At 39.1% G+C, this 72,089-nt stretch overlaps 2 protein-coding genes across 3 annotated transcripts in view; one reads left to right on the top strand and one right to left on the bottom strand.

The window, feature by feature from the left end:
* Window positions 1-14,814: 14,814 nt before the first annotated feature.
* On the top strand, window positions 14,815-51,644 carry LOC117301863 (dixin-like). 2 transcript variants are annotated; one of them, XM_033785856.1, is made up of 20 exons: window positions 14,815-14,918; window positions 22,904-23,102; window positions 28,241-28,370; window positions 29,276-29,401; window positions 32,825-33,065; window positions 34,916-34,996; window positions 36,343-36,518; window positions 39,494-39,633; window positions 40,688-40,780; window positions 41,722-41,826; window positions 42,992-43,096; window positions 44,248-44,394; window positions 44,644-44,751; window positions 45,577-45,669; window positions 46,819-46,920; window positions 47,357-47,425; window positions 47,977-48,064; window positions 48,223-48,340; window positions 49,031-49,139; window positions 50,821-51,644. In XM_033785856.1, exons 1-20 carry the CDS (start codon window positions 14,890-14,892, stop codon window positions 50,893-50,895), a joined length of 2,334 nt encoding a protein of 777 aa, XP_033641747.1. In that variant the 5' UTR covers window positions 14,815-14,889; the 3' UTR covers window positions 50,896-51,644. The 2 variants fall into 2 exon arrangements, with proteins under 2 accessions (XP_033641747.1, XP_033641748.1); XM_033785857.1 differs by lacking the exon at window positions 34,916-34,996.
* An 8,214-nt stretch (window positions 51,645-59,858) lies between these two features.
* LOC117301861 (hemicentin-2-like) overlaps window positions 59,859-72,089 on the bottom strand; it is a 21,663-nt gene continuing 9,432 nt past the window's right edge. Inside the window, exons 12-22 of the mRNA XM_033785855.1 lie at window positions 71,912-72,089; window positions 71,212-71,496; window positions 70,225-70,476; window positions 69,009-69,395; window positions 67,686-67,901; window positions 66,963-67,033; window positions 66,358-66,574; window positions 65,261-65,453; window positions 63,239-63,490; window positions 61,905-61,999; window positions 59,859-60,951 (exon numbers count right to left, since the gene is read on the bottom strand). The exon at window positions 71,912-72,089 is cut by the window's right edge and continues 134 nt beyond it. Of these exons, the coding sequence (XP_033641746.1) occupies window positions 60,458-60,951; window positions 61,905-61,999; window positions 63,239-63,490; window positions 65,261-65,453; window positions 66,358-66,574; window positions 66,963-67,033; window positions 67,686-67,901; window positions 69,009-69,395; window positions 70,225-70,476; window positions 71,212-71,496; window positions 71,912-72,089 (2,640 nt within the window). The 3' untranslated portion in view covers window positions 59,859-60,457. The remainder of the gene's footprint in view (window positions 60,952-61,904; window positions 62,000-63,238; window positions 63,491-65,260; window positions 65,454-66,357; window positions 66,575-66,962; window positions 67,034-67,685; window positions 67,902-69,008; window positions 69,396-70,224; window positions 70,477-71,211; window positions 71,497-71,911) is intronic.

The raw sequence follows: 72,089 nt of genomic DNA, 5'->3' as shown, positions 1-72,089 counted from the left end.
GCAGGAAATCGACCAACGCTGGGAACGATCAAGGTGATGTGCACCGGTGTACATCACTTTTCATGTTACCCGGCCAGTAGAGCCATGTACCATGCGTTTTTGTTGCGCGTCACATGATTGGTTCTCGACCAATCAAACTTCGCAGTTTGTTACCGAGGTATAACAATTAAATTTGAATTCCTCAGACTATAGAGCCAGTTTCTATGTCACATGATTCAAGGCAAGCGTTTGTGTAGTTACCTTGTACAAGGACGAACACCTACCATGTTTAGTGCATGCGCAAATTTTGATCATGGTCAGGGTTTGCTCATTTGGAGGTTGCTACATGAACTTGCCCTGAACTATTTGACCTCAACAACTGTACCTCTATATAGTCTTGAGGAATCAAAATGTAAGCGGTAACTTATGAATTCAGAAGCAGGCCATTGATTGCATTTAAGACCAAATCTAACTCGCAAAAGGCTTATTGGGCAACGAGGCACTTTTAGGTTGTTACCAGGGGCATGGAGGCAATTGCCATGTTGCCTCCGTGGAGTACCACAGCCCTGTTCAAATGTCAACAATATTGTAGACTTGACTCTCATTTTGTTGCACGAGTGAATATCATGTCGGCCTGTAAAAAATGCCCAAAAATGTTTTGGGTAGTTACCCACTGTTGTCATGGAATAACCCCTTTGAATTGAGAGTTCAAGGTGTTGTTGAGAGAGCACTGCAGGCCAGGTAAAACAAAAAAATTGTTTCTCATCCTTTCTTCTTTCAATTTTCATGATTGAGTAAATGATTTCCCTCTGAACCAGATGTGAAAATAAAAAAACTGATGATCCGCACAAGTTTTGGCCGAAGTTCAGAATGCCCACAGTTATGACAAATCATGAGGAGATCCCTGGCCTACAGTACGCAATTCTTTAAGTATTTTTATTAAATCTATGATGTCGCACCTGTTTTTATGTACAACTGTAATGTATACAAAATACAAGTTTTTTAAAACTGTCCTAAACAATGTCTGCAGTAACTCAATGTAAGATGTTTTGTGAGCACCATTTAAGGTTACCAGCATAAAGGGCATTCCACTTAGCCAAGCATTCAGGCTAATTCCCCTTTAATCAGCTCAAGTCAACCAGAAATTTGTCAAGAACACTTATCCTTTTCAAAGTAAGGGGGAAATGGTTCATGAATGAACTGTGCGAAACTCCCCTGCTGGGTTGGTACAATAATTACCCAAACGTATGATTACAATACATTTAGACAAAATAGCACAACATTTGAACAACTGGTACTATACTATAAAACCGAGGTACTGTTCACTGTGTAAGTAACCAACAGTAACAGCATTGTGAAGGTCATCTCTCTTTTAAACAGGTCTGGCACTTCACAGCTAGGCAACAGAGGCAATTGCCTCCGAGCCCCCCTTGTCATTGCCTTGGTGCCTCTGAAATGCTCTCAGTAGAAATTTACAATTTTTGTATAGGGTGCCAGGCCTGTATGCTTCGTTTTTGAAAGGGCAATTTTCACTTTGGCAAAGGGCACCCTATGGGGAAATTGTAAATTTCTCCTGGAGCATTTCAAGGGCACCAAGGCAATGGCAAGGGGCAACGGAGGCAATCGCCTCCGTTGCCTCCGTGAAGTATCAGGCCTGACCTCCGTTGCCTCCGTGAAGTATCAGGCCTGGGGTGCCCTTTACCAAGGGGGAATATGCCTCGGTGCCCTTGCTCTTTCAATTATAAGGAAGTGTATTACAGGCCTGTAACAGGGCTTACACTTTGTACCCAAATTTACTTTTTAATGCCCGGCCCTCCCCACCAGCATGTGTACAAGTGTCGGTGTGGATTTACATGTAATTGTCAGCCCAGTATTCTCACAATAGGACAAGCTTGATGATCCAAGTACTTTTTTATGTATGCGTAATTTTTTAATATTATTGTGAAAAAATGTGGACTGTGAATGTGATAATCTTTCCATTCCCTTTCAAGAGTATTGAAGTAAACACATTGCATTTAAAGACATGAAATATGTAGATCTGAGTGCATGCTCAACTCATTTTGATTTTGGTCAATTGCAGACTTGTGGACAAGTCGTTTAATCGGCCCACGCGCTGAGATAGTGCTCTCGCGAAATCACTGCTCTCGCGCGAACTGGTGGCTCCCCGATTTCGACTCCTCAACGAAATCGGGGAGCCACCAGTTCGCGCGAGAGCAGTGATCTCGCGAGAGCACTATCTCAGCGCGTGGGCCGATTTAACGACATGTCCACAAGTCTAGGTCAATTGTAAAACAGGCCTAAATTCTGATCAACAGTAAAAGTTTCTAGCTCTTGAGTTTTCCAAAACAAATTTAAGCCCTGATATCAATGTTATCATTTTCTTGTGCATTGCAGTATCGAGGCACATTATTTAAATGTATTCCCCCATCCCCCTTCCCATACCAACATTTTCCAGCGTTTTTGTGTTCATCTTTTTGCTTCAGACTGCAACATTATCTGTAAGTTTACACTTTTCTCTGAACCCCCCCCCCCTCCCTTCTCCTTGTAATCTTCTTATGACAGTGAAATTGTTTTTACATCTTGGACCGCCCCTAAGGCTGCAAGGACTAACGGGGATTATTGGTTTAGCAATTATGAGCAAAAATTTGATTAAGTTTCAATCTGAAATCTGACCGATTGCAAATAAAGTTTAATACTGGGTATTGACAATTCACGAGAGGATCAAAGGCCCATCTTAGATATTGCCAAGGTCAGGAAAACATACCCAGCTCCTAAAATATTAGGATTACAATACTGGATGCTAATTTTGCATCAAGGACAAAGGATACAATTTAATTCGTATAATCGTTTTTAATTTTGCATCAGGGATAAAGAATATTGTGATGTATAGGGCCTACTAAGCACGGATATCGGTCGAGTTTTTTTATAAAGGATATATCGAAAATTCAATATCGAGTATACTCGATATATCAAGTTTTTCCCCGTCAGGATTCAGGATGAAGCCTACAATGTACTAGGGCCTATAAGTTTAAAGGCAGTGGACACTATTGGTAATTACTTAAAAATATTTATTAGCATAAATTCTTGGTGACGAGTAATGGGGAGAGGTTGATGGTATAAAACATTGTGAGAAACGGCTCACTCTAAAGTGCCATAGTTTTCGAGAAAGAAGTAATTTTCCTCGAATTTGATTTTGAGACCTCAGGTTTAGAACTTGAGGTCTTGAAATCAATCATCTAAACGCACACAACTTCGTGTGACAAGGGTGTTTTTTTCTTTCATTATTATCTCGCAAGTTCGATGTCCGATTGAGCTCAAATTTTCACAGGTTTGTTATTTTATGCATATGTTAAGATACACCAACTGTGAAGGCTAGTCTTTGACAAATACCAATAGTGTCCAGTTACCGGTTTTGCTTGATCCTTATTTTCCGTATTTTTTTCCGCTGAAGAATTGCATGCCTGTTTTTTGCATGGAGGTAGGTTTTTACAACATCAACATTTTTGATATCATCAAAAATTTTCGATATTTCGATATAATGATTAAAAAAGACACCGGCGATTTCGATGTCAAAAAATTTTGAGTATTTTGAGTTTTTGAGTATTTTCGATATATCGACGGACGTTACTAAGCACTGTACACTGAGTACTTTCCCGAGTTCTATGAAGAAAAAAAACACAAGCAAGTCAGTCTGATGGGATTCGAACCCATGACCATTGTATTGCTATGGAGCAGGGATGAGTTACCACTATTCAATTCAATTGAATTAAAGAATACATTTCCATACTCTCATAAAAGAATAACGACAGTTACGTATTACAGTAAAAAACAGCCAGACAGACATGAAAACAAGACAACCAGACAGACAGACAAACAGACAACAGATGAACATAAATCATCACAACGAGTTCGTAATACCACTAGACCACTGAGCAAGTGTAGGGGACTTGAGATGAAATCATAAAGAAACAATTTAGAAAGCCCTAATTCGATTTCGAGTAAGGCTTTTAAAAACCAAAGATAAACACCAAGTAAAAATTACTGTGAGGACCTTGTTTCAATTCGGCTTGCTTCGGCTAAACTTAAAAAAATTGGTTCAAGATCGCCCACAGTTTTATAATGTCCCGGGGACCCTCTCCCCATCTCAATCCCACTGTATTTTGCAGCTCAACTTTCCACGACACAAATCTGATTAACTTTATACTCCAATTGGCTATCAAAGCATTCCTTCTTCAAACTTTGTCCATTTCCACCGTGTGTTCGTGTGTCCTTTGATAAATTAAAATGAAGTGCACACTTGCCCTAAGGGGATGATTTATCAGATAAAAATCTGAATTTTAAGTCAATTACGCTACATCTCAAGTCCCGCACAATATCAAGGCATGGACATTGTAATCGCTTAAGGCCGAGTAAAAAATAAAACATGTTTAGAGTTGCCTGGCTCCTGAAAAGAAGAAAGCAGGGTTTTGAGGGTTTGTCAAAATGGCCACCATCATTTTTTATAAAATTTTGAACAACCAGTTATGGTTTTTCCCACACACAACGATGAAAGACACTAATTGTTAGACAAGACAATAAACATGTTCACAGTGGTTTTGTTTTAGGGTTTACTCAGTAAAATCCCTGCTGCCTCTACACTTATAAGCTCGTTTCGCAAGAACATGTTACTCGTCCTAAATCGAGATAGAACTAATCATTTTGTTTTATGAAATCGGCTGAGCACTGTTCGCTTAACCGTGTACATGTAACTAGCACTCGCAAGCCAATTCACGACTTGCAAGTATTTGATTTTCTGATGTATCGATTGACAATATGGTTTTAAATCTCATTTTAAATGGGTAAAGATAAAATATTTATGCGTCCCCCAAAAAAGGAAGTGGGCGGGAACGCTAAACCTAAGTTTATTTTTACTTGGCCTAATGGGCCATTATTAGGTACTGTGGAGATGCTCTCATATTTGAGTCTCTTAATATTGAACAGACTCAGAAGAGAAGGACACTCAGTCGGCATCTTGTCATTCTGTGATTATAAATGCACCAAGGAGTCCGAGATGCATAATTAATATCCACATTAAAGGCAGTGGACACTATTGGTAATTACTCAAAATAATTATTAGCATAAAACCTTACTTGGTAACGAGTAATGGGGAGAGGTTGATGGTATAAAACATTGTGAGAAACGGCTCCCTCTGAAGTGACGTAGTTTTCGAGAAAGAAGTAATTTTCCATGAATTTGATTTCAAGACCTCAAGTTTAGAACTTGAGGTCTCGAAATCAAGCATCTGAAAGCACACAATTTAGTGTGACAAGGGTTTTTTTTTTCTTTCATAGTTATCTCGCAACTCCGACGACCGATCGAGCTCAAATTTTCACAGGTTTGTTATTTTATGCATATATGTTGTGATACACTCAGTGAGAAGACTGGTCTTTGACCTTTACCAATAGTGTACGATGTCTTTAAAAGGGGATAAGTTTTTAATTTTTGTTTAAATTTCATCAAATTTCAACTACATGTACATGTGCGAGACTCTTGTCATTGGTCTAGTGGTTATTTCGAGCCCCAATACACTTATAAATTATAGTTTTGGAAATTACATTTATTTAGTGCAAACAACAATACACCAAGTTTTTTTCAAAAACTATGGGTCATATGCATTCTGGTAACAAATTTTGGAAGTTTCCGAATGTTTCTACTCAGTGATCTTAAGTTTTAAAATCCCAACTGGAGCATTCTACATGATACGGTTTTCTTTAAAAACAAATTTCTCAAACACTTCTTCTGTACTTTATGTTATCAACAGCTCTCCAGTGCTCTTTCGTCATTAACATTTGGAGTAATTACCAAGTAGGCCTACAATTGTATACTCTTGGCCTTTAACAGACTACCATGTGCTTTTAAGCTGATCAGCTCATTTTTAATTTTTAATTTCTCAGCTGTGCCATTTGAATATTAAAACAACAAAATTAGTCTTGTTTGTGGACTGTCTGGCACTTTCCTAATTTATGTTAAAACTAGCTGTACGTAGATCACACCTGCTTTAAAGGCAGTGTGGACACTATTGGTAATTGTCAAAGACTAGCCTTCACAGTTGGTGTATCTCAACATATGCATAAAATAATAATGTAAGAAAAACAACACCCTTGTCATACGAGTTGTGTGCGTTCAGATGGTTGATTTTGAGACCTCAAGTTCTAAATCTGAGGTCTCAAAATCAAATTCGTGGAAAAAATTACGTCTTTCTCGAAAACTATAGCATTACAGAGGGTGCCGTTTCTCACAATGTTTTATACAATCAACCTCTCCCCATTACTTGTTACCAATAAAGGTTTTATGCTAATAACTATTTTGAGTAATTACCAATACTGTCCACTGCCTTTAAAAGCACCTGGACACCTTTGGTAATTGTCAAAGACCAGTTTTCTCATAACTTGGTGTATCTTAACATATTCATAACATAACAAATCATGTTTTATACTATCAACAGCTCTCCTGTTGCTCGTTAAGTTTTTATGCTAACAATTGTTTTTAGTATACCAATAAAGAGTGTCCATCAGTGCCTTTAAGTTCCAGCTATTAATGCAATGTGCATCCCATGGTCAGCACAACATGTTATAAATGCACAATGAATAATAACTGCATTCCCTAATTGATGCAATCAATCTTGATGGCTGAATTTCGGTGAGCAGTATAGACCTTGTCCAAGTCATTATCTAATAATTTGTTAGTTTTTTTGTCATGCTGCCTGCGATGTGGATGTGCTCGTGAAGAACCTGATACATGACATACACAAATAGGATTGCGCTGCTTTCTCCCAGAGTTATGCGCTTACATGTATTTGTCATTTTACATGATTTGGCGCTATTAATTTCTTAAGTGCCATACCCAGAGGCTCACATCTACTGAAGAAATGTACATTGTCAGGCAGTTTCCAAGAAGGGAAAGTAAACAAATCTTTCTTTTTACAGTAGGCAATGCAGTTGCATTTCAATGTAAACATTATTCTCTTGGCATTTGTAAGATGCGTATTATGTACATGTATCTCTTGTGAACTACTTCCCATTTCTTGCGTTGTCTCCAAAGCTCCTTTCACACTACATTAGTCTATTCCCTGGGGCCAACCCCAGAGATAACAGCTGGCCCTTTCACACTTGGGTAGCTTTACCCCTGATCTACCCTGGCAGATTGGCATTCCCCGGGGATCAGCCACCCCTGCTTTGGAATAAGGGTATAAGCAGTAAAGCCCTGCGGGTATTCCTTGAAACGTGCCCCTGAAACCCCGGATAAGGGACTTAGGGGGGACAGTGTGAAAGTGTGATGGGGTGACCCTGGGGTAAAACAAATTGTGGGGTCTGCCAAGGGTTGTATTCCACGGGAATAAGATACAGTGTGAAAGGGGCTCAAGTTGCCTCGACATTTTACCAGGGTGTGCCCTTGTTGTTTTACTGGTCGGAATTATTTCTTATGTGTAATCCTCTTGTTATTTTAATCTCTCTTATGACAGCATAGTGATAGAAAAATCCATACTCTCAGATTATCTCCTAAACCGACGTGTTACGCTTGAGTTCACAGCTGGAATGTCACCATAGTCTAGATAGTTAAAGGCCATTGATGGATTACACTTTGTAGAACCATGGAGGCAGAAATAGAAGCAATGTAGAGTGGCAGACTTTGAAGGCTGTTTGGACAGATTTCGTAGAAAACCAAGCTGTTTTTTACTTAGCCTTTGTAGAGACCATGGAGGCCACAAGCGGCTTCAACCAACGAACCCATAGTGGCTACCTAGGGGCTTGTTAAATAATTGTATATTGTCTATTTCTAGCCATAACTTTTAATGTTTTTTTTCTGGAGCTAGCCAACTGATGTACATTAATTGCCTGTTGAGGATGGTTAATATTTTCAAATTGAATTGAATTGAGTTGAATTGAATAGCGCCCACAAGCGGCATGTACCAGACTACCCATAGCGGCCACAAGCGGCATGTACCAGACTACCCATAGCGGCCATAAGCGGCATGTACCAGACTTACCAGACTATTCATAGCGGCCATAAGCGGCATGTACCAGACTACCCATAGCGGCCATAAGCGGCATGTACCAGATTACCCATAGCGGCCATAAGCGGCATGTACCAGATTACCCATAGCGGCCATAAGCGGCATGTACCAGATTACCCATAGCGGCCATAAGCGGCATGTACCAGAATACCCATAGCGGCCATAAGCGGCATGTACCAGAATACCCATAGCGGACATAAGCGGCATGTACCAGACTACCCATAGCGGCCATAAGCGGCATGTACCAGACTACCCATAGCGGCCATTAGCGGCATGTACCAGACTACCCATAGCGGCCATTAGCGGCATGTACCAGAATACCCATAGCGGCCATTAGCGGCATGTACCAGACTACCCATAGCGGCCATTAGCGGCATGTACCAGAATACCCATAGCGTCCTAAAAGATTTGACTAACATTACATCCACTTGAACAAAAAAGATCCAAGTTAACGTCATCTCCTTAAGAAACCTTTTTTTATGCTTCCACAGTTTCCATTTGACAGTGTCCGTATCCTAGACTTTTCAAAGAAAAACAATTATATCGTAAAACTTTTCAGACATTTTTGTTGTTGAAAATTTGTGTTTAAGAATTATTTTACAGAAACCCATCATCTGAATATGATGAACTTTGAACTATTCAGACTGTCAAAAGTCTTAAAAAAAAAAAAAAAAAAAAATGGTGTTGGTGCTGTGGTGCCCCTCACAATGTTCCAATACAAATTTACATTCTCATCAAAGAAGTGTCCCTTACCAGAGGAAAATTGCTGTGTCCCTTCAAGAATGAAATTCAAGGCCTTAAAGATTTACACATGTTGCCGAAGAAAATCAATGAGTTCTAAGGAATTAACAGTGCATCAATGACATTGTCTGTGTGACTGATTATTGACGACAAATATTTACTATTATGAGTTATTGATTTATTCTTGGCAAAAAAGTCACAGACAGTGTGTATTGTTTTCCCAACCATTGAAACGTAACATTCTGGAATAGTGACTCAATAGTAATCCTGTAAACCCTTAGTTGTTGTTTTACTGGATGATTGAACACTGTAACACTTGTAGTCAGAAGGGTTGGGTTGTGATATTGGAAATATCCAAGCTTGGGGTAGCTTCAATTTTGTTCTGCTGTCATGGCTTACCAGTAGTGCACTCTATCTGGATCTTACGTTGTAAATATTCATGTGATATCTTCTTCTTGTGAATGTACTATCATCTGGTCTTGGTGTGTAACAGTGTACTCTATCTAGATATTGGAACAGTAAGCAAGCAAGAAGGGTTGAGTCGGCGACATTGGAAATATTTATATCCAAGAGATTTCTTTATTCTTGTTCTACTGTCATGGATTAACACAGTCTAATCTACCTAGATATTGGAATGTTCCCCAGTAGGCCAGCAAGAAGGGTTGAGTTGCGACATTGGAAATATCTAAAAGATTTCTTTGTTCTTGTTCTACTGTCATGGATTAACACAGTCTACTCTACCTAGATATTGGAACAGCAGGCCAGCAAGAAGGGTTGAGTTGCGACATTGGAAATATCCAAGAGATTTCTTCGTTCTTGTTCTACTGTCATGGATTAACACAGTCTACTCTACCTAGATATTGGAACAGTAGGCCAGCAAGAGTTGTGCCATTTGAAATAAAATAACTGCAAATGTAAGCAGTAGTATCCTGGTAGGATTTTAACAGACAGTACTGATTTGAGAACACTTCTGTTCAAAGGAGCTTGTGATTTCTCATTGGATTGCGTGGTGTTTCACTTTCAGTCGATCGATGAACCTTTACGAGGTATGTAAATTTTTTGTGCATACATGTATGTAGCAAAATAGAAAAAGAGCAAAGAAAAAAAATCATGATACTGATATTTTAGAAATGTTGTTTTCTTGTCAGAAGTTTTGCTAGTCATGTACAGTAATACTAATATGCTCATCCTACATTTTAAATATTTCTGTGTTGTATATTTCTGGTAAAGAAACCAGATCACAGATTTACATTAAACTTACACAGTCTAATGATGATAGTTGAAAACATCCCTTGAAATATTTCTGTCTGAAATGTCATATTTGATGAGAAATAAATAATCTAACTTCGCGTTTGGAGTTTATCGCTCAGTGAGCTTTTGATTCATTTTTATTTTGGCATCGATGCAATGCAAAATTTGTAATCGGTTTTTCACTATTCTCTCGTGACCCAGATGGCCGATCGATCTCAAACTTCTACACGTTTGTCAGTTTATGTATGGTGGATTACATAAAATGCGTACACTGCCAGCAACTGTTTGTTAGCAAAAACCAATTCTGTAATGTTCCTTTAATCTCGCAAACCTGAGGAAACCTGTTTGACGTGAACCAGAAACACCTGGAGGTTAACCCCTACTCTTTCATGATAAGTGTTATGGGTTTCTTAAAATATATAATGTACTACTGATTCAGAGGAGTACATGATGGGACCTATCACAGCTTTTTGTCCCATCCGAAGGACAGAAGCAACGTAAAGTATCTTGCTCAAGTAGACAAGTTCCAAGACTTGGACTCGAACCCACCCTCTGATTTAAGCAGCGAAATCACCAGCGCTTGAATCCAGCGCTCTAACATGTAACAGTTTAACAATGATTGATTGTACTGTACTATTAAGTCAATTTTATACTCGGTACTTTCCCGAGTTCTGTGAAAAAATCCACAGGCTAAACACTTGCCTGACATAAGGACTGCAAAATCTGTATCCTGAATCAAAGCCCAAGTGTTGTTCCAATGATATCCTCTAGCGCCCTCTTGTGATCAGCAAGAATGAGGATCACCTATTGTGTACATTAGCTCCAGAACTTCTTTGAGAGGGCAAGGCCATTCCATTTCGCAAAGAGCACTTTTCCATTAGAAAATCTTAAAGTCTATTGGAACTTTTTGAAAGGGCACCTAGGCCAAGACCTGAGGGGCAACAGAGGCCATGACCTCAGTGTAAACAGACCTTTGCATTGACAGCAGCCAGCCGCCATCTTTGAGGAAAAACAGTCACAAATTAATTGAGACGCACAGATTTGTAAACGCGGCGCACAGGATTGGCCAATGAACAACCTCCTTTTGACCTCTAGGTGAGGGCGCCCTACTAAAATGACGTCTTGTGCATATAAGGTCTATTCGAGGCCATGTATGGGTACACCACAAAGCTTCCCATAGCAACCAATGCAGAGTGTAAAGTGATTTAAAAAGATGCTTAACGCTCTGAAGCCTCCTGAATGTTTTTTTACAATAAACTTTATCGCTATTCAATTTGTAGTAGGTTATTAGGCAATGAAATTTTGAGCTAAGCTTATTCTAAATGAAAAAATTCTTCCTAGAAAAATGACCAGGCCTCGAAATAACCAGGCTTATTCTTCCTGCTTTTTAAAGTATGATTTTGATTTTTGTTTTGCCCTTGGGAAAACAATCAGAATAGGAAAATTATTAAATAGCCTGAAATGTATCTTGAAGGCAGCATCATGAACAAATGTTCCTACTTTGTTTCAATGGAACAGAAAACTTCGCTGCTTTGAACAGTGCATGAATTTCTCACTATTTAGTAGTATCTTTTGAAATAGCGCCCTCTCTTGACTCAAATTTTCCAAGAGGAATTCCTGGGAACATTGCCCTAAGTTACATTTCTTGAATTACGATAAAACTCCTTGGAAGAATTGTGTGTATTCATGTCAGGCTTATTTCAAAATAAGAGGCAGTGAATTTGTGGGTCCTCAATTACTATTTCCTGGATCTTGACAGGTGTTAAAGAAATTCTTGCAGGAGTGGCGATCAGACGACCAGGCCTTGCAATTAAGCTTTTTTGTAAAGTAACCCACCGCTGCTAGTAAACTGTATTTTACTTTTAAACTTGCCCATGGGCAGGAAGTTCCAAATGCCCAGAGTTTCTTCAATCAGTTCAATGGTCAAATGAAGTTCAATTCACACACTCCAAAACAAATTCATAAATTTTTTGTTCACATCTTAATTTTCATTTGTGTTTTTAGTACTTGTGGAATGCACAGTCTTAAGTAGCAGTCATGGCAGTACTACATGTAGCACACAGGGCATGTTGAGAATTGGTGTTTACTACGTTTGTAGCACACACAGTGTTCAAAGTGAAGTGCAGTTTTTATTAGACATCGTATTGTTAATTTTTTTTTACAAGTCGCCAGACATACAAGGATGGAAGGCCACTCTTCAAGGTGTTGGCTACAATTATTTTAGCCCAGGGGCCGTTGCCACCTACTCCTAGGACTGAAACAGGGTTTACCCCCTTTTGCAGTCAATACGGATGTACAGGTAGGCTTGGGTATCATCAGTCCGAAGCCTGGTTGGTATAGCAGAAAGCACTACCTCCCCAATTTTATGTAGCAATTGTCACAACCATGATTCAAACTCACACTCTGCTGACCAAATACCAGAGCTTGAGTCCGGTCCTCGGCCATGACACGCAGTGTGGTGTAAGGGTGGACCCTGTAGATTGAAAAGTACTATTGGAGGCCCTCAAATTAACTCATGGCACCCAGTGCAACCCGCCCTGTGCTTTTGCTGTGATGCCCTTTGCAAAGTTCCAACACAAATTTACATTTTCCTCCACAGAGAAAATGCCTAGATCCTTCAAGAGTGAGGCTTGCTATTGATGTGCTAATTTTTGGTTTTACCAATATTGTACTTAAAGACACTGGACACCTTCGTACATGTAGTTGTCAAAGACTAGTCTTCACAGTTGTTGGTGTATCTCAACATGCATTTATAACATAACAAACCTGTTAAAATTTGAGCTCAATCGGACAATGAAGTTGCGAGATTGAAAGAAAATAACACCCTTGTCGCACAGAGTTGTGTGCTTTCAGATGCATGCTTGATTTTTAGACCTCAAATTCTACATTGTTGTAAATCTGTGGTCTCGAAATCAAATTTGTGGAAAATCACTTCCTTCTCGAAAACTACTTCACTTCAGAGGGAGCCGTTTCTCACAATGTTTTAAACCATCAACCTCTCCCCATTACTCGTCACCAAGTAACGTTTTATGCAAATAATTATTTTGAGAAATTACCAAAATAGTGTCCACTGCCTTTAAGGCTTGCCATTGATGTGCTTTACCAATATGTACTTCTATAAATCTTTTAAAGAGCTTTTTATGAAACTGGACCCTGGTCTATCTCTGGTGTGAAATTTACTGACATAATACACCTGTGGCCCAACCGTCTAGTGCCACTCCGAGGGCTCTAATGTTCCGCTGTTGATGCTGTTGACGTTCTCAGCTGTTGTCTAGTCACTGGAGTACTCTAAGGTCAATAGTTATTGTGAAGGTATGGCGCTTTGACATCAAGGCAGAGTGTGGAGAACCAATTGGGTTTCCATTAAAAGAATCTGTTGGGTTAGGGCCAGACACGTTGAAAAAGTTGTCTCGTCTGAACTCGGAGAGAGTTTATATAAATGTGAGCTTATGGTTTGTTTCTTGATATTTAAAATATTTAAAAGTTGCATCCCCTTAAGTTGATCCCCAGGTTGTATGGTAAACTTGGGTGTGATCCCTGGCCACGTGACAGCTAACGGTTAAATGGCTTCTGACTGGCACCACCGAACGAAGATTTAACTAATTATAAAAGGAGACTGCCAGCATACATAGGGATGGATAGCTCAGTTGGAAGAGCATTGGTATGTTAATCCAGAGGTCGTTGGTTCAAGTCCCACTAAAGTAATTTTTTTATTTTTTTAAAAACCCAAAACAGCTTATTAAAAAAACAAAATTTAGAAGCATCGTTAGAGTGTACAGCAGCTTGCGATAGTAAAGCAGTTTGTGACACTTCACTTGGAAGTAATGTGGATATAAATATATTGTATCAGTTTTTGTTCCCCAAATTTGAATCTTAGAGAACTTCTTTATGCTTCTCTAATTGTGTATTCTGTTTAGGCTTTATTTTACCCGGTGTAGAAAGTTTGCTCCAGATTTGAGGTGAAATCTCACAAACGCCACAAAATTTTCACATGTTAGTTTTCTATACATCTACATTTAAAGGCAGTGGACACTATTGGTAATTGTCAAAGACTAGCCTTCACAGTTGGTGTATCTCAACATATGCATAAAATAACAAACCTGTGAAAATTTGAGCTCGATCGGTCATCAAACTTGCGAGAAAAAAACACCCATGTCACACGAAGTTGTGTGCGTTTAGATGGTTGATTTCGAGACCCCAAGTTCTAAATCTGAGGTCTCTAAATCAAATTCGTGGAAAATTACTTCTTTCTCAAAAACTATGGCACTTCAGAGGGAGCCGTTTCTCGCAATGTTTTATACCATCAACCTCTCCCCATTACTTGTCACCAAGAAAAGTTTTATGCGAAAATATTTTTTGAGTAATTACCAATAGTGTCCACTGCCTTTAAATGCAATCGAATGGTCCAAAAAACCAAAGGTATGTAGTTTGTAAGCAGAGAGTTGAATGTGACTCTTCAGCATTTTATTTCTGTAAATTCCAGGTCAAGGTCCATAGAAACAAAAACCGCACTTGAATTTCACTTTAGGTGTAACAAGTTTTTATTTGCCTCTGGCTTGTTTCTTTATCTTACAAACTTAGTACCTTGTGTAAATGTCATAAAAAGATCCGTTTGAATATTGAACACATACATGTAGGCAGTTTGGACTCCATCAGTACAGGTGAGTGTAGTCAGTAGGCCCTACACGATTGGAGCAGTTTGTGTTTCTACACTGCACCTACATCAACTGTAGATGAACCGTCAACTAGGACAAAATATTTACTTCTGAAACGTCACAGTGGATTTATCATCATCAAAAAATAGTTCGCGAAAAAACCACAGACATGCTACAGAATGACTGGACACAGAATGAACACGCCGCAGAATGAACACGTATTGGCCAAGTATAACTAGGTTAGTTGAAGTTTACAGCTATAGGTTCTTTTGGACTAGATTGATAAGCTTTATTTAGGCTATCAAGGTAAGCATGGTAAGGCAGGAATGTTATTATAATGTTGTACCATGTTGTACGATGAACACTGTATGAATGTTTTCAGTGGTGGACATTTTCAATGGGAAGTGTAAATGTATTTCCTGTGAATTATGGCACAGAAGTTTTTGGTTGGGTCAACTATATAAACAATGCTTACAATAACCCCTCCAGTTCAAAGACGGGCTATACTTTTAGTAACTGTCAAAGACGATTACTTGATGTACAAAGTGCTTTTTAGTTTTTGTTCAATTGACAAAAGTTTAATGTACAGTTTAACAATACAGTTTGTATTTTAAATGGTAGTTGAGTTCAATCGGTCGTCGAAGTTGCCAGATAAGAATGAAAGTAAAAACACCCTTGTCACACGAAGTTGTGTGCTTTCAGATGCTTGATTTCGATACCTCAAATTCTAAATCTGAGGTCTCGAAATCAAGTTTGTGGAAAATTACTTCTTTCTCGAAAACTACATCACTTCAGAGCTGGAGCCATTTCTCACAATGTTTTATATTATCAACCTCTCCCCATTACTCGTTACCAAGAAAGGTTTTGTGCTTATAATTATTTTGAGTAACTACCAATAGTGTCCACTGCCTTTTAAAGGCTTGGTCACACCAATTCTCGGAACGTCTGAACCTGTCTTAAAAAAGAAATTGCAAAATGGGTTTGGTCTGGCTTACTTTGGCTGGAATGTATCGCTTTGGCTGGACAATGTCTTTTGTAATGGGACCCTACATGTATAGTCAGTTAAAATTAGTTGGGTCTTTCTGTGAACGGGATGGATCGTTAATGCCCTGATGAAGGTCTTCATTTGAAGTGAATGTGGATAAAGATGGTCTTGAACGTCGCTCGAGTAAATCTATAAATACTTGGTCTAAACTCAAATGCATTCAGTTATGATTTCTCTTTCTAGTTTCATTTTCTAATAATTGAGCTGGAAATTAATTCGAAGGACATTCTACACACAGGAGTCGAGTGAAAATGTTAGAGCAATAACAGTCCGTATCCGTTACTATGGTGACCACATTTAATATAAGATCGCAGCATCTGCCGTCTCATTGAGTTTTAAACTACTGACCTACTTCCCAGGTTTTTGTTGGTGTCATTGTTGCCATGGAGACAGCATGTAGGGAATGATGTAGCGTAGTTGATGTCACAGTCGGGAATTATTGATTTATGGGTGTGGTCCACTCTTTTGTGCATCGATAAAACCACACCCAAGGTCTAAAGTCTAAAGCTTGCATTTGTTTTCCTCCTGGAATTTGATTAAATACATTTTCATCAGTAAAGTATCTTTAGAAGATTATAATGTGAGGAATTTGAACATTGGTACAACATTGTTATGATTTTCAAAGTGAAAAATCATACTTCATTTTTTTATCCCTCAGTCTTTAAAGCCATTGGACCCTTTCGGTACAGAAAAAAAAAAAAAAGTTCACAGATTTACAAATAATTTACAGGGTTTACAGAAGGTAATGGTGAAAGACTTCTCTTGAAATATTAATCCATGAAATGCTTTACTTTTTGAGAAAACGGTAAAACAATATAAATTCTCGTTAACGAGAATTACGGATTAATTTGAAACACATGTCATGACACGGCGAAACACGCGGAAACAAGGGTGGGTTTTTCCGTTGTTTTCTCCCGACTCCGATGACCGATTGAGCCTAAATTTTCACAGGTTTGTCATTTGATATAGAAGTTGTGGTACACAAAGTGTGGGCCTTGGACAACACTGTTTACCGAAAGGGTCCAATGGCTTTAAATGATCTGTGTTGAACAAAATCCCTAAATGAGTTCAAATTTCAACCTACAGTTCCCTTGTGGTTTGAAAATGAACAGAATTTGAATTAAACGTAGAAATTAAATATTATTTAGTAGTAAGGGAAATTTTTCAAAATTAATATTCTTTATCACCGATGCAAACTGTAACATCTATTAAATCGCTGCATTACCCACTGTTAAAATATAGGATTCAAACTTTCTCTAACCACCGGGTAATCTCAATGGTCTAGTTGGCATGACACTGCTCTAGAATTGCAACAGTCGTGGGTTCAAACCCCACCGGAGTAGCATGCCCAGTTGTGATTTTTTCTCTCTCATAAAACACGGGAAAGTACTTTGCTGTCACACATCCGTTTAAGGGGAAAACCCAAATTTATATTACAAACTAAAGCAGCCCAGGTCAAAATTCCAGTTGAACCTAGTTAACTGGGGTCAACTGGTTCAACTGGAAAGTGACCAAACTCGTCCATTTTCCATATCAACCAACTGGTTTGGACTAGGTTTAACTGTGTTCAACTAGGTTGAAATTATAAACCAGTTGGTTTCTGTCCATTTTCCATATTAAACCAACTGGTTTTAACTGTGTTTAACTAGTTTAACTAGTTTTTAACTAGGTTCAACTGGAATTTCGACCTGGGAGGGCTTAAATTCTATACTGGACTATAGGCCAATAGGCCAGTGTTTTGTTTAGCCTCAGGCCAGTAAACCATGGACAGACAAGTCAAGGGGTAGAAACCAAATAGTAATTCTCTTAATGTCAATTTTACAGAATCTACTATTAGAGCTCATGAATGTTTTGGGGAGTTTTTTCAGTTCCTGGAATCAATGTTTTGAAAAGGGGGAAACCCTTCCAACTCTAGCCCCAATGGTTCCTTTATGGAATGTATCGCTTTGGCTGGACAATTTCTTTTGTAATGCGACCCTACATGTATAGTCAGTTAAAATTAGTTGGGTCTTTCTGTGAACGGGATGGATCGTTAATGCCCTGATGAAGGTCTTCATTTGAAGTGAATGTGGATAAAGATGGTCTTCAACGTAGAAACCAAATAGGGGGAAACCCTTCCATTTCTAGCCCCAATGGTCCCTTTATGACACACACTGATGACTCATGCAGTCACCAATCCCATACTGTACACCTACTCTCATTATACTAAGAACCTTATGATTCAATAACCACTCCTGGGATAATAAACACTCCACCTGTTTCATTATAGCAGACCATTCTATTGTGAATATCAGCCTCTCAACGAACAATGGCTTGGCAGGAGGAGGAGGGGGGGGGGGGGTTAATAGACTGTGTAGAATTGGTGCTTGAACCTAGTAATGTAATTATCTTGTATACAAATATGTAGCCTGATCGGAAGAATTAGAGCGACCTTAATAATAAGTCTCCCTAATTAGTGAAACCGTTGACCTATAAAGTTGAATGTAATTTTAAACATGTCTAGGATCATTGTACAAAATCTCCCTGATTATGCAATCTTGGTACAGACCCTTAAATAACCCACTGCACCCACAGCATTTGCTACGGTGCCCTGTGATCTCACTGTGGTGCCCTCTGCAAAATTCCAATACAACAATTATTTAGAGGAAAATTATAAGGAAAATTGCTGTGCCCTTTTAATTTCTAGATTGAAATTGAAGGCTGTGATTATATTACATAAACTTGTTTATTGTTGCAGCCAGACTGCATTGCGCAACTATACACTATAAACCTTTTCATATTTATGTTGACTCTTGATTAATATCTAAACTGAGGAATTATTTGACTTCATTTTATACACCATCTGTCAGCTGCTAGCACTCGGGTCCAGCCATAGAGCCAGCCAGCCACAATGCCCAGCCTAACGACCCAGAGTGACGTTCTATTGATTACTGTATAAACTGCACTTTGCTAAATTAGTATGTCACTGTTCGTCACCGCCCAAACTCACTCTGCCTATGTTTGTTTTCATTTGAGATGATGACGGATATGTTGTTTTTTTTGTCGGGAAAGTATTGGGTAACGAGTAGTGATCAGTTTCAGATTATGCAGATCAAAGTTGAAGTATGAGACTTTCTTTGGAAAGACTGCTGCTAGTGTTGGAGCATGAAGCCATTATTAGTAGTTGCATAAGCGACACATATAAAATACATCTTGGTCAGCAATATGTAAAAAATTTGTGTTTATGGAAATGATGCTATACACAGAACAACAAGTCATTTAAGAATACATTAATTGACACAGTGTTCTTTTTTTAAAATGTGAAAAACCCTAAATAAACTCTTGGGTATAAAAAAAAGAAGAAGCTGCACCCCATAAAACCAAGCATTTGATGAGATGGAGCCTCCATCATGCCACACCCACTCCTAGGTCCACCACCACACCACCCCTCCTGTCCCTTAGGCATAAAAGCAACAATACCCTGTCCACTGACCACAATAACAAAGCCCCCCAAGCCACACACTTTCCCTTATCAATGCTCAAGCCCCAGGAGCAAGCCAGATTTCAATATTATAAATAAAATCCAGTAGAGCAGAACGAATTCTTGAATACCAAGCCTACAGTGTATTTATAGGGCTACTCCAAATACATTTGAATTTCTAAATGTTGATTGTATCAATCTACCTGGATGATTGTGTAGTAGACATGTAGGTCTACGGTGGTGTTGATATCAAGCAAGGGTCGCCTATTTGTACCACATCCATGTACAGTTGAAAGACTAACACGTGTTAACGCTATACTGAGTGTATATTTTTGTTAACAAAGAAGTACTTCTGTCAGTGTTGGTTGTTGGTGGTCGGTGCCCTTCAAAAGAAAGCTTGACAACACTCAACAGTGTTAAGATTTCTACAATCTGCTCGGTTGGTAACCTTTCGTAGTGACTGTACCTCGGATCATATGCTTGGATTTAATTGCTGGTAGACGTTTCAGATGGTACCCGAGGATCGTTACGTAGTTACATGTACGTCCTTCATGAAGTTTACAGTCTGAAGAACTCGGACACTGAGACGGTTTCTGAAGTGCATTTTGTTGGATCAACATCATTTCATTTCGTGTGATCACACAACTGCTTGACAATGTTGGGATTTGCAGATTTTTGGCCCCAATGTTGGTTGATCTAATTGTTTTCTGTGTAGTTGCACAGCTGTGATTGTCATTAATTTGGGACAGACAGTTCTCAAGGCAGGTTTCTCCGTTTTTATTTTGCGTCCTTCACCAAGTTTGAGGAACTCCAACAGATTTTGAAGTACGTGTTGGATATTCTATTCTGATCGTTGCTACAAGTTGCACAGCTGTGGTTGACATTATAATATTATGGTATATTACATAACTGTACAACAACAACAACGAACGCTCCACTGCAGTAGACTCTATTTATAGATTATTTTCTCACCAATTTGAATTGGATTCTTCTAGCTCTGAATTCACTACAAGGAACGGTTTCATACAGCGAATTTGCATCTTAGCGAAATATTTGAACTGAACAAGTTTTGTACGACGCTAAATGAGCAGACAACCCCGAAAGCTACCACTGCTCACAAAAATTGAGATTTCTTACATGGTGTCACCGGAAACCTTATTCATGTAGTACTTCAACCATGCACAGCTTGAAGTCCTGTCTTAAATATGCACTATGCTAATATACTGAGTAGTAAACTGATACATTTTGTGTATCATTTTGCAATGCAATACAATGGAAATCTTTCTCTCTTCATACACCAAATAATGTTGTGCATTTGGCAATGGACACATGCTCAGAAGAAAACAATAGTTTCTTTTGTCTCAACTCTACATTATACGGACTGAAAAGGTACAAAATATACCCCCCTGTAGTGCCAAATATTTTATAAGTGCATAATTAACCTTCCTCTGGTAGCTGGGTGGCCTAAAAATGACTAAGAAATCTCCTTTACAAAAGATGCAGTGATGCATTGAGGATCGCCGTCGTGCCGACCCGTCTGAAAGCTACAAGGGGAGGAGGCAGGAGTTGCCGACTGAGTGTGAGGGAGTGATTATAATATTCTCATGATTGTCGTTCCTGAATCTGGTTGTGGCTGACAGAGGCACAGCTTCTTCCATGGGGAGGAGAGACAGGATGTGGATGAAAGACGACGATGCAGGAATGAAACGAGGAATGCTCATCTTGGGGTGATGCACCAATGTCAAAGACACGTTGCTGAATAGCTGCGATAGTGTTTTTAATGAACTATTAGAAACACCACATCTGGGACCTGTGTTTCACATTATGGATATTACGGACATAGCTATGGTAGTGTAAATGAACTACTAGAATCACTACTTCTGGGACCTGTGCTTCACAAATGACTTATGGATATAACAGACACAGACATTTTTTTTGTGCCAGACTATTATTGAGTGAGCTATACCTCAATGCAGGGATGCAAAAGTGCATCGCTCTGTAAGACTTGCATTTGTATACAGTGTGTTATGCATGAAGGAAAGGTAGAGTTTATGAAACAACCGTTGGTAAATGAGCTACGTACATGTGATTTCACCCATGACTTTCTGAATATGCAACTCGGGCAGCCCTGTGGATTATTTTGTGGAAATCACTTGTAAGGAATATTGTCGGAGGATATTTGTGCAGCTGAATTCATCTATAAAGGATGTCGGTTTGAGGTGGAAATATAAATTGGCTGGCAGTGTGTACCGTGGAATGCGAGTTGATAGCGAAGTGAACTCTAGATAAACTGTGCATAATATGCTTCGTGTGTCGCACTGTTAAAGATATTTACATCTGGGAGATAATTTGATGTAATATTTCTGGAAAACTCAAACAAATCTTGGAGGAGGAGGAGGAATATACCATAGTCGTCTTTGATCTAGACGAATCTTAAATTTTTAAACAGAAGTGAACTCGACTGATAAACTGTGCATAATATGCCTGGTGTGTCACACTGTTAAAGATAATTACATCTGGGCAGTAATTTCTTGTCATCTTTGTGGAGAACTCAAACATCTTAGAGATGAGGAAGGTACCATAGTCTGCTTTGATCAAGACGAATCTTAAATTTTTGTATCAGAAGTGAACTCTAGATAAACTGTGCAAAATATGCTTCATGAATCGCACTGTTAAAGATATTTACATCTGGGAGGTAATTTGCTGTCATCTTTCTGGAAAGCTCATACAAATCTTGGAGGAAGAGGAAGAATCACTGTCATTTTTGATCAAGACAAATCTTATTTTTGTATCAACAGTGAATCTAATTTTTCAGCGATGTAAAAAATCCTCAAAGTTATAAATATTCACTCTCTATTTTCTGTGATATTTCTCTCGGAGGAAAAACCGACACCATCCATCCCAACTTGAACATAATTAACAATCGTCAAAAAAAAAATTAATCAAACCTCTATGTGGAAAACTCAAACATATTTTGGAGGAGGAGGAAGTATCATTGTCAGCTTTGATCGAGACGAGTCTTTATTTTTTATCAGTGAATCAAATTGTTTAGCTATGTAAAGAATCCTCAAAGTTATAAATATTCACGCTCTATTCTCTGTGATATTTCTACTGGAGGGAAAACTGACACCATCCATCTCAAACTTGAACATAATATACCATCATCAAGAATAATTAATCAGACTTCTGTGTTGATTCAACCAAGCGTGAACAAGACGTCGCGGTCATAGTTAAGAGGAATATTTTTTAGACAAAAAAAACAAAAAAACGACAACAGCTGTTCGCTGTCTGGCTGTTCGTGTTTTTATGTCAGAGAACTGAATTGATGTAGGATGTCTCACTGATTAGTGCAAATATTGTTGGTTACAATTGTGTAATCTATTTCTGTACTAGAGAACAGTATTTTAACCATAGTTTCATTGGTGAAACTTGAAAACTCTTATATTTCATAAAATATCAGCACGTCCATGTAAATTACACTTGATAGTTTCTCTGTGTGCAAGACATTAGTATGATGTGTTCGCATTCAAAATGAATCGTTAGAATGTACTGTTGTTTGGATGTGACTTTAGGTTTGTGCAATAATTTTTTTTAAATATTGAATAAGCGAACTTTGGAATAGACTTTAAAGGGCCAAAATATGTGTTCATTCCGTGGACTGCAAGTCGTCAACGTTCATCTGATAAAAATCTAAAAATCGCCATGGAATCATACCCTAGTATCAGTTGTGAGCATCTACTGTGGTCGTCGCAGTCTAAACTCTACGCATCCGCCTCGTCTGTTATGACTGCCGAGGGGAGGGCGGCCGCAGGCTTCCAAGGGTGTTTCAGACAGAAGATGAGGTTTGCTGTCAAATCGCTGCGATTGTTAGTCGTGGAACGGTGGTGTGTACTTCATGCGTGGAATCTTTATAAAGAGGTAGGTTTGTCACTGTTTCTCCAAATGAGGGTTTGTCCTTTAAAAACAGTCCTGATAATTAATATTATCTTCAATAGTAGGCTTGAATCCTTGATTCTGATTGGTCGATCCATAGCAACACATCTTTTCAGATAATGTTAAAGTGCTTTGAAACGCCTGTAGGAAACCCTATACAAATGTTATTTATTATTAACAATATGAACCCATATCACCCCTGCGTCTTGCGTGCTCTTACTGCGCCCCAAGTTTCCTTGAAGATAAATACATTATCACACGCGCGCTCGTGGAATACAAAACAATATAACACGTCTGCATTTAACATCCAACAAGGCCGAAGAATGGGAAGCAGAATCGCTTTTTTCTTCTTCTGTATTCCACTCGCGCTTGTGTGATAGCTTATTACAAGTTGATATTAAAGGCAGTGGACACTATTGGTATTTACTCAAAATAATTATTAGCACAAAACCTTCCTTGGTGACAAGTAATGGGGAGCTGTTGATAGTATAAAACATTGTGAGAAACGGCTCCCTCTGAAGTAACGTAGTTTTTGAGAAAGAAGCAATTTGATTTCGAGACCTCAGATTTAGAATTTGAGGTCTCGAAATCAAGCATCTGAAAGCACACAACTTCGTGTGACAAGGGTGTTTGTTTCTTTCATTATTATCTCGCAACTTCGACGACCAGTTGAGCTCAAATTTTCACAGGTTTTTTATTTTATGCATTGTTGAGATACACCAAGTGAGAAGACTGGTCATTGACAATTACCAATAGTGTCCAGTGTCTTTAAGGGCAACATACATGTAGGGCAAGGCAGTTTAAGGGCACCTCCTTGTTTAAGGGCACCTCTGTGTTTAAGGGCACCTCTGTGAATCAAGTGTCCGTGAAGTATCAACGCTGCTTAACTTTTGCAGTGGCTGACCAGTAGGATTAGTGTATTATTGGTCACTGTGTGTCACCTTTCCATTTCAAAATCAAACAGTTTAGATTTCATTGGCAAGACTGCTCACCATACATGCCATACAGTAATATTGTCTGCTCTGAAAATACCGCAGCGAACAAAGATGAAACGATAATGCACATGAAACACAATGCACAGTTGCAGTGAGTTTGTGAATCAACACTCGACCCACAATAACCAACGCTTTGTCTGTGAATTGTGCCAAATATTTGCAGTTTATTCAGAGCTGTGCAACCGTGACCATTTATCGTTGGTTCGTTGGCATCAATTGGTGAATGAAATCACAGTTTTGCACCTTGTGGTTGTCGAATGAAATTCACCTACATGTAGTAGGGACTACAATACAATGTGTTTACATGCACAGAGTGTATTATTGTACAAGTACACAGTATACAAACAAGTGTACAGAGTATCAATTAGGCTTGAGCACACTTGTTTGGATCACTGGATCAGTGTCCAGTAAAAACAAATTAGCAGTTTGAACGTTATACATGTAAATGGTTTTATTTAGATGAATTTTGTGGAATCAGTATTTTTAAATTGTTGGTATTGACCCCTTGCATGCGCGTCACACGCGGCGACTGATGCCACGCTCACCATGTTGGTGGTCAATAGGCTTACGTGTAAACGCCGCGTCACCTAAAAATGTGCACTTCACTGAATAACACACGTTGACATTGACCACCAAAATGGCGCATCCAAGATTATTCTGATGATGACGTCAGGTGAAATGGGTCAATTGGCCGCAATGTATGCATTATCAGCATGCAATTTGCACGTACATGTATCGCCCAGTAGGCTAATGTAGCTTGTGTGTGGGGAGATTTTTTACATTTGACTACATGAATACGTGAAGTGTGCTTTTAATTTTAGTCTGCCTTCTACCATGGAGGAATGCTTCTACTTAAAAACTCTAGATAAACACTCAGATTTCAGATGGGTAAGATTATCCTACAGATCATGTGATTATAAGGGATTAAGGATCAGGGTGATTAAAGCATTGTTCCCATTATGGGCATTAAAATGAAAGGCACTTGTATAGGGACTGTATGGCAATTAGAATGTTTCTCAACATTGGCTTGAGTAATGCTTGCGCCTACCCTAGTTGTATGGTCTTATGGTCAGCTATCTTTATTTAAGTTTCACAAAGAAGTGAAGGTTCTAAAGGATTAGTGTGGATTATCAGCTTGGGGTTTAAGGATCAAGGATCAAATCAGCAACTGGAACAGGCACATGTATCTACCCCCCCACCTCCTCATCAAGGAGAGGCTATTTTGTGTTGTGTTGTGAATGATTGGTCAACCAAGAGCACCAGGCTCAAGCTCTGGTGTTTCTGATCAGCAGAGTGTGGGTTCGAGTCCCGGTCATGGCACTGCTGTACTTGAGCATGCAAGATACATCTTTGTCCTTTGGATGAGACTTTTAAAGCTAGTAGCTGTCATTAGGATTGGTAATGTACAGTGTATGAAGAACCCAGAACACTTATTGTGGGTTAAATCAATGTGTTCCTGGTTCACATACATGTAGCACCCTTGTTTACAGGTTTCCTCAGGCTTGTGAGCTACTTTTATGTAAGTCTTGTGATTAAGTTCACTTATGAGGCATCCTTGGTTTCATTACAAGAAATAGTTATAATAATGATAATACTTTTCATTTTGGATTGGGAACTTCAATTGGCAAATCTTACAGGCTCAGGAAATGTTTTATGGGGCACCAAGGCCATGTCCAGGGGCAACACAGGCTGTGGCCAACAAGTAATTCCAGGCCTTCACTTTCCTAGCCTGCATTCGTTTTCACACACTGGTTAAATTATCAAAGTTTGTGAGAGGCCATTAATATTATTTTGAGAATTAAAGAAAAAGGCTTTGAGCTTCCCTCTTGAAGGGGCACAGCAATTTCCTCTGCAAAGGGGCACTCTACATGTTTGAGGAAAATGTAAAAGGGCACCACGGCAAAATAACAAGGCACCACAGCAATTGCTGTGGGCGTTTGGGTTATTTCGGAGAAATGATAAGCAAATAATAAATCTAGATGGACTATCCTTGAGTGTTGACAACTTCATTAAATATCCATCAGCGACTTGTTTGTCAATGTAGAGTCAAAACTGCAATGCTTGGCAGTGCATGAATACAACCTTCAGTCATTGAGCCAATTATTGGAAAGTAAAAAAAAACACCAGATGGGAGCGTTAAATGTTAGGACCATATGGCATAGTGTGACTATGTGTACGTACTATACAGGATTACAATTATAGACCGTTTGGATTATAGCGTAACTGGTTTTTGTCTGCAGTCATTTTATTTTAAAGGCACTGGACACGTTTGGTGATTGTCAAAGACCAGTATTCTCACTTGGTGTATCCCATCATATGCATACACTCTGTGGATATTTGTGCTCAATTGGTCATCAAAGTTACAAGAAAATACATGTAATAAAAGAATTTATAAACAAAACACCATTGTTGCACAACTTTGTGTACTTTCAGCTTCTCAGATTTAAATATTTTGTGAGAAATTACCTCTTCATCTAAAACTATGTTACTTCAGAGGGAGCCGTTTCTCACAATGTTTTATAGTATCAACAGCTCTCCATTTCTCATTACCAAGTAATAGGTATGTGTGAATAATCATTTTGAGTAATTATTTGTAACAAATGTGTCCACTGCAATCAACTGTTAAAACCATATGGCATGGTTTGACTACTACATGGGATTTAAACTATTTGGATTAACTGGTTTTTGGTCCCGGCCATTTTATTAAGGTGTTATCTTTTTTGTCTTATTTGTTGGTCTAGTACGATTTTTATCTGTGCAGTCTGCTACTGATTACAGTGCAATGTTGTTCTTTGAGCTTACGTGTTCGTGTATAATATTATCCTGTTGATTGGTGGTTGATGTGTGTCAAAATATTGATCGTGTTTTCTGACTGGTAGTTACAACATGATTCGTACATAATAATAATAACCGTATTTATAACGCGCCTTTTGCCAAAGGATACAAAGCGCCAGGTATTATTACTGCAAGGAGTGGGGGCGATTTCTGAGATAATATAAGACCTAATCCTTAAGCACAATGTAATGGTTTACAAGGTGCTGTGGCGCAATATGCTGCCAATCCAGCCAGGAACACCGGGGCGAACCCCTTCTCTTTTCGACAAGTGCACTGGGTTCTTTTACATGCGTTTAAACAACACATGGGACCAACGGCTTTACGTCCCATCCGAAGGACGAAGCAATGGTTATGTGTCTTGCTTAAGGACACAGGTGTCACGGCTGGGGATTCGAACCCACACTCTGCTGATCAGAAACACCAGAGTTTGAATTCGGTGCTCTTAACCGCTCGGCCACGACACTTCAACAAATGTATTACATATGTATTACCGTCGTGAGAGAGATGATACCATCACTGGAGTAGGATTTGAAACTTTGCATGGTGGAAATAAGATGTAGAAGAGTTAGCAGTAAAACCATGTAATGACTGTCTCTAAATGAGTTGGGGTGGTTCTGAAAGAAGACGATCAGAGCATACTGATCGAAACGTCAAGTTAATCCAACGGTTCTTTTCAGAACCACCCCCAACTCATTTAGAGACAGTCATTACATGGTGTTACCGCAAACTCTTCTATACACCATCACTCGAGTCAAAGTTGATTTTTTTTATGCCCCGAAATTTGAATCTGTGATGCTTCTCAGATTGTTCATTCCTCTTGAGGGGTTATGCTTCCTGCATCCATCTACATGTATTTGCGTAAGTAGCGAATAAGTCATGCCCCCCCCCCCTTTTGTGGATTGTTACCGGCCCCCTACCATCGACGTCACGTCGGGAATTCAAACATATCGGCGGCAAAAAGAGTCTGGTCCCCTAACTACATGCCCCTAGGTACAAGGCCACACAGTGCACACGTCTCTATATGAACACAGCCAGGGGGCCCGGCGGCTCGGGTTATCGACATGACGTCACCTTTATGCAAATGAAGGCTCCCTTTAAGGGCGGGGTGGGTTCCCCTACATGTTGTAATCTCTTGAAAACCATGTTTAAAATACAGGCGCATTTAATACAAAATATAAACAAATATTTCGGGTTTAAAAAGTCATGTTTAATCGTTTAAATTAATTAAAAAAACACTGCAGCCACCCTTTAATTGCTTCAAAATTAACAAAGTTTTCCTTTTTTATAACTCAGCAACAACTGCAGGCGTACGTGGCTTGGGTCAACTCACAGCTAAAGAAGAGACAAGGATGTCGTATGGTGGAGGATCTAAGACGAGATATGCAAGATGGCGTCCCACTGGTTCATCTCGTTGAGATAGTCTGTAAGTATGGCAGGGAGGAGACATTTTCGTTTTTTTTTTTATCTGAATTCAGACTTTTGAAGACTGCCCTTAAATAGAAAGTAAAAAAAAAATTAATAATATTAATAATAATAATAACGTATAATGTTTTGGGTAACACCTACGTTGCTGAGTAGATTTTTGTTCTTTGGGAACTACATGTAGGTCTGCTTTTTATTCTACTGCCGCAGGGTACATTTCAGAATTGCGGGAGACTACATTAGTTCTGAAAAAAACTGCTTCTTAACTTCTACCTGGGCAGAAGGTAGGAAGCTTTTGCTTTAGTGAATCAAGCGGATTTCTCTTTTTATGACAGCTCAATCCATGGCAGTGAATTTAATAATGGGAAGTCCCCTCGATCCACTAATCGAAAGTACGTTTAGTAGATTTGGACAAGACAACAACCCAAAATAGTTTAAAATTAACAGAAGATTTCAAGTTTTGGTTTGAAGACACTGGACACTATTGGTAATTGTCAAAGACCAGTCTTCTCACTTGGTGTATCTCAACATATGCGTAAAATAATAAACCTGTGAAAATTTGAGCTCAATTAGTCGTCAAACGAGATAACAATGAAAGAAAAAACACCCTTGTCACACAAAGTTGTGTGCTTTCAGATGCTTTTAAATCTGAGGTCTCGAAAGTTACCTCTTTCTCAAAAACTACGTTTCTTCAGAGGGAGCCATTTCTCACAATGTTTTATACTATCAACCTCTTCCCATTACTCGCTACCAATTAAGGTTTTATGCTAAAAAATATTTTGAGTAACTACCAATAGTGTCCACTCCACTGCCTTTGAATGCTTTAAGTCATCATGTTTTCTTAAGTTTATAGTTACATTTGTTTTTAACTTTATTTTTTATTTTTTATTAATTTTGGATTGATAGCTGGTGAGACGTTGGCCAGGGTGGACTACAGCCCTCAAACAACCACCGCCATGAGAGAGAATGTAGAACGAGTGCTTCAGTTTATGGCCTCTAAGAGGATCAGAATGCACCATACCTCAGCAAAAGGTAAGCAACTGCTACGGCTTCAGTGGCTGCAGCGGCTATGGCTGCAGTGGCTACAGTGACTACATGTATGTCTGCAGTGGCTATGGCTGCATCGGCTATGACGGCAGTGGCTACGGCTGCAGCGGCTATGGCTGCATTGAGTATGGCTGCAGTGAATATGGCTGCAGCGGCTATGGCTGCATTGAGTATGGCTGCAATGAATATGGCTGCAGCGGCTATGGCTGCATTGAGTATGGCTGCAATGAATATGGCTGCAGCGGCTATGGCTGCATTGAGTATGGCTGCAGTGAATATGGCTGCAGCGGCTATGGCTGCATTGAGTATGGCTGCAATGAATATGGCTGCAGCGGCTATGGCTGCATTGAGTATGGCTGCAGTGAATATGGCTGCAGTGGCTATGGCTGCATTGGCAACAACGGCAGTGGCTACGGCTGCAGCGGCTATGGTTGCAATGGCTACAGTGGCTACATGTATGGCTGCATCGGCTATGACGGCAATGGCTACGGCTGCAGCGGCTATGGCTGCATTGAGTATGGCTGCAGTGAATATGGCTGCAGCGGCTATGGCTGCATTGAGTAGCCACTCTGTGTCCCATTAGCCCAATTTTATAAAGCATGTAAGCGTAAAAACTGCTAAGCAAAGAGAAATCATGCATAGCAGAAACTGGTGACCAGCCAGTTTACATTGTTGTTACTGGTTGATGCCCCGCTCATTTTTTGCTCAGCAAAGAAATTTGCTAAACAGTATTTTCTGCTAAGCAGCTTTATGAAATTGGGCCTTGGTCTTAAAGGGCATTATTGTCACACGAGGCAATTTACAGGCAACCAACATTATTTCTTTATTGGGGGATACATGTAGGTTGAGATACACAGCTTCAATGTCTCTTGTGCTGCCTAAGTGTTCCTTGGGCAGATGGTTGCCAGTGTCGCATGCAATTATGTCCTCTATGCAATACTATCCGGAGGACATTATTGCATATGGAAATCGGTAGGTACAACATATGCAATAATGTCCTCCAAACGGTTTTGCATATGCAATCGTGTCCACCCGTACGCTGCTGCATAATGCAATTGTGTCCACCCGGACACATTTGCATATATATGCAGCTGTGTCCGCCATGTGCAAAACCGTCCTTGCAGTAAATTAAATGCCCTTGGTCGACGGAACACGTTCGCCATTTTTTTTACAGGCTAAGTGCATGTCATGAATGACAGGAAATGTTCGGCCGTTGGGTATTCGCTGCAATCATAAAATCCATGAACATTCATGCTGCATATACGTTCAGTGCAATCATGTACATGTCCACGGACGGTTTTTGCATAGCCCCGGACACGATTGCATATATGCAAAAGTGTCCGGAGCGGACAGTATTACATGGCGGACACAATTGCATCTGACACCTGCAACAAGTTGTCTTTAAAAATTGGCCTGTATGACATAGCCTCCATGCATACTACTGCACACAATAAACACTGTACCTCCTACACTGTACATTGATATCGTTTTATTTACATGTACTTGTTGGTGTTTTCAAGATGATATCCACACCACTATTCCAATAATGGTTCAAGATAAACCACTCAATTGGGAGTCAGTCAACAAAATGAAGTATTCATATCTAAGGATGGTAAAACATAGAACATTTTATGCAGGTTTTGCTTTCGTACAGACTTATCCAAAACTAGTTCTGAGTATTAAACTTATCTTGAACAAAGGTCAATTGTTTGTAGTATCACAATTATTATTACCATACACGTACACTGGAAGAGGAAGTACAAGGCTGTGATAGTTTAGATGGGTCGTCGTTGTTGCACTATGTGTAGAATGATCGTTGCCGTTCGGTCTGACTCTGTATTCAACTCGGGAAACCAATGGACGATTATGAGTTCGGTGAGCTAAGGTTTCTCCTCAAATTTCAGTTTTCAGGAAATTCTAGTATGTGTATACATATAGTGTGTGTAATGTTGGAGTGTGGGTCGATTACTTTGCAGCCATGGGTACATGTAGATGTACCAAAACTTCTATTATAAAATATTAACTTCACTTTGGCTTGTGTGGTACCTGTACTCGCTTCATGGGGTTTTACTTAGTGGAGTGATGTGTATCCCGACTGTTAAAATGAACATGGACTTTTACGTTGCGATATTAAATATTCAGGCCTGTATGCTTCGTTTGTTGAAATGGTAAGGGCACCAAGGCATTTTCTCCTTGGTAGAGGGCACCCTATGAGGAAATTGTACACTTCAACTGGAGCATTTCAAGGGCACCAAGGCAATGACCAGGGGGCATGGAGGCAATTGCCTTCAAATTGCCTCTGAATGAAGTATTAGGCTTGAGTTTATTTCATGTTTTTACTGGTATTTTTAAATAATGTTGCTGTTTATCTCTCTTTCCATAATATTGTAATATTTTTACTGCCCATTCTTTCATATTTAACATTTACTTTTTGAACCTTCATCTTGTAAATACATGTATAGATTAATGATTCTAAAGTTTTGTATTTTTTATAATGAATCCAACCGTATGTGGTTGCAAATAAATGAACCTTACCCTAGGCCCTCCTCTGGTTTTCCTCACCTCAAAAAAAAAATCAAACACTCTCAACACGTTGCAGCCGTGTCCTTCGCAAATGAGCTTCTCAGCTTGTAAGAAAATATAATTAGCCTCCCAAGTTAATAACATTATTATGCACGGTCATCACTGGAACATACGTACATGTACATGTTTTGTTGTTAACATTGTCTCTGCGCCTTGAACATCTCTCTTAGATTGATATGGCACATTAAAAATGGTTACTATTATTCAGTGACACTTTTCCCTTGTACATGTACATGGATGTATAGCAGAGCATAATGCGACACAAAATGTGTCAGATGCTACTCAAAAATCATAATTTTTGCCACTCAATTATTATTAGCATTCACTGTGCATAAAATCTGTTCAGTCAAAATAATTGCCAGATGAAATCTTTCTCTGTTATCCTGGTTATTATTATTATTAATATTATTTCATCCTATCACAGCATGCAAAAGAAAGATCCCATTTTCCTTTGTGTCGGTAACTCCTCGAGTCGAGCTATGACCCATAGCCTTGGATCTTGAAGTTTCTTCCCTTTGGTTCCTTGCTTAATTATTATTATTTTTATTAATATTATTATTATATAGGATTTGAGGCATTGCATGGTGAGGTATCAATGTATATTTGGTTTGCGGTAACACCATGTGTGTCTCTACTTGCCAGGTAGAGTTTGTTCTTAGAGAAGTGTCTTGCTTTATTCTACTACCGCGATAGTAGAATTAAGCAAGACAGTTCTCTAAGAACAAACTCTACCTGGCAAGTAGAAACACACATGGTGTTACTGCAAACCAAATATATATTATTATTATTATTATTATTATTATTTTCTATTAATATCATCTTCAGATATCGTAGACGGGAACCTCAAGGCCATCATGAGGCTGATCCTCGCCCTGGCGGCTCACTACAAGCCGAGCAGCGTCAAGCAGACACCTCAAGCCGCCTCTGCCTCCAACCCGACCGGGCGTAAGGCGCAGCGGCAAGCTTCCTTTGCTGCGATGGCGGCCAACGCAGCCGCCGCGATACACGATGTGAGGAAAGAGGCGGCCGGGGCGGGGTCGTCGCTACGGAGGTACAGGGAACAAAGGTGAGAGGTCATGGATGGTGGACGGTTTATCCTATCAGGCCATGTCCGAAGCGGTGCTTTCGGCTACAGCTTCGGCTAGATCAGCGCGTCTGGTAGGGTCATACCTGTAGTCGAAGTCGCTATTTCGGACAGAGCCTTCCTTTGATTTCTGCATTTGGACCAGCATTACTAACATTTGTTAACAAAGGAAAGCATGGTGCATGATTATCGGTTGTTTATATCTGGTGTTTGGTATCAGGACTACTTGAATGTGTCTTGCGTGTATTTGAGTCTTGCGCCAAGGGCCCAATTTTGTACAGCTGTTTAAGCACAAAAAGTAGCTTAGCACACCAGAATTATGCTGACTGGAATACTGAATGGTTACCAGCCAAAATGCCAGTTAGTTCTAATCTAATATCTGTGACTGGTAACCTGCTTATTTTTGCTCCGCAGAAACTCGTGAAAATGCTTACTGGTTACCAGCCAAATTGCCAGATCTCATCTAAAATATGTGACTGGTATCCTGCCAAGTTTTGCTTAGCAGAAGCTTTGTAAGCAAGTTGTTTTTGCTTTATAGCAGCTCTATGAAATTGGGCCAACTGTTTGAGTTCCTTTTATTTACACAGACAAAATAATTTCAGTGAACCCAAGATTCTCAAAAATATTTGAATACATGTAGATTTGCACAGTCTTTAGCAAGTTTAAATGATAACCTCCCATTTATTGCACTCAATTCGAATATTTACACAAATCCAAAAGCATTTCAATAATTGTAAAAAGAATTTTTAGTTCATCTTTAAATTTTGATGATATTCAATCAAAACAGCAATGAATAAAGTATGACCTTTTGACATGCACAACCAAATTCCTCTTTGGAATGTAGATTCACTTGTTCTTTATGTTTGTCGCATTTCAAATGCTTTAAAAGAGTATAAACCAAAATGGCACTTAACACCATTTTAACGCGGGGCTCTATTCTTGTAATTATTGACCGTTTTCATGAGGACTCTTGTCTAACGGATAATAAGTGCATTACAAAACTGAATTTGACCTAAACGCCCGCCCCTCTTAAAGGCACTGGACACCTTTGGTTATTGTCAAATACCAGTATTCTCACTTGGTGTATCTCAACATATGCATCAAATAACAAATCTGGAAAAATTTAGACTCAAATGGTCATCAAAGTTGCAAGAGAATAAAGAAGGAAAAAATACCCTTGTTGCACAAATTTCAGATGCCTGAGAAAGGCTCAGGCACATTTAAATATTTTAAAGACACTGGACACCTTTGGTAACTGTCAAAGACCAGTGTTCTCACTTGGTGTACATTTCAACAATACATACACATGTAAAACACCAATCTGTGACAATTTTGACTGACTCAGCTGGTCATGGTCGTTGTAAGAGAGTAATAAAAGAAAAACACTGTTGTTGCACAAATTTGTGTGCCTTCAGATGCCTAGTAAAAGACATCAGGTCTGAAGTCTTGTAATATTTGAGTGAGAAATTCTCAAAAACTGCATTACTTCAGAGGGAGTCGTTTTTCACAATAATTTACACTACCAAAACTGACCAACAGCTCTCCATTACTTGTTAATACTACATGTACATAAGTTTGTATGCTTAGAAATAGAATTATTTTGACAACAAAAATAATGATAGTGTCCAGTTCCTTTTGAGACTATGCTTGCGTTTGAAACCGCAAATCTAGCCTTAAATCCCTGCTATGCTATTTGTATCCCCCTTTGTCTCTTGCGTGTTCTTGTTTGCCAAGTATAACAGTCAGCTTGCAGTCAATTGTGTTTTTATTGTGCGTATATATTTTTTTGTTTCTGTTTTTGTTTTGCTTGTTTGGTGTTGGGTCGTCATCAGAGGCATGGGCCAGCGTAGCCGTAACACCAGCTCTTCCCCTGCTAAAGAACCGATCCAACAGAAGTTGAGGGCTAGCTCAAGGTATATTAGGTTAATTCATTGAGTCGTTATCATATAGGCTGAAAGTCGTGCGTCTTAATGTCAGTCAGTGCAAGGGGTCTTCTCTTTGAACAATTAACTGGGGGAGTTATTGCAGTGGTGATAGTGAACACTAGTATACCTTTATCACGCTGTCACCATCTTGGTCATGTTCCATGTTTCCATAAGAGTAATGAATGCTAACAATCATTGTGCAAACATGGCACCAGACTATTATTTCGTCCAGCCTCAGTTTGGTTACAATGAGTTGGAATGGAGTAAAATCAAGATGGCCACACCGTGATAAAGGTATATAATTCTACAGGTTTTACCATTTGCTGAGATGTGAAACCATTGGACTGTTTCCCTGTCTTTACCTGCAAGGATAAAAACAGGTATACGTTTTGTATATATACACATGTAAGTCAGATTTCACTGCAAATCTCCAGAACCATGAAGGTCACGTGCAATGATGCAAGGTCAAAGGTGATTATGGACAGGGACTCAATGGCAGATCTCTGGCGTATTTCACACGTCTTAAAGTGTGACGTCAGATGTTCAGGGTACAAGAAAATGTGAACCTCAAAAGGATAGCAAACTGTGTGACCGTAAAGATCATTAGTTCATTTACCTTGCAATATTTGTGTTTCAAGAAAACTGAGTTTAATTAACATGTTGTACCTTCCCCACCCCAACAAATTTCTTACAAAAAAGTGGATTTATTTTATTCATGAATACTAAAAGCATTATGACAATATGCATGTGGATGTACGTATGTAGTTTTGTTATATGTCTTGTGTAATAAACAAGTCTTGTGACAATGATGCATGGTTAACTAATGACATGAATGAAGGGATACCAGTTGTAAGCAATGAGCTAAGCAAAGTGTATTTGGCTGGTTACCTACATGATTTTTGTTAAGCAGAACCTTCAGGGGTCCAATTTCATACAAAGCTGTTTAGCAGAAAACACTGCTTAACAAATTTCGTTGCTACTAAGCACAAAATGAGTGGGGTACCATTCGCAACAATGAAAACATTAACTGTTGGCTGGTAATCTTTTTTTGCTAAGCAAGATTTTTCTTTGGCTTAGCAGGTTTTTTTGTGGTTATATGTTATACAGGCATTATGAAATAATGCCCAGTACCTTTCTGCAGAATCGATACTTCACAGAGGCAATGCTTTGGTGCCCTTGAAATGCTCAAGTAGAAATTTACAAATTCCTCGTACATTGGGTGCACTTTACCAAGGAGAAAATCCTTTGTGCCCTTGCCCTTTCAAAAACGAAGCATACAGGCCTGCCTTAGCAAATGAATAAAATTGAATCATGTTTCCTTTAATTTCTTACAGCTCCGATAGTGAGCGACCGACTGCAGCCCCGAGCCCCCTCCCGGCATCATTGATTACCCCTCATCCCTCCAGCCCGACGCCTAGTACCTTGACTCGTTCCAGTGACCACTCTGGGACCAGTAGCCCAAGGCTGCCGGCTATTAGTGCCATGGGGCACATGTCGGACTCAGATCAAGGTTTGTAACAGATTGACATTTGTTTTGCTGAAGAACTTTTATATTTGACAAAATTTGTTCTTGTAAATATTCTGTGATGAGTTTGGTCAGAATGCACTCATGTGTTTCTGCACTGCAAAATAAAAATGGTAACACCTTAATTTCATTTAACAATAAACATTTATTTCATGATGACAGTTAAAAAGACGGGTACAGGTTATTTACCTGTATAATATTGTGTACGTTACAAACAAGTAATGTTCAATGGGATGATTTGCCTGGTACGTGTAGGTTGTTCTTGATAACATGCATGATATTCTTCCTACAGTTTCAAACTGTCTTGCTTGTGGAACAAAACGTGAAAATTGTGGTTCAAGTAGTCTGACATTTCTGTTAAAGCTCACACCATGTGTTCACAGACATTGTAGGTCAGCCCTTGTACCACATGAAACATGCCTACTTTTTTTCTGAGGGCCATACATGTACTCACTGCCTGTCATATAAGCAAGATTTGTTTGTGCTTACGGCTTCACTAACTTTGGTACAGAACAATGACTATTGTTCTCTGTACCCAGGGCTCTCCCCACTCACAAGGACGCGTATTAGGTCGATACAAGAATTGCTAGCCGATACGCGCACATTTTGGCTGATACGCACACAAATAGTTGAGGGGTATTTACGCAAAAAATCGTGGTTTTTTTTTACGCCAAAAATAGTTTTTTTTTTATATAAAGAAGAGAAAATCAGATACAGAATGCTCCAAACTGCACAGTATGGCTTTTAAAGGGAAGGTACACGTTTGGTAATTACTCAAAACAAATATTAACTTAAAAACTGACTTGGTAACGAGCATCGGAGAGCTGTTGATAGTATAAAACATTGTGGGAAACGACTCCCTCTGAAGTGACATAGTTTTTGAGAAAGAGGTAATTTCTCACTAAAATAAAAATAGACTTCTAGCTAGAAGTCTTTTATTCTTATCTGAAATCACACAAATTCGTCCAACGAGGGTATTTTTTCTTTAATCATTTTCTTGCAACTTCGATGACCAATTGAGCCCAAATTTTCACAGGCTTATTATTTTATGGTTATGATGGGATACACCAAGTGAGAAAACTGGTCTTTGACAATTACCAAACGTGTACCTTCCCTTTAAATCAAGATAAACACTTAGAAAACATGCCAAAGACCTTGTTTCATTCAATACAGCGTGCTTCGACCAAGCATCCACAAATTTGGTCTGGTATGCCCCAAAGTTCGGAAGAAAACCTGGGCAGAAAACCTTGGAGCCATTTTATTTGTAGTCACACAACCTGCAACAATATAAAGAGGGTCGGTTGTAGTCATTCTGCAATGTCAGCACTCTGTGATCCATTTCCTCATTGGGCCTTTACGAAACAGCCGTTGCAGCTCTTGCATGAGCTTCATAGCTATATTAAAGTGTACAAAAAAAAACACATGACTGATAGGAGCTGTCAAGCTGAAACCATGGTTTCGCAAACACCTCTAGACTGGTCTTTAATCACAACAGGAAAGGAAGAGACGCGTGTTGTTTTTGTTTCATTTTCATAAATTTGTTGTTCCAATTAAAACTTTTGCGGACAGTACGGGAAACCATGGCTTAGCAAACACCGCTAGACTGGTTTAATCAGGACAGGAAAGAAAGAGACACGTGCTGTTTTTATTTCATTTTCATAACTTTGTCGATCCAATTATTGCATACAATACGGGAAGTTGTGATGGGAGAGTGTGTGACGTTACTTCCTGAAAATTTTCCTTTCAATTCTGGGTGATTTTTTTAAAGTTTTTTTACAGGATTAGTGGATATCAAAAAAAAATCAATGTTTAATTTTGGGTTTGAAATCTTACACGCCGCAATCACCTGTTCCCTTTTAGTCGCTGCTCCTCATCAGGGCCACGTTTCAAAAATGCTTAAAACTTGTCTGCTTAGAAGAAACGAGCAGGATACCAGCCACAAATTGTACACATGACATGGTAGTTTAGCTGGTAACCTTATTCTGTTAAGCATAATTTGTGTATGCTTAGCTCATTTTTGTGCTTTAAGGAAGAAGGAAGTTGACAACAAGTATCAATTTAAAAACATAACTTCCCGTGATAATTGTTTTGCCATCAGTGTGATCTCACTCAGCACAATCCGGTATTGATAAGCGATACTTTGTCCTTGAAACTTCCTGTTTGTATAAAATCAACACCAAAAGTACAATAAAAAATCATCAGTTAAAAAACAAGGCAGTCAAAACAAAATCCAGTTCATTCACAAGATTTGTTATTTTGGTTGAAGTCGTCGTTTCCTCATTCAAGAATTGGGATTTTAAAAGAAAGTCTGATAATGTTTCAGTTTCTGATGTTTCGGAAGAAAGCAACTCATCAAAAAAGACAACATGAAGGTTTGTTTTGTCAAGTTGGTGGATTTCATCCAATTCATTAGAGGGATGTTATGCGTGTGTTGTCATTCGCTTTATCGGACGCTAGTTATACACTCGGCATTCGTTCCTCATTAGTCGGGCATTCGTCTTCATGTACAGTAGGAGTCAGAAGTTTGTTATTTGTACTTGGTAGGCTCGCTGTATGAGGTGCATGCTGGTCTAGCTAGTGCTCAAGTTTAATCCCTAGCTAGACCAGCATGCACCTCATTCAACAGTTAGCGCTTGCCCAATGGGTTTTTGCAAAAAGGTCTATTGACCCCTTGCACGCATGTCACACGCGGCGACTGTGCCACGCCCATTGTGGTCGGCAATAGGTTTACGTGTAACTGCCGCGTCGCCTAAAAAGCGCACTCCACTGATTAGCGCACAGAGTGCATTGCCCACCAGTATGGTGCATCCAAGATTATTCTGATGATGACGTCAGGTGAATTGGGTCAATGTTGAGCTTCTATCTTTAGCATTAGTGTTGAGGGCTAATCAAGACCTACATCAAACACTTTCCTTGGCATGGACTCTTGTTTAATTATTTACTTGTTTGTTTGTCAACAGGAAGTCCAGAAGAGGGGAGGTCAAGGTCAAGTTCTCGGAGGTCGTCCATCGCGTGGAGCGAGGCGCTGCTAGAGGAGCATAATGAGATGACGGGAGACATCGAGCATACTAAGAAACTCTTGAGTCAGCTTCAAGAATTGGTAAGAGAAGATTATTTAATATTGGTCGTTGATTATTGATTGTTTACTATTGACTGGGATGTGATTTTATCTGTTTTTAGCCAGAATTGTGGGTGGTTTCTTTTTGCCCCCCAAAAATAGAAATTCTGTGTTTTTTGCCCCCCCCCCCCCCCCCCCACCACCACCAATAAAAAGAAAAGATTGCAGAGTTACGCCCGGTTCATACTTCATGCGAATGCGAAGTGAATTTGACGTCACAACCCTCCTTTCGCACCGATATTCGCAAGTGAGTTGAGCAAAGTTGAACTGCTGCGAATTATTCGTTGCGAATTTGTGACGTCAACTTTCGTATCGCATTCGCAGGAAGTATGAACCGGGCTTTAGGCTTTTAAAATGAAAGATAAACGTAATATTGGGCTTCATACTCGCAAGTTTTTGAGCTCGCATACTTTCGCTCAGAGTTCATGTTTTTTTTCTCTACTATAACACTCAACAGCAAGGGGTTTTCAAAACTTCTTTTAAAGACTCATTACGTAGTAAGTTTTTATGCTAACATTACAATTATTTTGAGTAATTACCAATAGTGTCCAGTGCCTTTAAATCCCTACTCCTCCGGTACGGTTTGAAATTTTCTTCAGTTCAGTTAAAGGAACATTACAGAATTGGTTTAATATACATACATGTAAACTGACAAACCTGACGAAGTTTTAGATCGATCGGCCATCTGGGTCACGAGAAATTAGTGAAAACCGATTACAAATTTTGCATTGCATCGATGCCAAAATAAAAATGAATAAAACGCTCACACGAAGTTAGATTATTTATTTCTCATCAAATATGACAGTCATTTCAGACAGAAATATTTCAAGGGATGTTTTCTACTATCATCATCATTAGACCATGTTGTTTCTTACCAATTCTGTAACGTTCCTTTAAGATTACCAAGTAAAGACTAGGTGAGCAATCGGGCGATAAAAATAGGTTATCTACAAGGATGTGACGCCTAAAGCAATGAAGTTCTTTCCTTTGAATAAGTTGATAATGTACAGTTTGCTGCTTTTTATCCACCCCCTAGTTACTGAGTGGTAGACTCCAAGAAGAAGATGGGAGTTCCGAGGCCGAGGAAGACCAGATGATGTTTGAGGGGTCAAATGCCAAGGAGCAACTGGTGGGACAAATTTAATACTTTTTTTCATTGATACTGTATTGCCATGGTACTCTGTGCTTTTGTTGTGCTTTTGTTGTGCTTTTTGTTTCGACACTACTCGCCTCATGGAACCTAACTCAATCAAGCTTCTTATGTCGGCTTCAAGTCGCACATTCTCACGATTTGCTCCACACACCTGGAATGCATGCACTCTCCACCTCAATCAGGAAATCCGACTCTCTTCGAACATTTAAGAAGTGTATCAAACAGTCTCTATATCCTATCTAATGCGCTGCGTTCTTGACGTAGTGGCGCTATATAAATGCCCTATACAATGTATGTATGTATGTATGTATATATGTATGTATGTATGTATGTTGTGGTGTCCTTTGCAAGGCTTCAATACAAATTGACATTTTCCTCAAAGAAGTGCCCCTTGTCAGAGGAAAATTGCTGTGCCCCTTTAAGAGTGAAGTTCAAGGCCTGCTGTAGGTCCCTTTTGTTGTGTCTTTTCACGCAGACTTTAGTCATTGTAACTCATGATATTTAAAGCCATTGGACACTTTCGGTAAACAGTATTGTCCAAAGGCCCACACTTCGTCTATCACAACTTATATATCAAATAACAAACCTTTGAAAATTTAGGCTCAATCGGTCATCGGAGTCGGGAGAAAATAGCGGGAAAACCCACCCTTGTTTCCGCTCGTTTCACCGTGTCATGACATGTGTTTAAAATAAATCCGTAATTCTCCATATCGAGTATTGATAATTGTTTTAATGTTTTCTCAAAAAGTAAAGCATTTCATGGAATAATATTTCAAGAGAAGTCTTTTCCCTTTACTTTCTGTAAACCCTGTAAGTTATTTGTAAATCTGTGAACTTTTTTTTTTATTCTGTTTCAAAAGTGTATAATGTCTTTAACTGCCCACATATTTGATAGTTTTGACTGTTCTTATTTTCAGGTTGTCATACAAGCGAGACTAAACCAGCGACAGGAGGAATGCAATCAGCTCAGGAGTGAACTCACTAAGGTCAAACAGGATTGCCGTAATCTTCAAGGAACAAAGGTAAGGATAAGGCAGATTAAAGAGCCAATAAAAGATGATCTCAGTATGTCAACTATTACCTTTTTTTGGCCAAATAGACATCGCAGATACCGGTTAATAACCATTTTACTCTCAAAATTTGCATTTAGTAATCAATATCTCGAGTCAAAAATGCACCCAGCCGCGCGGCTTTTTCAGCCGAGAGTCAAAAACGGCTTATCCGTTATAATGACCCTGGACGCCAGTGACGAATTTCCCCTGTTGGTTTTGAACACAGTTCTCCAGCTTTGGCATTTCCACACCAAATAGCCGCCACTGACGTCACGATTCCTTTGTCGCGCGGGTTTGTTTGACCCCACGTTTTTCAGAAATTTGGCTTGGAGTGTTCTGGAGAAAACCCATTTTTAACATGTTTTAACGTGAGGTAAGAGACTCGTTATATTTTTTATGTTTCCTGGATGGACTGCAGCTGTTAGAAAACTGTAATATCTATATATTTGAGATCATCCTTTATTGGCTGTTTAACTGGAGAGATTTGAGCCGCTTGCCAGGTTGTATCGTAAACTTAGGGTTGTTGAAATTGCCTACACATTATAATTAAACTTATCATTGGGTTGTTTGTAAATTTTTGTCCTACTGTTGGTCCGACTACGTCAAATGTTTTCATTTCGTAAAAAATATTATTTTAATGAGTGTGTGAGACATCGCGTTTTAAATTGTTTTTTTTTGGGGGGGGGTTTATGTTTTTTAAAACGGGTAGTAAAATTAAGCGTCAAGGTCATCAAAAAGTCCACATTATTTCGCACAGGAAGGTCGTATGGTCATGATTTTTATTTTATTTAAAATTTTGAGATTTGCTTGTTGGGATTATTATGATAAACTCAAAAATGAAATTTACTCGCATTCCTCATTACGACAGAGCGGGTCTTTCTTTCTCGAAAACTGCGTCACTTCATGTCAGTCCTTGTACCCAGTAAAATGTTCCTCTTATTTTTAAGGGTCAAATGTGAAGCCTTGCCGCTTGCCCAACACTCACTGTATGTAAAAACCACTGCATTTTAATTACATTTTTTTACATTTTTTATTCTTACTCCCATTGTTGTGTTGTTGGTGAAAACGAAAAAATTGCTTTCTCAAAAGAGTTCCCTAGTAAATAACCCAGAACTCCCTTTGATTCCCTCCCCAGGCTGGTCTCCAATCAAGGCTGACGGAGCAGGATAATGCTTTGCTTCAGATGAAGGCGGAGTTACTCCGAGTTGGATTCACTCAACAAACACAAGATGCAGAAAAGGTACAGACCAGTCTTTTCTTGCCCGTATGCCAGAGCTGCAAACTCTCCTAAAAATGAACCAATCTTTCCGTGGGAGTGTCGTGGCTGAGCGGTTAGGAGCACCGAATTCAAACACTGTTGTTTTTGATCAGCAGAGTGTGGGTTCGAATCCCCAGCTGTGACACTTGTGTCCTTAAGCAAGACACTTAACCATTGCTCCATCCTTCTGATGGGACGTAAAGCTGTTGGACAAATGTGTTGTGTAACGCATGTAAAATAACCCAGTGCACTTATTGAAAAGAGAAGGGGTTCGCCCCGGTGTTCCTGGCTGTGGCTGCTGTATGCATCGTAGCACCTTGTAAAGACTTCCACCTTGGAAGGTGCTAAATAATCGGGACTCAGAATTCATTACTGAAATAACCTATCCTTCTGAAAGTTTGTATATACTCAGCGCTTTGAGTACCTTGTTTGGTAGATACTTGCGCTATATCAGACTTTGATATTATTATTACATTGTTCTGATCAGCAGATTTTTAAAAACTTAGCAAATTTTTTGCTTGAAGGGTTTGGGTCCTTTTTGTAAGCGGAAAAAAAAATGACCAAAGATTACATTTTAAAACTAACACAGTTTATAAGGTAATGATGGTAGAAAGCTTCCCTTCTAATATTACCTGCGGAGGTGCTCAAGTTTTTGTGAAATAAAGAAGGCCACAAATATAGTTTTGTCTGTTTGAATACCAAAATTATTGTGTGTGTAGCACCCCGGGTCACGTGCGTAGGGCGTTGGCAATCGCTTTCACCATACTGAGATTGATCGTACCATTACATTCCAAACTCATTGAAGCATAATATCAAACTGCTGAAGCGTATACATAGTATAGATAAGCAAAATAAATTCGTAGAATATACTTGACTGCTTATCTGTGTGCTTATTTTGGTTTGTTCATAAGGGTAAAACTGTTTTTCATGCGTATGAGCGTAGCGAAGGAGCATGAAAACATCATTTTAGCATGTACAATGTATTTACGGACTCTTCTGAAAACATTGCTCTGTGATTTTTAACCGCTTGCTTAAAGTGGGCTCTATAAAATTGGGCCCTGGAGTGATCTGCCAGTTGTTTGTGCTGTCAATTATTTTTTTGAGAGTATATTTTTCTTGATTTTTATTTTCAGTCTGATCTGAAAAGACGTCTTGAAGAGAAAGAGCGAATGATCTCAGACCTCTCAAGACAGATGAGCCAGAAGGTTGACCTCCTCAAACAGCAACAGGAACAGATTGAGAACCTAACCCAGCAGCTACAAGAACTCAACTCATTCAAGGTCAGTCTAAAGGTCAAAGGTTAAAGTCAGCATTATGGGAAAGCTCCTTTAAGGAATGTCCGAGTTCGGCCATAAAGACTCGGAAACTATACATCCTTTTTCAATGAGTGGGTGTGTTTACATTGAATTACTTGGGTCATTAAATGTATTGGATGAGTCGTTTATTTTATTTGCATAACTGGAGTAAAACCAAAATTAATATTCTTTATCCCCGATTCAAATTTAACATCTATTGATCTTTTTTTTTAGACTGAGTTGCAGAATCAGCTTGAGAATAAATCCAATTCCTCTGACTACGGACTGCAGAGTCAACTACAAGAATTGACACAGAGACTGGACAATGTCAGCATGGCAGAGGTAAGATAGTATGGGAGTAAGGTGGCAAGGGGGTACATTGTTTATAGAGGAATGTTTTCAATTTTCAAAATTCCTCGTCATTTTGGGGAGTATGTTTTGTTTGTTTGTTTGTTTGTTTGTTTGTTTGTTTGTTTGTTTGTTTGTTTGTTTGTTTGTTTGTTTTTTGGATTGTTGTTTAGATGATTTCCCCATTAAAGGCAGTGGACACTATTGGTAATTGTCAAAGCCTAGCCTTCACAGTTGGTGTAACTCAACATAAGTTCAAACTCACAAACCTGTGAAAATTTGAGCTCAATCGGTCATCGAACTTGCGAGATAATAATGAAAGAAAAAAACACCCTTGTCACACAAAGTTGTGTGAGTTTAGATGGCTGATTTCAAGACCTCAAGTTGTAAATCTGAGGTCTCAAAATCAAATTCGTGGAAAATTACTTCTCCCCATTACTCGTCACCAAGTAAGGTTTTGTGCCAATAATTATTTTGAGTAATTACCAATAGTGTCCACTGCCTTTAAGGGAACTCGGCAAACTCCCACAAGGGGAAATACATGTAAGCACCAAGCTGGCAACAGCCAATCTCTCTCATACAAACAGTGGTTTAATGGCTATGATTATGAACGGCACAAATCAAGAAATTGTGATTCAGTAACTAGACGGCATTACTTGTTCTAGTCATTGTGAAATCATCAGTTAGCTTGGTAGGATTCGAACCCACAACCTTGTAATTGCAAGTCCTGCAGTCTAACTTGCAGTCTGAACAACTATGACCACTTTGAAATGGCATGTAGGAAAAAAAGGAAAGTTTAAATTTTTGTTTTGATTTCAGGTGAATCTAGCGGCTCATATAACATCTCAAGACGGTCAGCTTACAACGCTTGAAGAACGAATGCACAGTGACACTACGCTTCCATTTAAAGAGGTATGTAGGTTGCATTTTGGACACTTGAGCCCGTGAGCAAGGCAGTTCACCATACTTGCTTTGTAAACAAATTTGGGAAGGTACATTGTAGTGCATGCTGCTCTACCAACCAGGCTCCTAGTGGATGATACACATGCCTACATCCTTACAGGTTTTGAAGGATGTAACCCTGTTTCAGCCCCAGGAGTAGGCCCAGGTCAAAATTCCAGTTGAACCTAGTTAACTGGGGTCAACTGGTTCAACTGGTTAGTGACCAAACTCGTCCATTTTCCATATTAACCAACTGGTTTGGACTAGGTTTAACTGTGTTCAACTAGGTTGAAATTATAAACCAGTTGGTTTCTGTCCATTTTCCATATTAAACCAACTGGTTTTAACTGTGTTTAACTAGTTTATCAACTGGTTTTCTACTAGTTCCAGTTAAACCCAGTTTAACTAGGTTCAACTGGAATTTTGACCTGGGGGAGGTGGCAATAAGCCCCTAGTGGCAGTTGATCAAGTCGACAACCCAAATCAGTCCCGTGGAGTTGATGGCGATGTTTAGAGCTTTTTTAGCTGGGATGTTGTCAGCCAGGCGAGCGACACGACCGAAGAAGGCGGAGCGACGGCGTTGAATTAGTTGGTTGATGGGGGGGCAGACATGTTCTTTGGGTGACCTCATTGTCAAGCGTCACCCTCACCTTGAAATGGCTCTCCAGCCTTGTGTGTTGGTCGAAACTTCATTAACAAAAACATTTTTAATGCAGGGAACGATTTCATCCAGCAATTTCATATGCAAACTATTTTGACTGAAAAGATTTTGTGCCCAATGAATGTTGATTACCAAACAGCAAATGATGATTTTTTGAGTAGCCACTGATACATCTTGGATAGTAGATGTAGCAGTATGCCATTAGCAGACTGAATCAAGTCTAATATTGACATCCCACAATGCATTGTATCACCTTATAACATGGCCGCCCGCATGTAACAGTTGATTCTCATAATCTGGAATAAAGCTCGACTTATAACCTCTAACATACAAAGTTGTATCTTCTTACATGGTGTCAGAATTGGGATTCGAACCTGCTATTACAAGGGAAAATGATCACTGAAATGGGTTAAAAAGTACCTGATAGACTTGTTATTGTTATTTGTATTTCTTTGCAGGGCTCAGATGATTTGCAGACAATGCGAAGCGCCCTCAGAAGTTTGAGATCCAACATGAGTAGCCATGACCCAAACCACCATTCCTTAGACTCATTAGAACAGGTACAAAGTTGATTCTATGTGTTGTTATAAGTACTTTCCTTTTTAGGCATGAGTCAGAGAGTTATTTTAAAGATCTCCTGTGGACCATCTAACCTGAGCATTTCAGGGCCTACCAGATAAGACCACCAAACTCAAGCTGAGGTGTTTCTGATCAGCAGAGTGTGGGTTTGAGTCCCAGTCGTGACACGTATGTCCTCAAGCAATACACTTAACCATTACTGCTGCCTCCTTCATATTGGATGTAAAGTCGTTGGTCCCGTGTGTTGTATAATCCACTTCAAAGAACCCAGTGCACGTATCCAAAGAAAAGGGGTAGAAATTATGACAACAGTAATTGACAAACATCCCGCCATGATCAGTGTGGTATTCTCCCAAATGGGTTTTATTTTTTAGAGCTTTGAAACTTACTTTGCTTTTTTCCATTCTTTGTTTGCAGGGTATATGTTCATTAATGGACCATTTAGCTACATCACAACACCACGGTATACGCAAAGACAGTGATACAGTAAGTAAAGAGTGGAAAGTTACTCATCTCATTCATTTGTTAACTACCTCAGGCATGATATTGTTCCCACATTTGTCTGATATCTGATTTTGTTTTACCCTTGGGGAAAAATCAGAAATATTAATGATAAAATTGACTGAAAAGTCTATTAAAGCCTACACTACATTTTATGCAATCAAGCAAAATCAGTCAACGACTCAGGTCATTTATTTTAAATTTTTTGCTTGAAAAGAGCCTAATCTATATTTTTAATGCTGTTAAGACTCCATGTTGATACCACTTTGGGTTTGAAAGTTGTGAAAGTAGAAACACCAAGAGTTGTGAGAGAATGAAACTGAGACAAAATGCGTTTAAAGTTGAGCATACATTTGTTTGAACATTGGCATAAAAACTTTGATGATAAACTTCAGTAATGAAGCGAGTTTTGATGCTGAATGTTAAGAAATCACTTTTCAACTCATGCCATTATGAATATTTTAAGAGTTCAAACCCACCACCTTTTGATTAAAAGTCTAAACCATGGCATATTTTTAACTGGTTTCTATTTGCAGAGTTCAACTGAGAGTTTATCAAGACACTACTCAACAGACAGTAACTCACAAGAACTCAACCATCGCTCATCTCATCAACACTCAAACTGTAAGTTTCTCAACGCACAGCCAAAAGTTTTGCCAACCGAGTTTGGAAAACTATGGAAAAGCCAGAAAAACAGATACATGTAGCTACAGTTTGTAACATTGTTTTACACAAATAATTTATTGTTGTTATTAATGTTATTTTATTGTTTCTCCTGACAGACGGTAAATCGAGAGGTACATCAATGTCATCTACTAACAGTAATCCAGCAGCATGTACAAAGGTTTTATACTTCACAGAGAGAACGGTAACGCCATTCATGAACTCCATTCCTAAAAGGTAACTCTTAAGGGACATGGCTGAACAAAAAATTGATAGTACCTTAACTTCATTCCTGAAAGGTTAAGCATGGTTCATACTTGCTACGGTTGCAAAGCAAATGTTTACGGCAAATGCTTATGGCACATGGCTCGTTTTGGCAGCAAAGGTTCCGCAGGAGTTGAACACAGCTCAACTGTTGCGAAGTAATTGTTGCGAAAATTTGTATCGTGGAAGTATGAAACGGGCTTCACTCATAGGGATGGGGCTTGGCTCAAAATGCTAGTTCTGTAACTCTATTCCTAAAAGGTAACTCTTATGGATAGGGCTTGACTTAAAGGAACACGTTACCTTGGATTGGTCGAGTTGGTCTTTGAAAAGCGTTTGTATTCATTTGTTTTAAAATGCATATGATTAGAAAGATATTTTAAAAGTAGAATATAATGATCCACACATGTTTCACTTGAATTGCGTGGTTTTCCTTTTACCTCATTGACAAACATTATTTATTTCAAGTAGCGAGTGCTAAACCACTGGGGAAAACTGGCTGGGTAAATTTTATTTAATTATGGGTTGAATGAAGAGAATTGACTAGAGCAGAATTATTTTTAGTTTTTTTAAATTCAATGTAACTTTGCCTTTGGCAGCACCATTAAATGTTTATGATAAACCATGAACAATGACTTAATAATATTATTTTTACTTTCCTAGACTTGGTGAAGTAACGTTACATGACTTCAAACAGATCTTCGATCGTGAGGGTGACTACCGGTATCACTTCAAGGCCTTAGATCCTGAGTTTGGAACAATCAAAGAAGAGGTAAGTACATGTAGACTGTTTATAGGGTGTTGTGGCCGAGTGGATAAGAATACCGAAGTCAAGCTCTGGTGCTTCTGTTCAGCAGAGTGTGGGTTCGAATCCCGGTCTTGACACTTGTGTCCTTGAGCAAGACACTTAACTATAATTGCTTCTCGCCACCCAGGGGTAAATGGGTACCTGTGAGGGCAGAGATGGTTCTTGTGATTGATTTAGCCGAGTAGCGCATATTAATGTTGCACAGGCTGCATACTCCCCACCAGGGAGCTGAGATGGTTTAAGGAGTGATTTAAGGCCCAGTGACAAGGGGTAATAATGTTAAGCGCTTTGGGACGCCCTCCGGGTGTGAAAAGCGCTATATAAAAACAGGTTACTATTATTATTTTTGTGGTTTTACCCCTACACTATTTGTTTTGTATATATTTTTCTGTTGTGTATCTCAGGGTAACTTTTCTGGTTCTATATATTTTACGTGGTTTTGTGGATCTTATTTTTTGCCTTTTTAATGAATTTGCTTTTTGTCGTTTAAGGTTAAAGTTTTTATTGTTGTAAAGTGCCTGGGAGCAATTTGAAATTTTCTGGTTGGTTTTTACTAAAGTGTTTGATTGCTTATGATGTGATATGTTTACTTGTACTTGTATGATCATATTTTGTGGATCTTATTTTTTGACCTTTTAATGATTTTGCTTTTTGTGGTTTAATGTAATAGTTTTTGTTTTGTTGATTTTAAAGTGCCTGGGAGCATTTTTTTAATGGAGTTGTTGCTATGTAAATGTGTTTTATTAATCTTATTATTTCATCTTATCACAGCATGCAAAAGAAAGATCATATTTTCCTTTGTGCCGGTGACTCCTCAAGTCCGGCTACGTAACAGATCTATCCTCACATTTGTCCCTAACTCATCCAGATAATTCCCCAGTGATTTCAGAATGGTGCCTAGTGCTCCAACCACACAGTTCTACTTTTACTTTTTACCTGCCAGATCTTACAAAGTTCCCTGGCCAGGTCTAGGTACTTTTGGATCTTGTCCATCTCCTTCGAAACTACACCCTTAAATCTCCCGGCACAGCTATGTCAATAAGATGACACATCTTCTTTGCCTTATCTAAGACTACAACATCCGAACGTCTATGTTCTATAACATGATCAGTCTGAATGTTAAAGTCCCAGAGGATCTTGACCTGGTCGGTCTCTGCAACTTTCTCCGGAACATGGTCGTACCATTTTGCTTCACAGGTCCCAATGAATTACCTTAGCTATCTTGTCATGTCTTCCTTTGTGTTCCGTCTTGGCCATCATACTACACTCGCTGACAATATGAAAGACAGTCTCCTCTACATCCTGCACAGAGGGTAGACGTTCGTTTTGTCTATCCTTGCCTTCATTACATTTGTCCTCAGGAGCTGGTCTTGCGCCCCGGTAATCAAGCCCTCGGTTTCCATCTTCAACTCTACGCTCTTTAGCCAATTCCAGGACTTGTTTTTAACTCCAAATGATGTTGGTGTTTGGGATTTGTTTTTTATATAGAAATAGAGAAATTTTGACTTTATACATTTATATGATTTGCATTATCATGTCTATTATTATAAGAATTTTTAAAACTATCTCAGTTTCTGTAAGACGTTTCTATTTCGTTGTATAAATTTGTTCAATTTTGTGCTGTTTCATTTTTGTATTTCCACAGGTAGTTGATGATGATGCCATCCTCCCTGGTTGGGAAGGCAAGATTGTAGGCTGGGTGGAGCAGGACAACGGCTAGCCCAGGGGGAGGTTGCATACTAAAAAGCACAGCCTATACAACATAATTTCCTTCATTATTTCCAAAGGTTATTTGTGTCTTTGTTTAAAAAACTACATTTTTATTGAAGTCTCTTAACTTTTTATGGAAGTCTCTAAAAGTTTGTACATTTAATTCATGTTTTTTTGTTTTTTTTTAACTGAAATTTTGTTTGTGCAACCTTTTTAAAGAAGATATCAGTGATGAATAATTTCTGCGCTAGGTGGTGCTTGGCTCAAATTTCAATAAACTGCTAAGTGAGAAACTATTGCTAAATAGATTTACTATAGCGAGGTACCAGGCTCAAGCAGTATACACAACATCTTGGATGGTAACCAAATAAATAAGCGTCAGAATCCATAACCACGCTAATCGTCAACAAAAAAGTTTCGTCAAGTCTTAAATGCCCCTCTCCCACCCGTAAAATGTAACTAAATTCTTCTAAACTTCTGGACGTCCGTATTCATTTTTTAATTGCAATATGATGATGAAATTACTAATTGTCAACCCACCAACTTGATACTTTATTCAAAGGTTTATTTAGGGAATAAAAGGGTAGTGACGAGTTCTTAAACTGCCGTTTAAAACCGGCAGGGTCGTGGCCATGCGATAAAGGCCCAAGCTCTGTTGGTGTGGTGCAATTTTACGACTGCGACAGTTTTCGGCTATGCATTCGTGCGCGTAGTATGCATCTAAACAAATCCGAAAACAACCGGTTATAAACAGCTCCAGCTGGTCATTATCAACCATTTAAACACCCCCATGTGAATCGTTCTCCACCAATAGGAATGGCGAAACTGTCTGGGGTATTTATGAATCGTAAATAATGCATAGTACAACCACCGAACCAGCAATAATTACCACAAGCTATGTTTCCAAAGGTGCCACTTAGATCGCTCCAACTTTAATTAGGTGAGGTTCGTGGTAGCACTTTTTGAGTAGTGTTGGTTCTCAAAAGAACCAACCCTAGGAGCTGGAAGGAAAACTTGCTTTCTGAGGAGAAAAAGGCTCCTTGCTGAGGGCAGCAATTCAAAGTGGAAAAGGCCTGGGCCAAATTTCATAAAACTGTTTAGCAGAAAATACTGCTGAACAAACTTCTTTGCCGAGCAAAAAATGAGTGGGGCACCAGTCACAAAGTAAACTTAATGGAATATTGGCTGGTAAACTGCTTTTGCTTAGCAAGATTGTCCTGTGCTTAGAAGGTTTTTGTGCTCACAGGCTTTATGAAATTGGGGTCAGTAGATTTTCCCTCCAAGTCACAGAGAAATTCATCCAGTACTAAAAGTTTACCAAATTGTTATTTCGTTACTTCAGTTACATCTAACTTTAAAAAAAAAATCTGCAATTCCGTTGCTCAATTTCCGAAAACAAATATTGTAAACATTTTCTTCTGAAAATACCATTCCAATGTAAAAGGAATTTACTATTTATAAAATTTTATCACAAGACTCGGGAATAAAAAAAAGTACCTTTTTTAAAAGTCTGTAAATTTACAAGTCTGTAAATTTTGTCGGAAATGAGGCTGATTTATGAAAGTTTTTTATCGTTGAATGTTATTTAAATCTACCATACTGCTGTTGATTATGATACAGAAGGAAAACTCACTATACTAATTAATTTGTGAATGATTATCGGATATGGTTTGAGTTCATCATGATCAAGTGTTTTAAAGGAACAATACAGAATTGGCAAAAAAAAAAATTTTGAAAATCACAGATTTACATAAAATTTACACAGTCTGATACAATGATGATAGTATGAAAAATCCCCTAAAATATTTCTGTCGGAAATGTCATATTTGATGAGAAATAAATAAAACAAATTTCACGTTTGGAGTTTATCGCTCAGTGAGCGTTTTATTCATTTTTTATTTTATTTTTCATCATTATCATGCAAAATGTGTTGGTTTTTAACTTCCCTCTCGAGACCCAGATGGCCGATCGATCTCAAAATTCTATAGGTTTGTCAGTTTATGGCGGATTACATAAAGTGCTAACACTGCCAGCAACTTTTTTGTTAGCAAAAACCAATTCTGTAATATTCCTTTAAGGTTAAAACAGTGCCTATTACATGGCAAGAAAGCCCAACTCCAATTTGTTTTTTCTGATTCAAAGTTTCAAAAGAGTGCTTATAATAATATTAATAATATGAAAGACTTGTAATGCGCGCATGTCCACTCTGCTGGGTGTTCAAGGCGCAGTAAAACCAAAATCAAACGAAAGAAAAAAGACACAACTTTGAGCAAATTCGAGGGTGCGCACCATGGTTACCTAAAGGTAACAATTGGTTGACTACTGTGGTCGATCATTTGGACCCAGCCTCATGACCATGGTTTCTTCACTGGTCCCGATAGCCTGTTCTCATGCAAACATTATGTAAAGGGCAGAAGGGAACCAGACCATTGGTTTTCTAAGTGTGGTCGATCAGCCTCGAGCCCATGGTTTCTTCACTGGTCCCAATAGCCTGTTCCATGCTAACACGTGTAAAGCGCAGAGGAGAACCAGTGACACTATAGCGGAAACACAGGGTGGTTTGAATACAGTGGTACCGATGGTTGACCAGACTTCCAAACGAGTCTTTCAAGTCAGTGCGTCAATGTGCATGTGCTGTACGCATATGAACTTGCTCTAAATTAGTCCTTGAAAAGCTGTGGTAAGCAGAGCCCAGTAATTGAGCATTGTGCAAACAAGATACTATAATAGTTTTCATTGTGTATGTTTGAGTACTATTTTTATCTAGTGTGTACAAACTTATTCTTTAACTATGTTGTGGCCCAATTGTAGAATCGGCCTAATTATAGTTTGGCCCTGACCAACTGCAGTCTGACCAACTGCAGTTGGGCCTAAACCACTGCAGTTTGGCCTGACCAACTGCAGTTTGGCTGACCAACTGCAGTTTGGCTGACCAACTGCAGTTTGGCTGACCAACTGCAGTTTGGCCTGCCTTATTGTAGTTGGCCCTGTCCAGCTGCAGTTGGGCTTGACATAATGTAGTTGGGCCCGAACAACTGCAGTTGGGCTGTGACCAACTGTAGTTGGGCTGTGACCAACTGTAGTTGGGCTGATTCTATAGTTGGGGGTGGAACAAGTTTTCCTAAATGTGTGCCTGTGTGTGACCTGTGGAGTACTCACTCCGTATCTTGTACAGTTCTAAACAAAAAGACAAGATTATGAATAAATTATGTAAATGCATCAGTTAAATCCAGGTGTTTGGTTTCTTTTCTTATGATAATTGAACTTTGACACCATTTTCCGACACCCCCACCTCTCCCAACTGACACTGTGCCAACCAAACTTGTGAACAATTTCCTCCAAAAAGACTAAAGTCTTGGTGCAAGAGGTTCGTGTGAGTAGGTACATTCAAATCGGGGACCTGCACATGTATAAGAGGTCGATAGGGTCCACGATTTGGTAAAGGTCCACAGTTGGAAAGTGTGTACAAAACCAATAGGAGTATAAACAAAAGAGGGACAATAAGAGGTTCACTGTTGCAGGCGTATACAAGCTTTGTGTGAGTTGGTAAAGCCATTTAGCCCCTCTGTGCATGTACATACACTCAACACTACACAGTACTGTACATCATGAGTAAGTAATACTTGAAGGGACGATTTCTACTATCATTATTTTCAAACTGTTTCAAGTTTAATGTAAATCTGTGGACAATGTGTTTTGTGTTAGAAAAAAAGTAGGCCTACATAAACCCTTTAATGCATCCACCTGTGTACTTTGTTGGTAAAACCCACTGAACCAGTTCCTTTTGTTCAGATACCTGATGCGACACTTGTAATGACCATTTACATTCTTTCTTATGAATGACATTCCTTTAGTATTTAATTTCACATCCCTTGTCGGGGAATACAAGGCTAGGTTGAGTTGGCTTTTTGGGTGTAGCCAGGCAACATCTTGTGCGGGAGGGCTGGGGATTGGCATACTCGGTTGATGTCAGTACTGTACATGTACATGTAATTGTATTGGTGCGTTCCATGCTACACCCTTTTCATGTAAGTTTCCTTGATTATTTAGAGGGTATTTCTAAAGTTTTAGCACACCCATTTTATTTAACTATAGTTCTGTACCAGCCACAAAATCTCTACATTTATTTTTTCCCGCAATATTCTGTTTTACATGCGTTTTAGGGGAACTTTCAATACTATTTTCTGTTGAATCAATAAGAGGGCCAAGGTGTCAACCTTAATTTTGTATGTAGGTTTTTGAGCAGTAATTACATTGCTATTGTGGCTGGAAGTAAAAGCCACCCCTAAAACTGTGGTTCGTTTCTTAACTCGTTTGTTGCGCCCTCTGTACACTATAGTTGCAATAGTAATGTGCAATAGTAACGTGGAGAGGTTATCGCAATAGTTAAGTGCAATAGTAACGTGGAGAGGTTATCGCAATAGTTAAGTGCAATAGTAATGTGCAATAGTAACGTGGAGAGGTTATCGCAATAGTTAAGTACAATAGTAATGTGCAATAGTAACGTGGAGAGGTTATCGCAATAGTTAAGTGCAACAGTAATGTGCAATAGTAACGTGGAGAGGTTATCGCAATAGTTAAGTGCAACAGTAATGTGCAATAGTAACGTGGAGAGGTTATCGCAATAGTTAAGTGCAATAGTAACGTGGAGAGGTTATCGCAATAGTTAAGTGCAACAGTAATGTGCAATAGTAACGTGGAGAGATTATCGCAATAGTTAAGTGCAATAGTAATGTGCAATAGTAACGTGGAGAGGTTATCGCAATAGTTAAGTACAATAGTAATGTGCAATAGTAACGTGGAGAGGTTATCACAATAGTTAAGTGCAATAGTAATGTGCAATAGTAACGTGGAGAGGTTATCGCAATAGTTAAGTGCAATAGTAATGTGCAATAGTAACGTGGAGAGGTTATCGCAATAGTTAAGTACAATAGTAATGTGCAATAGTAACGTGGAGAGGTTATCGCAATAGTTAAGTACAATAGTAATGTGCAATAGTAACGTGGAGAGGTTATCACAATAGTTAAGTGGGAGAGTGATTAACAACCATCATGACCATGACAACCTCTTGCACCGCGAGCTATATTAAGACTCCGTCTTGTGAACGAGTGGTCCAATGTTAAATTGTGTTATAGTTTGATTTGGTTTACGCCATTAAATGCTTGATCTTTAGTGTACATGTACATTTTAAATTTTGCCCTAAAATGCAATAGCCTTGTGTAATGTGTTATAAAATTTTGCCTGAAAATGCAACAAGGCTATGCCTTGTGTATTTTATCAAATTTTTCCTGAAAATGTATTTATCAAATTTTGCCTGAAAATGCCGTGTGTACATTTTAAATTTGCCCCAAAATACACCAAGCCTTGTGTACACTATCAAATTGTTCTCTAAAATGCAATAAGGCTGCCTAGCGTACATACAAAATTTGGCCCTAAAATGCCTTGTGTAATTATCAAATGTTGCCTGAAATAACTGACGCGGTCACCAAATTCAAAAATACTAGACTCTTCTATGAATTTTATTTTCATAATTTTAAGTCCCATGATAATGACATACAAAATATTTCAAAACTTGAGATAAGTCACTTTAATTTATAACATTTTGAGTGGATCAGTTCTAAATGTAATGCACCAATGGTTTAATTCTTACCAGGAATACGGGAAATGGAATATAAAAATAAAATGCTAGTACATGTAAGTTATTGACAGAAATATAGGATGTGTAATTATTGAATAAAACAACAGAAAGTTGACTACCCTCGTAGTGAGTTACCGGTAAACAAAATGGAAACGGTCTACAGCAAATGTTGCTTTATACAAGGTTGTAACTTGAACTACAAAACACACAGCGGTAATATCTTATTTCTAATTCAGTCCGACATCCAATTATTACGACCTCAACAAAATAAGAATAATTGTTACTACATAAATACAGCTTGAAAAGTTTATAAAAGCCATCATAACAAAACATAACATAACAATTAAAATTTATGAGGCACTATTCCATCAAGATCACAGCGCACTAGAAAGCAATTAACATGGAAAAGGGTGAGTCTATAAAGTCAGTGGACACTATTGGTAATTGTCAAAGACCAGTCTTCTCACTTATCTGTATCTCAACATGCATCAAATAGGCCTAACAAACCTGTGAAAATTTGAGCTCAATTGGTCGTCGAAGTTGCGAGATAATAATGAAAGAAAAAAACACCCCTGTCATGAGAAGTTATGTGCGTTTAGATGGTTGATTTCGAGACCTCAAATTCTAATTTTGAGGTCTCGAAATCAAATTCGTGGAAAATTTCTTCTATCTCGAAAACTACTCCACTTCAGAGGGAGCCGTTTCTCCCAATGATTTATACTATCAACTTCTCCCCATTGCTCGTTACCAAGTAAGGTTTTGTGCTAATAAATATTTTGAGTAATTACCAATAGTGTCCCCTGCCTTTAAGACTTTACGAAATACAGATTACATAATGACAGTAGGGAGATTTTCCAAATTTTTTGCCCAGCTACACTGAAAGCTGTGTGACCCTACATCACCTAACATCTACCAAATAAATTAAGGTTCTTGTCTTAAATTTTTCCCAAGGTTACAAAAATGCCTGAACAGCTTTATAAAACTCTTCACAGTGTTCAAGATCGAAACAAAACTAAAGGCACATAAAGGTATTAGATTTATAAGACAAAATCTACATCTACACTTCAGGGAGAACTAAAAAATAGCTTATCAACCATCACTAACCATCAATGTAAAAGTAGGTTTCATTCTCAAAATATAAAAAAGTTTGATTTTACCTTGAAAAATCACTCACAATTATTGTTTTGAAAAAGGCCACAAAGTGATGGTTTTACAGAAAGTTTTTCTCAATAAAAGTAGGCACTGGAATAGTATGTGTACAAAAATGCTGACTAAAAATAATTAAGCAGAAAAAAACCATCTTGGACTGACACTGTTTAAAATTTGCACCTTTTCTGTTTTGTTAACTAATATACAATGCACTTCTATGAAATGACATGATTAGGCCTACATACTGCATAAATACTTAATATTCTTTATCCCGGTGCAAATTTAACATCTATTTAAATATTCTTTATCCCGATGCAAATTTAACATCTATTTAAATCGTTTGCAGTACCCGCTGCTAAACATAGGATTTGAACTGCCTCTAGCTACCGGGCAATCTCGGTGGTCTAGTTGGTATGACATTGCTCTAGAATTGCAAGGGTCGTGGGTTTGAATCCCACCCGAGTGAAATGCCTGTGATTTTTTTCACAGGACTCGGGGAAAGTACTGAGTATACAGTGCTACACACATCGGTGTATATGGGTAAAAACCCCCAAAAAATTAAAACTGCATAAAGCTTTCAAGAATATGACGTTATTTCTGAAGAATTTCTAACCAACAATTGAAACTTTTTGCACCAACATTAAAGATCATGTGTCACACTGGATGTGACCCAACATGCAAACGAAATAACAAACCTGGGAAAGTTTCAGCTCAATCAGTTATTGGAGGAGTCACACAAAAATAGGAACCCTTTAAAGCAATCGCACAACATTGGTAAACAATGTCCAAAGGCCCACACTTCGTGTATCACAAGTTATATATAAAATAACAAACCTGTCAAAATTTAGGCTCAATCGGTCATCGGAGTCGGGAGAAAATAATGGGAAAACCCAACCTTGTTTCCGCACATTTCGCCGTGTCATGACATGTCTTAAAAATAAATCTGTTATTCTCGATATCTGATAATTGTTTTAACGTTTTCTCAAAAAGTAAAACATTTAACGGAGTAATATTTCAAGGGAAGTCTTTCATCAATACCTTCTGTAAACCCTGGTTAAGTTATTTGTAAATCTGTGAACTTTTAATTTTTGTCCTGTTAATAATAATAATAATAGACCGTTTTTATATAGCGCTTTCACGCCCAAGGGGTGTCTCAAAGCGCTTCCGACATTTCAGAAAGTGTCCAATGGCTTTAATGTTTTCACTGTTTTCAAACATTGAGTTTTTGACTCGCGAGATCAAAACAATTTGTTTTAATAATTTCTCAAAAACTAGCGCACTTCAAGCAAAAATATTTCAAAGGGAGTTTCCCACCATGACCATCTGGGCCCAATTTCATAGAGCTGCTTAAGCACAAAATTTTGCTTAAGCAAAAAAAATCCTTGCTTAGTAAAATCAGATTACCCGCCAAGACTCCACTCAATTGTTATGCTAAGTGAACAACAGCTAATTACCAGTCACAATCAATGTAAATGGCATAACATTTTGGCCACTAACATGTGTAAAATAAGCGAGCTGTTTTCGTGCTTAAGCAAAATTTTTGCTTGAGCAGCTCTATAAAATTGGCCCCTGTATAAAGTGATACACCATGTAAGTTATGTGCTAATCTGTGGACATTCATAACTTTATTCTTACCAACATGACCAATGTGATGCACATCCATGAATATAGCTTCTATACTAAACTTCTGTGAGTTGTGTACTAATCTGTGAACATATAATTATAACTTAAACAGCTACCTGAGCGGAATGTTTTCAACGGAAATGGTATTGTAACTTGTTTATAATGCACTTGTTCACCATTTCAATGTAATTTTGATATGTGTACACACATTTAATTTTTCGTAATTATCGATTAAAAAATCAGGCCCCAACCTAAAGGTTTTGAAAAACTAAAAACACTTCTGCCGTTGAGAGCGCGCGTCAAAGGACAATGCCGCTGATGTCATTTGTGGGAGTTTGCTTTGTTATACCTCCACGCTGCAACAGAGCGGCTTTACAAATTGGAGCTCCCAACTATGACGTTTTGAGAGTGATTACGTAATGGGGCTTTTTGCAAATCTCTCAGAAAAGCGCTGGATAAGGGCATGCGAAATGATTGTTTTTTTACACAATTGAAACCTATTTATAATCATATGACTCGATTTCCTAATTCATTGAAAACATTTTAAGTGAAATTCTGCAAAGTTCACGACTTGACATTGTCGTTCAAGCAGGTCTTTAACTCTTACCAATGTTATGCAAATCCACAAATAAAGCTTATTACTAAATTTCTGGTATATAGGTTGCAAACAAGAACAATGAATGTGTCAGATTTTTTAGAGTAAACAAATAACATACAGGCTAAAAAGGTGGTATGTTTACATAATAAAATAAAATACCAAAATGAATACAACAAAAGTTTCACACTTATTATGTTTTAAAATAAAGAATGTTTACCAGTCTTTTTGTTGAGCAGCCTCGTTGTCGTATAAAATAAAATCTTAAATAATCAACTACTTGGAAGTTCTTTTTTTGGTTGCCAACCTTGTTTTAGGTATAAATCAAGTTGAATTATTTTGTGCTTGTAAATGTTCTTTTTGATCACATTTGCACCAAGAGCAAGCAGTTAAACAGTACTGAGTATTTTTTTTGCTGGTGAAATCTTGAAATTATTGCTTTGTGAAATCGGCCCCTGGTCACATCGTCTTTAAGACTATAATTATTTGCTAGTTTTTATGAAAAAGGCAGTTTCATGAAAAAGCTGGCCCTAAAGCATCAGAGTTCTTACCGAACAGAGTTGCTGATCAAAACATCGCAGCGTTTTCCTTCTGTCGCTCCGTCATGACCCCGTAGTCATTCTCAACCGCGACAACAGCGCCTGGGGTGTTGAAGTTCATGGAGCCACGTTTGCGCGGGTTAATCTTAGCGCTGATCCGATCCGAGAGCTTCCTCCGTCTCGATCCCACCTCTTGGTCCCTCTCCTTCTTATCTTTCTTCTCTTTCTTCCTCTGTTCTCTATCTGTCTTCCGAGTCATCTTCTTCATCTGTTTGCTGTCGATGTTCAGCTCACTGGCGAGGTGCATGCTGTCGTTGGCATTCGGGAAGACGGGAAACTCTGCCGTCAAGAACTCGGCGCCGACGGGAAACTCGGCCGGCGGGAGTGGCGGGAAGTCATCTGAGATGGCTGAGATGTTTGGAGATTGGAGAGCGAGGCCGATGGGGTCTTCTTCGTCGACGTCGCCCTGAGCCTTAAAGAGTTTCTCTTTGGGAGGTGCGTCTGTGGTGTCGATGGATTGATCTATAAACAAAGATTATAGTTTTGAGGTTTTTAAAAACTTTACGAGAGATCGACTAAGGTGCCGTTTACAATTATCAAAATTTTCACATGCGTCCAAGCACTGAATTGAACATTCCCCAGTTCCTGTGGTGTTTAGGCTTTATCCACTGAGAGACATCTTGGATTGCAACTTATAGACTTAACAACTAAAGTCAATAGAGGGCGGTATAACAACTCTACAGTTCCCCCTGTGGTTTATTACTTGATATTGGAAACACAAAGTCACAAAGGTGACACCTCTGCTGTGGCTTCCAAGGTTGTATCGTAAACTTTGGTGTGATCCCTGGCTATACGGCAGTTACGGGTTGAATGGCTTGCTGCTGCTTCCCTGGTTGTATCGTTAACTTTGGTGTGATCCCTGGCTATACGGCAGTTACAGGTTGAATGGCTTGCTGCTGCTTCCCTGGTTGTATCGTAAACTTGGGTGTGATCCCTGGCTATACGGCAGTTACAGGTTGAATGGCTTGCTGCTGCTTCCCTGGTTGTATCGTAAACTTGGGTGTGATCCCTGGCTATACGGCAGTTACAGGTTGAATGGCTTGCTGCTGCTTCCCTGGTTGTATCGTAAACTTTGGTGTGATCCCTGGCTATACGGCAGTTAATACGGGTTGCCAGAATGGCTTTTGACTGGCACCCTGAACAAAGGTATACTGTCAATATAAGGAGACCATCAACAGTTGAGCTAGATAGCTCACTCGACAGAGCACAGGTACATTAATCCCGAGGTCACATGTTCAAATCTGTCTTTGGTCCATTTTTCATGTTTCAAGCCAAAGTTGAATCAAAAGTTACCCCGATCAGTTTCCCGTCTGGCCAATTACTTGATAGTTCCTTTTGAGGTGTGTACCTTCAATATAACGAGTACAATTTGAAGCCAACGATAGAGGTTTTAATTGATTCCTGACTTAATTTACCTTCGTTGATGGTCTGGTCGGCAAGGAGAACTGGCGGAGGACTGAAGTCGCCAATGATAGCCTTCTTGACTAATACCACCTCCGGGTTCTTGGGGCTATGAGAGAGAGAGAGAACACAGAGCAGTGAGATGTTTGTAAAGAAGATGCTTCTCAGAATTTCCCACATAAACAAAAATGGAAACAAACAAAATTAACTGCTTACTACCCAATCACGTCACCATGGTCCAGTGGTTAAAGGGAAGGTACACGTTTGGTAATTACTCAAAACAAATATTAACCTAAAAAAAAGATTTGGTAACGAGCATTGGAGAGCTGTTGATAGTATAAAACATTGTGGGAAACGGCTCCCTCTGAAGTAATGTAGTTTTTGAGAAAGAGGCAATTTCTCACTAAAATAATAAAAAGACTTCTAGCTAGAAGTCTTTTATTCATATCTGAAAGCACACAAATTTGTCCAACAAGGGTGTTTTTTCTTTCATCATTTTCTCGCAACTTCGATGACCAATTGAGCCCCAATTTTCACAGGCTTGTTATTTTATGCTTATGATGGGATACACCAAGTGAGAACACTGGTCTTTGATAATTACCAAATGTGTCCAATGTCTTTAAACTGCAGGAGTTGTAAAAAACAAGAATGTGGGTACCAATCCTACCGAGCTAATCGCTAATTTCACAACAAGCATTGTCTTCTAATCACAATTTCTTGAGTTGTGCAATTCAAAATTATAGATGGTAAACTAATGTTTGTATGAGAGAGATTGGTCATTGTCGTCTTGGTGTTTCTAATCCTTTTGTTAGAGTTTGCATTGTGACTTCATTTTCATGCAGTACGCACTGGAAGCTAATAGCATGTCTTTTCATGTGTTTATGCCACAAATTTGCCTCAAACTTGCGTGGTTTTCCTTTTACTGTGCGAACTAACACGGTCGGCCATTTATGGTTGACTCCCTTAAATGACCGACCGTGTAAGTCGACGAGGTAAAAGGAAAACCGCGCAATTTTGAGGCAAATTTGTGTGGATTATTGTGTTTTACTTTTACAACATCTTTCTACCCATATGCATTTTATAACAAACGGTTTCAAACACTTTTCAAAGACCAACTCGACCGATCCAAGGCAACGTGTTCCTTTAAACAGCTCTATGAAACTTGGCCCAGCCTCTATGGCTAATAGTAAACTTGCAAGTCTCTTCTGTGTGAGTGTTGGCTCTGAGAAGAGCTGGTTTGGTCTTGACGTTTCGAATAGTGTACTCGGGAGAATGCTGGACTGCTGGTGGTGGCTGAGCTTCAAAAACCTTTTTGTTGATCTAAAAATGACATAATTTTCATAATTACCTCCTGTATATCATGTCTGACCATCCTCTGTGCTTTTTCTTCTTCTTCTTCTTCTTGTGCTCTTCTTCATCTGTTTGACCTTTTGACCTTTGACTGCTGCCGAGGTCATACGCCGAGTCCGTGGACATCACAGTGTCGTCAGCTTGGTAGTTCTCGTTGACGATCGCAACATCGTAGGTTCCCTTTTGACCGGAAGTGCCACTGCTATCGTCCGGATATGAATCAAGAGAATGATCATCTCCATAGGAAAAGCTATATAGGCGAGGTCTTGAGTCATAGGTCATTGCGTCGTGTCAGTAGGTCATGCAAAGGTCACGAGTGCAGAGGTCATGCCATGATTGAGGATTACCAAGTCATAAAAATGGTTGTATGGTCGATGAAATGTAGCAGTTGTAGTGATTTTGTAAATAAGGCAAAATGATGTCATGAGGGTCATGCAAGGGTCAAAGTTCATTATTATAAGGTCATCATTCACAAGTACACAATATATTGAAATGTAGCAGTTTTGTATGAACGTTAGAAGTTTTGAAAGGTCAAAGGTTGTGTTTTAAAGGCCATGGCGATTTGTTGCAAAATGTAAATGAGACAAGTTGTTTGGGAAAGTTACAACAGGTTGTTCAGGGAAGAGCGTTAGAAGTGAAAGACAGTTGAATTTAAAGTTCAATAAATTATACCCAAAAGGGCATTAATATAATACCATTTTAAATTGCAAATGAAGCGCACATGGGAGGAATTAGGAAGTTACACATTTCAGATTAAAGAATTATTTTAAATGAAACACGGGAATGAAGATAAGTAATGTGTTTGTACAAGCAACAATCATAAAGTTTAAATTGGGAAAGCATTTAGATTTTTCAGAATACATTGCAAATGAAGCGCACAAAAGGAAGCACAAAGTACACATTTGAGATTAAAGAATTATGTTGAATAATAATTACAATGGAATGAAGATAAGTAATGTGTTTGTACGAAAAACGAGCGTAAAGTTTAAATTGCAAATGAGGCGGACAAAAGGAAACACAAAGTACACGTTTCAGATTAAAGAGTTATTTTGAATATAACAAGGGAATGAAGATAAGTATTGTGTTTGAAAAGCATTCAGATTTTTTAGAAAATTTGACGATTATTTAGGAGAGGTGGAAAAAGGAAGAGAGAAAAAAACAAACCAGTAAGAAGTAGGAACAATTTTCAAATTGCAGAACAATTACATTTCCACCACCTATAAGCGGCACCTACACCCATACAAAACACACTAGAAAGATAAACTGGAAAAAAACATTTGTTAATAATAACGGTTTTGTAGAGAAACTTTTATAAGGGATTGGGGTAATAAGTGAAAGGACACACAGGGACAGAATTAGTGGTCCGAGGTGTGTTTTCTCGGCTGTAACCAATTACCGTTTCGGTCAGTGAGGAACCAAAGGCCAGTTCAACCGAAACTGTTTTCGGTTATGATCGCAAAAGAATGCACCCCTTAAAGAAAGATCAGATCAACTAAAAAAAAACTTGCTAAAACAAAATGTATCGTGTCGGCCAAACTTCAAGTGTGAATAATTAAACTTAGTGAGAATAATTTTAAAAAATGTTGTATAACTTCTGATCAACATTTATCGAACACAGACATTGACAAAGGAAACTGCCAATACATGGGACTCAGTTGGTAGAGCGCCGGTACTGGAATCTCGACGTGATAAGTTCAAATCTTGCTCTAGTCAATTTCTCTTTGCCCATCCAAAATTGATTTATGTCTACCCAGTCAGTTTCCCTTTAACTTCAATTCAACTTTTTAAACATTTGAAGATCGGAACATTGCAAGCCTAACTTGAGACACATTTTTCCCGTGTCATTTTGGTCGTTCACATTTCTGTGCTTGTTTGGCCTGCAATTATTTGTTTGTTTCACTTCCTTTTGTACAACAAGAGTTGTTCTGACCGAGCGGAGTCTAAGCAAGATCCCGGCCCAAATCCATGGTTTCAAGGAACTCTAAATAGAGGAGAGAATTTCTTTAGAGCTGCCACTAACCTTTTATGGATCCACAATGCATCCGGATTGAGGCGTTTCCTTCCGATCCAGCTGGTCGGGTCATGTTTACGTTGCCAGAGGATAACAGCTAAGATGAGAATTAGGAGAACGATCGCTATTGAAGCACAGATGATGGCCGCCAAGACGCCACCGGAAAGTCCAGTGTTTGAAAATCCACCGGGGCTCAACGGCTCTGAGATACAATCAACAAATTGGCAAATTAAAAAACGAAAGCAACGAATGGTATTTAATTTATCTGAAAGCCAACCGGAACTACTTTTATTGTGTGCATTATGTCCGTGAATTCATACATTGTACATAAAGCGCCACTACATCAAGAATGCAGCGTGTTAGATTGAGTATAAATAGTTTTTGATACCCTTCTTAAATTTTGCGTAACAAGTAGGATTCTCTGATTGATACAATGAGTACATTCCAGGTATAAGGAGCACTATGAGAAAAGGTGCAACTTGATGCAGACTTGAGAAGCTTGACAGAGTAAGGTTCCATGAGGCGAGTAGTGTCGGATGCTGAGTGAATGCTTGAGCGGCCAGGCCAATGGGGAGACAGGCCAACCTGGTTCCCAGGGGTGAACAATCTCGCCGCACCATTTTTTCCCAGCATGCCTTGCTCGATCATAACCCCTGGAATTGGCAAATTTAAATGTGCTATCTATATGCTAGCACATTTAAATGAGCCATAAATGAGCGTATATATTCGATCTTTTCTACAAGCGCACGCATGTCTTTCGTCTTAAAGAATTTTTTTGTGGTTGTTTTAAAAAACGTGTTTGTGTCATAAAAAACGCGGGCGTGATCAACATGCAGGATGATCTTAAAACTACGCGCGCACGCACTTGACATCTAATGCATAACCAACTTCCTGAGCCAATCAGCGTTGTTTCCCCGTACATCCCTCCCAGGGGTTAGTGACGAGAGGTATCGATACGGCGCGCTGCCCATGGTAGCGAAGCTGGGCAGACAGGCAAGAGGATAAACAGCCAGGTGCTGTGTTGTTGAGGCATTTATACACATAAACCAAGATCTTGAAGGTTATCCTCGCCCAAACCATCAGCCATTATAAGTCCTAACACCTACCAAGTTCAGTTGTCACCAAGACTTCTTGGGTGTAGGGTCCTTCACCCCCCGGATTATTGTAGGACATCTTGACCCGATAGTTGGTATTCTCTCGTAGTCCCATGATGGTGAAGTTACTGGTGGTGATGCCAGTAACTTGAACTGTTTGATAAGACATGTTGCTGTCGAGCTGACGGAAAGCGATGTTGTAATGTTCCAACGATGTGTCGTTCACCGGCTGTGGGAACAAAATATTTGTTATATTTATTGATTTCCTCAAAACCTCCAAAAATGGAGAAGATAAAAAGATTAATAAAAACTACATCAAATATACAGTAACAGGGACATAAACACGTAAATAAAATAAAAGGATAACCCTGACACTCTCGGACGACCCCCAGACCATAATTAAAAGGTACTCAGTCAGGGTTGGATTTCATGGCTATATGCTTGCCATGGGTATTCTGCGAATAATTTTAAGAGTGATTGCCAATGTATAACAGTTTGACAAGTTCAAACTTATGTGTAACGCAAGTGCTATTTTACGAGATATTAGATGAATGCACTGACACAAAGATATCACTGATTATACATTGAATTAAAAAAAAAACATGAATGTTACTTACGTCCCACATGACTTTGACTTGAGATGATCCGAAAGCTATGGCTTTCAGACCAGTCACACTCTTCACAGGTGCTAGTGGTGGAAAAAAATCATAAAGAAACAATCGTCAATATTATAAAGGCAGTGGACACTATTGGTAATTACTCAAAATAATTGTTAGCATAAAAACTTACTTGGTAACGAGCAATGGAGAGCTGTTGATAGTATACAACATTGTGAGAAACTGCTCCCTCTGAAGTAACGTAGATTTCCAGAAAGAAGAAATTTTCCGGGAGTTTGATTTTGAGACCTCAGAATTAGAATTTGAGATCACGAAATCAAGCGTCTAAAAACACACAACTTCGTGTGACAAGGGTGTTTTTGTTTCCATTATTATCTCGCAACTTCAACGACCAATTGAGTTCAAATTTTCACAGTTTTTTTATTTTGTGCATAATTGTTAAGATACACCAAGTGAGAAGACTGGTCTCTGACAATTACCAGTACGTCCAGTGTGTCTTTAATCCTGAGCAAAAATATCAAAATGTTCAAAAATTTCAAGGTTTCACATCTTCATTATGGGAGAGCGCCATTAAAGAAGTACAAAGTCAAGAATAAAACATCCTTTTCCTCTTTACCAACTCGGTGCTCTTAATCGCTCGGCCACGACACTTCCATGAAGAACAGACAAAATACTACATAATATTATTTTGTGTAAATAAAAAGAAAGGGTTTAACTTTTTACCATTAATCAGAGTCATCACACTCATGCTGACGTAGTCACTCCATTCGCCGAGGGCGGTGTTGCCAGCACGGAGGCGGATCAAGTACTCAGCGTTACGTCCGACCGTAGGAATGATCACAGAGAATGGAAGATCGTTGTGGTCATGGGTCAGGACTATCTCTTGACCACCGGACAGGTCATCTCGGAGCGTGTATGCAATTTGGTAGACGATGTTATCTGTATTTAAGACAAACAAGAGGAATGGTGTCTGGTTTTGGCTTTCTTCTTTAGGATTAAAATAAGTTAAAATAAGCTGCTTCTTTATGTATCTACATGCTCCCAGGGTCTTGCTCCAAACTATCTTTCTGATCTATTGTCTTCTTATACCCCTGGCAGAGAAGGTCTGCGTTCCTCCTCTGATAAATCTCTTCTCTGTGAGCACAGGCCTTCTCGATCTGCCGGCTCCAAGTCTTTTTCTCTAGCTGGGCCGAAGGAATGTAACAAATTACCTAAACTCATCAGGGAACCATGTTTTTTTTTTTCATTTCTTGTTTTTTAGATTGTTCTCGTTTATTGTTCAGCGCTTTGATCTATGTTAAAGGCGCTACATGTATATAAACACCTATATTATTATTATTATTATTATTAGGTCTATTAATAACGAAGTACCAATAAAAGGATTGGCAGGCAGGCCTGGTACTCCATGGAGGCAACAGAGGTATTTACCTCCGTTGCTCCTGGTCATTGCCTTGGTGCCCCTTGCAGGTCTAACACTTAACAGAAACAAGCAATGAATGGGTAATGGTATGACCTTTATACATTTGGTTTGTTTGTTTGAATGATCTTCCCATCAAGGGAACTCGGCAAACTCCCACAAAGGGATATAAACACCAAGCTGGCAACAGCCAATCTCTCTCATACAAACATTGCTTTAACATCTATGATTATGAGTTACACAAATCAAGAAACTTTGATTCAGTAACGACAATATTTATTCTAGTCATTGTGCAATCAGTGGTGAGCTGGGGGATTCGAACCCACAACCTTGTAATTGCAAGTCCTGCAGTCTAACCACTTGACCGCGGTAACACCATGTGTGTATCTACTTGCAAGGTAGATTTGTGCGTTTGAGAACTTGCCTTGTTTTAGATTCTATGACCACAGAGTAGATTTTTAAGAAGTCCGGAGACTTCTCAATTCTGAAAAGAACTGTCCTGCTTTTTAACTACTACCTGGGCAGAAGGTAAAAAATCGGCCGGGACTACGTTTTTTGCTTTAGTGGATCGAGGGGATCTTCGTTAACTACTGCGGAGTGAGTTTTTTACTTATTATTAGGAAACATACCTGGATTTCCATTAATGGCTTCAGGCTCCGTCCATCTCACAATCAACACATCTCCAGTAGGGGTCACTAAAAGGTCACGAGGCTCCCCGGGAGCTCCTTCTGCCGTCAATAACAATGGTGTCACTGGACTAAATGAACCAGCTCCCATCTCATTCACACCTCGCACCCTGAAGGTGTAATCAGTATAGGGTACCAGACCAGTCACTGAAACGGACGGTTCTCCGAGGTTCCCGAGATAGTCTCGATACTCAGAGTCTGTGAACCTTAGATACTGTAGCTGGTAACTGATGCCCGTCAGATTGCTGTTTGGTGTGGGTGGGGACCAGGATAGATCCACTGATGTCGAGGTGATTGCGTTGACCTGCGGGGTACCAGGAATATCTGGGACTAAAGGGAAAAAAAAAACTTCAAAATCTCTCTTTAAATATATTTTTCTGTTCCAGCGCGGAGAGTACCTTATTGGTCTATACTTGTGTGATACAAGACTCCAATATTATAGCAATAACATCACTCGTTCTTATCATTGGGACAATAGCATTCCTGTGATCTTTCTCAGCTCCCGTGCTGTCGTAGCGGTCTAAGGCTTTTTTATACACAAAGTCAACCTCTACCATAACAGGTACCCATTTATACCCCCTGGGTGAAGTGAATCAATTATAGTTAAAGCATCTTGCTCAAGGACACAAGTGTCACGACTGGGATTCGAACCCACACCCTGATGACTAAACCACCAGAACTTGAATTTGATGATCTAAACTGCTCGGCCATGACACACCATTACATGTATCATTATTATCTTGAGAAAGGTTTAATACAATTGTTATTGAAAACAATTTCTCAATGTTCAATTATTGTTGTCTGCTTTTGGTGTATCAGTAACTTTGAACATTTATAACTATCGTGAAACCAGGCTTTCTGCTTCTTCTCAGCCATACACTCTTGATTTGCTGAGATGTAAAAAAAAAACGAGCCATTCCAACAGCTTTATTTCAGGCACTGCATCTCTATGGAACTCCTTGCCCATGTTGCCTATACATGTTTCCCTCCATCCTACAATCTGCACTGTTTTAAAGAGGAATATCACTTCCTACTTTCAACTCCCCCGGTTTTTGTTTTCCTCATTAAATAGTTTATCTTCTTGTAACCCCTTTACCAAAAGTAGCTTTTGGCCTTGTTTGGGGTGAACTTGCATACATTTTTAATTTCTTTTAAATACCTCTAAATGTAGCCGACACAGATCCGTACGAGTTCTCAACAAGGCACACATACACCCCTTGCTCGGCTAACCCAAGATCCTGAATGACCAATGCGTCATCGCTCCTGATAAAGTGACCAGCAAGGGCGCTATTGACGTTCTGACCATCTCGCATCCATCTGGTGGTGGGTGTTGGGGAGCCCTTGGTGAAACACTGTAAGGTGACTGCGTTGTCGCTTCTTGTAGCGAGATGGTGACTTAGGATAGGAGCACCTGCAAAATCAAGATTGAGAATGTCTTACAAAACTTCTTAAACATTTTAAAGGAACAAAGAAATGCAGCCTTAATACCCCCCCATCACACCAAACTCAATCTCACCATGTTCTAAAAAATGTGTTCTAGGTGCAAGATGATAGTAATGTGCGCGGCGAGGAGGGAGCGAGCGTGTGATCGTGATAGTTGAGTGATAGAGTGGATAACAAGTATTAGACCTTGATTCGGTTGAATATGTGAGTGGCTCTGTGATACTGAGTAACAGAGAGGGGGGGGGGGCAGGTATTATTATTATTTTTTTATACATGGCTGAAAAGAACATACAACAAGGTTTCATTTTAACGTATCTTACACACTTGTGTCATTTTTGGTACAATTTTTTTTTTTATGTCATGTTCTGAAAATGACCCGTAATGGAGAAACGGCCTGTTTAATAAAAAAAAACATCAATCATTATAAAGGAAACAAAGTTATTGCCTAACATTACAAGGTAAGCCGACCACTTCAAGATGACGGCTACACACATGGTGTACACAACATTATGCACTGGTACGCTGCTTGCAGACGTTCGGATGTGCAAGCTGTCACTTCATGTACATCACCTTGAGCCAATCATGATGCAGATATGGAAAGCTTATGTCACAGCTGTTTGTCCAATGAAATCGTTGTATCCAATGAAATCATTTGGTCCGTAAGACCGGTGCCTGAACTACAGGGCACCAGTCTAACTCTTACCTTGAACTATGACGGTCACCACCGCACTATCATTCCCGAGAAAGTTCTCAGCGACGCAAGTGAAGTCTCCATCGTGTTCCTCAATGGACGGTTGGTAAACGACAAGGTAGCCGTTGTCAGGCTGTGAGTTATACTTGGATGGATCGTCGGGTACTAGCATACCGTTTGGTAAGAACCAGGCTAGACTTGGCGTTGGACGGCCAGTCGTCTCGCATTGGAGGAGGACGTGGGTGGCTGTGTCGAGAACGGTGATTGGACTTGTGACTGAGATCACATCGGGAGGAACTGATCAATAAAGAGTGGGAAGGAATATAGAGAACCATGGAAAATAGGAATTAAATAATATTCTAAGTTTAAAGGAATTAATTCATTTTATTTTTATTTTTCATACACAATATCAACCTTTACCCTCACAGGTACCCATTTATACCCCTGTAGTAAAGTATCTTGCTCAAGGACACAAGTGCTATGATTAGGAGTCAAACCCACACTCCGATGACTTAAACACCAGAACTTGAATTCGATGCTCTAGACCACTCAGCCTTGACACCCTTAAAGCAAATATGGTACATGTTAAGTATATTTCTTTTAGACACAAGTGCCGATACCAGGATGTGAACCCACGCTCTACAACAATACTTGAATTTGATGCTCTTAACCACTCGGCCATGACGCCATGTTATAATTTAAGGAAACTCACTGTTAACCAGTAGCTTCGCCACCTTGTCCACACTTCCGATACCATTGTCCGCAACACACACATACAGTCCCTCGTCTGATCGCAAAACAGCTGGGAAGACCAATCCACCATCTGCCGCAACGAAACTCCTCGCCCCTCTTGACCCTACTGGATTTGTCCCTAATCCTACTTCATCCCC

This window comes from Asterias rubens, chromosome 17 (genome assembly GCF_902459465.1).
Source record: "Asterias rubens chromosome 17, eAstRub1.3, whole genome shotgun sequence".
NCBI classification, from domain to species: Eukaryota; Metazoa; Echinodermata; class Asteroidea; order Forcipulatida; family Asteriidae; genus Asterias; species Asterias rubens.
This window is presented reverse-complemented; position numbering and strand designations above follow the sequence as displayed.

Coding starts and splice junctions, on each gene's coding strand:
- LOC117301863 (XM_033785856.1), top strand. CDS start 14,890: ATGAACACGTATTGGCCAAGTATAACTAG. Junction 39,634..40,687: donor TGAGTCAGCTTCAAGAATTG/GTAAGAGAAGAT, acceptor TCCACCCCCTAG/TTACTGAGTGGTAGACTCCA. Junction 49,140..50,820: donor TTGGAACAATCAAAGAAGAG/GTAAGTACATGT, acceptor GTATTTCCACAG/GTAGTTGATGATGATGCCAT.